Here is a 62,353-nt window from a genome sequence, read left to right on the forward strand (position 1 = left end):
TTTAAAAGCACATTGCACATTGCATGGCAAAGTGAGTCCCCTCTTTTTTTACATACAGCAAAACGGGTAAAATGGTTCACAGAGAAGAAAGCTAAATAGAAATTTCTTTAAACTGGTATTTATAGAGATGAAGGAAACAAAAAGAGTTCCTGTTGAAAATGATTTATTTATTTATTTATTTATTTTTTTAAAGCTGTGATTATTTACTTAAAAACACAAATGATGGGCCTCAAATCATGGGGTTTGGGGAATACAGGTTTTGACTGAACACTCAGGGAAAAAACAAATAAATTGCTCCATACCTTTGTATGTGGCATTAAAGGCCATATGCGCTTTTTTGCACTAATCTCAAGAATGCATGAGCCTATGGGGAAAAAAACTTGATGGTTTTCCTCTGTGACACTAAGAGAAGGCCAATGTTCTTTTTAAAGAATTTAAAGAAACTTTTATTGATGTGATGGGTGTTGAACACAGACAGCTGTTCACACCTTGTGTATGCACCAGAATATATGCATTTCATTGTACTTTCTAAATCAAAAACATTCATTACCTTAGGATCACTGGTGAAGTGTCTTGTATGCATGCATTTTTTTTTTTTTTTTGCTCTAAAATTATTTTTTAACATCTCAGAATGACCTCTTCGAAACACCTGAGCTCATGGTTCAGGTATGAACAAAGAAGCTTTAAGGAATTCAGCATTTGACGACAGCTCGATGAGATCCTCCACCAGACAGTATGTGTTTTAACCAATAATTGACCTTATACATTTAAAGTTAATATTTGAATCTCTGAAAAGGCAAACCCTTTTAGTCATGTATATACCTAAAAAATGTGACCGAAAAAGTGTAACACAAGTTATACAAAGCAACTTACATTCTATCCCTTGGTTTCACAGACAAGGCTTAAGCTAGACTAAAATGCATGTTTGAGTTCTTTTAACTGAAAGTAACTTGTACCGACAGATAAAAATATGACTGTGCCACTGTTTTGTCTCAAGATGCACACCAGTAATGTTTTTTTTTTTTCTAGTGAACGTTTATTAAAACCTACTTAAATGCCCTAATTAAACTAAGGCTTAATCCTGGTTTAGGCTAAGCCCCGTCTGTAAAACCGGGCCCATATGTGTTACACAATTACCTGTATACATATACGCTACAAGTTATGAATCAGTGTGTCAAACCATGATTCGGATTGCGTGTCAAACCGCCAAAACTGCTGAAATCACGTGACTTTGGCGCTCCGAACTGCTGATTCACCACGCTGATTCATTATGCTCCGAAGCTTCATGAAGCAGTGTTTTGAAATCGGCCATCACTATATAAGTCCTTATTTAGTTTTTTTGGTGCACCAAAAATATTCTTGTCGCTTTATAATATTAATATTGAAGCACTGTACTCACATGAACTGATTTAAATATGTTTTTAGTACATTAATGGATCTTGAGAGAGGAAATGTCATTGCTGGCTATGAAGGCCTCACTGAGTCATCGGATTTCAACAAAAATATCTTAATTTGTGTTCAGAAGATAAACGAAGGTCTTACGGGTGTGGAACGGCATGAGGGTGAGTAATATGGTGAGAAGCTTCAAAACGCTCTACACGATCCCAGCCGAGGAATAAGGGTTTTATCTAGCAAAACAATCGGTCATTTTCTTTTTTTAGAAAAAAAGTATGTACTATTTAATCACAAATGCGTGTCTTGCACTAGCTCTGCGATGTGCATCCACAACTTCACGCATTACGTAACCATGTTGGAAAGGTCACGTGTGATGTAGGTGGAAGTACCTACCCAGTGTTTACAAAGCAAACGTGCAAAGAGCCAAATGCCCTTTACAAAAAAAAAAAAAAAAAAAAAAAAGGTAAAAAAGTCGGATGATTTTGAAGTTGGAGGGTCGGTACTTCCACCTACGTCACACCTTTCCAATGTGATTACATAATGCACATCGCAGAGACCCTTATTCCTCGGCTGGGATCGTGTAGAGCCCTTTGAAGCTGCATTGAAAATGTAATTTGGACCTTCAACCCGCTGGTAACCATTGAAGTCCACTATATGGAGAAAAATCCTGTTTTCCTCAAAAACCTTAAAGGGTTAGTTCACCCAAAACAATGTGAAATCAGACATTTTAACAATGTCTTTAATACATTTCTGGACCTTGAATGACGGTAATTAAGTTGTTTTTTTTTTTATGGGGGATTAAAAAAACCTTGGATTTCATCAAAAAAATCTTAATTTGTGTTCCGAAGATGAACAAAGGTCTGACGGGTTTGGGACGACACAAGGGTGAGTAGGCATACTTAATGATAGAAATGTCTTTTTGGGTGATCTTACCCTTTAATTTCTTTTCGACAAAAGAAAGAAAGACATGAACATCTTGGATGACAAGGGGGTGAGTCATTTAATTCTGAAGTGAACTAATCCTTTAAGATGAGGAGTGGAACTTTATTTATTTATTTTTATTTTTTTATGAATTTGTTTTTTCTTTATGGTGGGGGTGGGGTGTGATTTGAACGTGTTATTGAATTGAAGATAAGCTAACAAAATAATACATTTTCTTCTGTTCTAGTACTCCTGTGCTTTTAACAAACACCATAAACTGGACACGGTTGTTTCTAAATTTCTTTAGCCAAATAATTCGGCTAAAAATGAGTGCATATGAAAAATGAATATTATTGTTTTCTGACCTCAGTAGTTTTAGTAATTTTTCAGTATTTTTTTAAAACCTTTTTTTAAACTTTAAAAGTATTTTAACTATTCAGTTCATCAGTCGTAATCAGGTATATTGACAATCAGGAAAATTAGATGAGTTCTTGGGAACGTCACACTGAATGGAACGTCGTCGCATAGCGACCAAGTAAACAGTGTTTCTGTGGACAGCAATGCCGCGGGTGAGGTGCTTTTCTTTCTTCACTCTTGAGGATCCTCTCTTGTAAAGTTATCAAAATGCGTCGCTGCTTATTTTGCGCCTCATAATTTAGAGAATGATGTCTTATTTTTCTCGCTAGTCGACGAGCTCTTGCTAGCTGTTATGGTCACTGTTCTTATTCAGTGAGTTGTAGTAGGTATCAGTTGCCATGGTAAACAATTGTCCGCCATATCAACGACACATTCGCAACTTCTCGTAAGCTCTTTGTAGTCTAATCTCTGTGTTCATATCTCTGTGAGACACAGGTGTAAGATAAATTGACGCTGTAAAGTAAACTGTATAATAGTGACTTAAAATGACTTTTATGAGGCTGGTGACTAAAATTCTTTTCTGCTTTACGAATTTAGTCCTGCTCATCTAATCATGTAATCATTATCATCATCATCATATCAACATAATCTGCTATTGCTGTGGTACTCATAAATCACTCATGTATGACGCAAGGTTTAATTTAACAACATGCAATCTTCTCATAAAATAGAAACTTGCTGTAAGACACAGAGTCTCAAATTCCCAGACTCGCCATATCAATATCACAGACTTCAGCGCTGCTCTTGAACACACAGTTTAAGTTTAAAGGTTCGTTTGAACTGGGTTGAAAGCATTGGATTAGAAGTTGTCTCAGAAGGCCATTAGGGTTAGGGTTAGGCTCTATAGGAAAACCAAGTCAATGTAAGAAAATAAAATAAATAAATAAATAATTGTAAAGTGTACACCATGTCATGAAATGACATGTATAGGTAAAAACAATGGGATTTTTTTAAATCACCAATCCATTTTTAGGCTTCAGGATTGTTTTTAACCAAACTTTGTATAAAGATGATTCTCAACTATGTTATGAAAGATATAGTGGAATTAATTGATGTACCAGCAATATGTGGGTAAATTGGCCATACATTGGTTTTCCCATTCAATACAATGTATCTATACACTGTATCTAATTTGCATATTCTTGGAGCAACATGCAATGAAAAAAGAAGTGTAATAATGGGAGAAGTAATTGGCAACATTTTCATAATAATATAGTTCCGTCATGAAACTAACTGAGCGCTGATTGGTTCTTTCTATGCCGCGGCACCAGCCAATCAGAAGTAATTCCAAATCCACGCAACCATATATATCGTACCCTAGCCTGCGATCAACAAGCTGCGCAATGTAAAGCGCTGGTTTCCCTCCTCCTCCTCAGCGCCACCTGTAGAGATCTGCTACAGGGTTCTACCATTCTTGCAGCAGCCTTTTCCTTGTTTTATTTGACTAAGCTGAACAAATTTGTATTTGCTCAGCAGCAGCAGCAACAGCAGCAGCAGCAGCAGCGTAGCAGATCTCGTACGCCAAAATCAAGCCATGTATGCTTCATGCCCCATGCCTATAAATGCTGGTTGAATTTAATCCACTCCGAGAGTTGTCTTGATTGAACTAATAATTAATAGGAATATTGATATATAATTTATTTCCCTATTCACTTGTTGTATCTCCTAAAATGCCTGATAAACATGATTTAAGTCCTGGTATCCTCTACAGGGGTCATGTATGAAATCAATGTTTCGTAACAGAAAGTCATATTTTGATTTGAAACCCCTTAACATTTTCCTGAAATGTTGATTTATAACAAACAATTTGAAAATAAATTTATTTAAATAAATATTTTAAATAAATTTAAAATCAATAAATTTGAAATGATAAGATATGATTTCCATAAGAGTGCTAATTTTAATTTTCAGTCATATTTAAAGACCAAGAAGTTGTTGTTATCATGGCGAAACCTTTAAAAATTTGGTATCTCTGCAAAGCCCTGAATGTGCTCTTTACAGGACATCCAGACTTAAAACTGTGACATGTATCAGAGAAAATCACTAAAATATAATGTCCACTACATAGGACAAAAGTCTATTTCTGGGTCCCAGGAGGATATGATCACAAATATTCATTATATTACTGTGGATTTATTGTTGTTGTTTTTTTGCCAGTGACTGATTATTTTTCAAGGGCTCTTAAATGTATGACATTGACTGATATTTATTATCTGTCTTCTTAACTGAGTTTGACCACTCCATGTTCCGTAGGGATTCGGCTATAAAGCAGAGAGCAGGAGACTGACTCTAGCAGCAGTAGCACTACAGGACCATATCACACGAAGCGTTCCTATTCAAAACATTCCCCATAACCTCCCCATATCAGACACTTCTTGTCCCGCTGGTTGTGGGGCTGCACATGTTAGAAGGAGGCACAAAAACCACAACACAAGGCAGAGAGTCAGATATCCTGAGTGGACACAAGGACAAGAGGAGAGAGAATATGTGCTGGATCATGCCCCTCCACCTCTGACTCTTGGTAGGCTGCAATCATGGTGCTTTATGCTGAAATTTTGTTGAAACCTCGCAGTGGCTAATATGCAGTTGTTGATGATGATGCAGCCCAGAGGATGGGTCTGGTGGCAGCTCCCTCAAGAAGACTAACAGCAGAGGAGTGGGCAGAGGTCAAAACCAGGTCCATCCAGGAGGGAGACTCAACCCAGCCCTGTGTGATATGCAGGGAGGAGTTTCGTCTGCAACCACAGGTAACTGCCCTTAGAGGCGTCATGCCCATTCACATGCCACCATAGACTTTAAGGCAAGTGGAATTTGAATGCAACTTCCAGATGGCAAAAAATAAATAAATTTACATTTGATTGTTAAGTTCCAAAGTTATTGAAGGTATAAAATTAAAAGTGCCTCATATTGAAACCAAAAATATGCCATTTAGCCTATGTGATTAGTGGGGGAATCCAAACAAAATTTTCTATGAAAACATGACAATGTTCTTTGGCCTGCAACAGCCGATGCTGTCACTACAGGTGCGACCATGAGTATAAAAAGGCACCTGTGAAATACGTCATCCACTTCTTGTCTGAAGGATACATGGACCTTGGCATAGGATACCTGAAGCATGGCAAAGGGAAGCAGCGTCTCGGTTCCTATCTCAGGGAACCATGGTTACAAGTGTAATCTGAGATGTTCCCTTTCAAATGGGAACTCATGCTGCGTCCCCTAGAAGGTGCTATGGGGAACCGAATACCCACGCTGCAATGCTGAAGGGTTGATGTCTTAATGGGTGACATAAGTCTCAAAGGAGTCCCCATCCCACAGTTACATGCCAGCGGCTGTCATGACCGATTCCATACTGCCAGAGCCCGAGATAGTCAGGCTCTCAGAGAGCCTAACCACTCGGAACTACTGTTCAGACAGAAACTGTAAGGGCTGAAGCTTCAAACACTGGCTCTCAAAGCTGTCTCTTGTAGTCAGTCTCGTGAATGCATCATACCTAGTGCATCCAGCTAGAAGAGCCGACAGCATTTCACTTAAATCTGCGTCCCACATCCCTTGAGAATGGGGAATGAGAATGCTTTGACTAATGTGTATTATCCTTGTATTGAATAACTGGCAACCTAAGGATGGGGGAGAGACAGTATGTTTGATGTCACAAACCTTTACGTGAGTTTCACACACAGCAGACATTTCAAGGCTTTCACACAGTAGAAATGAACGGGACAAAAGCCAAAGCATGTCGCTTATAAGTCTACATGTCCTGCTTGTCTCTGTGTGAATGAATTTGTCTTCTACACAAACTCAAACACATGTGACACTTCATGTTACATGACCTTCAGTCACTTCAGAGCTTTCTTCACCATTTCATTTGGAAAAACACGACAAACTGCCAAAATAATATGGTGATAAGCATATTTGTGAACTGATATTAGGCTAATATTGTAGATCTACTGTTGTGTTTTGCTCAATATGATATTAAGTGGCAGATCAGATCTGCAGCTGAATATAGTAATTTATGTTTTCTGTCCCAGAAAAAAAAACCTAAAAAACTATGTGGAGGACACAAGATCATTTAATAATTATAATATGACCGTGTGGTGAATCTATGAACCTAACTCATATTTAAACAACTATCGCTTTTAATTGTTGGCCAGATTAAATGACAGAGAAAAGAAAATCGGACATAAATTTTGGCTGTATTATTTGTGTCATACAGTTGTATCTCCTCATCTGTCATATTTTTTATCTTCATTCAAGGTATGATGTTCCTGCAGTATGTTCTGTTGGTCAGCAGATGCCCCCACTTTTTCCTACATATACACATGTAGACAATCTCACTTTTTAGGGTCCTGTAACTCTTCAAATTTACCATAACTAGCTGTAACTAGCTGTTTTGTGAATGAAGTAGCAGTCAGTTAGGTCAGTGTGAGAGGTCAACAAGCTATTTACAGCTTCCCAATTCTCTTTTAAGATGCCAATCTCCCTAAGAATGCTGGGAAAAAAAGACCAGATGTTCAGAGCAACAGAGTCAACAAAGTTGCCTTAGTCACATGTAAATATTAGTTTGAGCATGTGTCTATATGTGCGTGTTAATTAGATTTCAGAGTTTAATAAAAAGTTTCACATTTCACCAAGATGTGACCAAAAAGACCAAAAAGTAGAACATTTTAATTAGGAAGCAATAATATTTAATATTAATATATATTTCATATTATATATTAGAATATTATTTTGTAGTATTTATTTGTAACAAAGTTAAAGGTTCAGGGAAGGAGGAGGCGGGAAATGGTGAACATTCAAAGTAAATTTAATTAAAAGATAAACAAACAACAACAATACGAAAGTAAAGCGGCAGCCCCTCACAGATGACTGCCTTATATAAACATATTAAAAAAACAACATAAATAGTCCATGCTTTTTCATCAAAATTGTTTGTGGACAAGCGAAAAAAAGTTGAGCCTTACTCACTTGATGTGTTATATAATCATGTCTAAAACCCACATATACAAGCTTTTCAAAGAACAAACAGGATGTGTGATACTTGATTACCTTATAAAAAATATACCAGCAAACTGGATTGATATGCATATAGAAAATTATAGCGGCTGTTAGTGAAGGATAAATTACATTTTTGACTGCTGGTATATATATATTATATATATATATATATATATATATATATATATATATATATATATATATATATATATATATATATATATATATATATATATATATATATATATATATATATATAAAGCACCATCACTTGGATTAATTTCCTTAATCTTTTTAAAATTTTTAATAAGAGGTTTAATAATAGCCAGCTTAAAAGTTGTTGGTACGTATACTAGTGATAAAGATGAATTAACGATATTAAGAAGAGGATCTATGACCTCCGGAAGCATCTCTTTCAATAGCTTAGTCGGTATAGGGTCTAACATACATGTTGTTGACGATTTAAAGTTTAGACAATTCTTTCTCTACTAAAGCAGTAAATGAATTGAATTTTTCCTCAGGGACACTACAATGCACTGTCTGACGTGATACTGTAGTAGACGGTTGCATGGTTATAATTATTTCTCTAATATTATCAATTTTGCAAGTAAAGAAGTTCATAAAGTCATTACTGCTGTGCTCTTTGGAAACATCAGAAGTTGAAGCTTTATTTCTTGTTAATTTAGCCACTGTATCAATAAATACCTAGGGTTGTGTAGGTTTATTTTCTTCTAAGAGTTTTGAAAAATAGGCAGATCTAGCAGTTTGTAAGACCTTTTTGTACTCAATCATTCTCTCTCTCCACAAAATGTGAAATACTTCTAGTTTTGTTTTCTGCCAGCTGCGCTCCATTTTTCTAGCTGCTGTTTTTAGGGCCCGAGTGTGCTCCTTGTACCATGGCTTTGGATTAATTTCCTTAATCTTTTTTAAATGCAAAGGAGCAACTGAGTCTAATGTGCTGGAAAAGACAGAGGCAGTAGTTTCTGTTGCAACATTGAGGTCTTCTAAGCTGTCTGGTATGCTAAAGCGATGAAACTGATCAGGAAGATTATTTATAAAGCGATCTTTAGTGGTAGAAGTGATGGTTCTACCATATTTATGGCAGGGAGGCAGTTTAGCCACCTTGACTAATTGTAGTATACACAAGACTAGATAATGATCTGAGATGTCGTCACTCTGCTGCAGAATTTCAGCAGCATCAAAATCGATTCCATGTGACAATATTAGATCTAAAGTATGATTACGACACGTGTTGTCTAACACCAATAGAGTTTAGCATGTCTGCAAATGCCAATCCCAATGAGTCTTTTTTATTATCTACATGGATATTAAAATCACCAACAACAATGACTTTATCTGCAGCTAGTACTAACTCCGATAGAAAATCAGCAAATTCTTTAATAAAGTCTGTATGGTGTCCCGGTGGCCTGTATACAGTAGCCAGCACAAATGTCAACTTGCATAATGTTACGTAAAGCACCATCACTTCGAAGGAACTATATTTGAAAGACTTTTGACTAATACTGTAAATATTACTATAAATTACAACAACACCTCCCCCTTTGCCTTTCTGACGAGGATTGTGTTGATAATCATAACCTTGAGGACTAGACTCATTTAAAGTAATGTAATCATCCAGTTTTAGCCAAGTTTCTGTCAAACACAGCACATCTAGATTATTGTCTGTGATAATATCATTTACAATAATTGATTTTGAAGAAAGGGTCTAATATTTAACAACCCAAGCTTTATCATTTGTTTATCATTATTATCTCTATTTTTTATTTGTTGAACATCAATTAAAATTTTACCATTAAATGGGTTTGGAAGGTTTTTTTTGTTTTTACTAATTCGGGGTACAGACACAGTCTCTATGTGATAATATCTAGGTGTAAGAGTTTCTACACTCTAAAAAATGCTGGATTAAATATGGACAAAACCAGAGATTGAGTTGTTTTCACCCAGCCATTTTTTTCAACCAAATTTGGATTTATTTTTTTAGCCAGCAATATAGTAATATAGTAAAAGGCATGTTTTTGCTCACCCCCAAATAGGGGTAAATTTGTGGGGTATTTTAAACTGAAACTTGACCAGACCAGACTTATATTACATCTTGTGAAAGAGGGCATAATATGTGTCCTTTAACCCAACCTGCTGGGTTTGTCCATATTTAACCCAACTTGGGTTGTTTTTAACCCAGCATTTTTTAGAGTGTATGTGTTGGGAATTATCTGACTTCTATTACGTGAGGCAGCTAGCAGATGGTCGGTTTAGCCAGTCTGTCTTCTTCCTGATCTGGGCCCCAGTTTGTCATGTTTCAGCTCTAAGACTATGTTCCATATGACTAGAGAGAAGAGCAGCACCATCCTGGGAGGGATGAATACCATTTCTTTTCAACAGGTCATGTCTGCCCCAAAAACTTTTCAAATTGTCTATGAAACCTATATTATTTTGCGGACACCACTTAGACAGCCCGCCATTGATTGATGATAATCTGCTAACTATCTCATCACTCCAACGAACAGGAAGGGGACCAGAGCAAATTACTTCTCCTGACATTGTAATTGCGAGTTCACACACCTCTTTAATGTTAATTTTAGTGATCTCCGACTGGCGAAGTCGAACATCATTAGTGCTGACGTGAATAATAATTTTAGAGTATTTACAATTAGCATTAGCCAGCACTTTTAAATTTGCTTTGATGTCAGGTGCTCTGGCTCCCGGCAAACATGTGACTATGGGGGCTGGTGTCTCTATTTTCATATTCTGTGTAATAGAATCGCCAATAACTAGGGCATTTTCAACAGGATTCTCAGTGGGTGCGTCACTGAGTGGGGAGAACCTGTTTGATGTTCTTATTGGAGCGGAAGAGTGGTGTTTTCCGCGGCTAGGCCGCCTCACCGTTACCTAAGTGCCCTGCTGCATGGGCTCTACAGCCGGAACCGAACAATGTACAGAGTTCACTAAGCTAGCCACATCCAAAACAGTATCTGAAGCCCCTGCATTCTTACTATCCTCAATTAAAGTTTGGATGTGTGTCTCTAATTCTGAGATTCTCTCTGTCAGCCTGACTATTTCCCTACATTTATGACATGTAAATCCCTTGTCGCTGACAGAGAGAGCTATGCTGAACATCTTGCAAATGGAACATGAGACAATGCTGGGAGAGGATGACATGACTCACAGTGTTTGTAGACTGATCCGAGTTACCACAGCTGTTTGATGAAAGCGTTGAAAAGGGAGTGCGCGAGAGACTGATGACAAGTTAACAAGCTAGCGAGATGCAAAAGTGTTGTAACAGCGATTTAGATTCAAAGATTACAAGCTAGCGATGTCAGATTAATGTGGTAGGCAATATTATATGTAAGGTAATAATAATATAAGCAACAACGGAAAAAATGCAAAGCTATACGGAGTTACAGACGCAAACCAGTCTGAGCAGCGAGGCAGACAGGAGCAATCCCTAATAATAGGGCTGGGACAATAAATCCGTTCTTGATTTGCGATACGATTCTGGATTGAGCATGATATTGCTCATATATTTCCAAGTATATGATACAGTTTTCATGCTTCAGGTCAATCATATATTCATGGAGAAAAAAAAATCAGTTTGAACGAGAAAAGCGATATCATTGTCATAGTATTATTTCAATGGTTAAGGGGATTTCCCATTACAGGGACAGCTCTGGTCAGTGGATTGATATAAAGCGTCAGATTCAGCTTCATCCCGGAGCAACTTTGCTTGTCGGTTGCGCCTTATAAGTTGTTGTTCAAAGTTCAAATATTTTCCTGGTTTACAACCTTGCTTCATTCCAGAATGAATCAGTATTTTTTTATTGGATGGTCTAACTCACTCTTAAAGTCAGTCCTTTGCCACCACCTACTGGCATAACTATGGAACCTGAACTGTAGTTGTTGATAAACCCCTCCCCCCATCAGACCCTCTTTGGCAAGTATGCAACATTATAATATAAAATATTGTTTATTGAACAATAATAGCCATTATAAACTTTGTACTATATATTATAAAATAAGCTTTTAATTTGTGTTTTGGATACCTTAAATCTGTAATTTGAGTGAAGAAAAATGCTTAAAAAAAACAATATTTTTAGTGCAAACAAGTCATTAAATTGCAATATAATTAATTTGTTTTCATTTTAGAGTTGCTCCCTAAAATAGTCAGGACTGCATGTTTAATGATTTTTCTTCTGATGTTTGTATAGGTCCTACTCTCCTGTTCCCATGTATTTCACAAAGTAAGTCACCACAGATCCTTCCAACATCATGAATTGGCATGGAGGCTTTAATAACACCTTATAGAAATCACTCTGAGTTAGTGATTTAGTCCATTTGTGCCACAAATTTCAGGTGTGTCTGAAGTCTTTTGAGAAGTTCTCAGGCAGGAAGAGCTGCCCGATGTGTAGGAAGGAGCAGTATGAGACAAGGGTGATCTATGATGGTGCTCGGCTCTATCGAGAAAAGTGTGCTCTCAGGTAAAGATGTAGAAGTTCACGAGGGTGGACAATCTACATCCATCTAAATAGCTCCCAGGTCTCTTAAATGAACCTGTAACTGTTTTCTTGTGTTTTGTTTTTCTCCTTTTTTTAAAATCTCAGAATACAGGCTTTCTGGCGTGGCTACCTTGTTCGCAAATGGTACAGCAACATAAGGAAACACGTGCCTCCAAAAGACCAACAATTAAGACGAAGATTCTTTGAAAAAAAGGTAACATTAATTGAGACATTTATGACAGTTTTAGTGCTGATTGACACTTCATTCTGTTCTATACAATAGCATTTTAAGTTTATCAAATTGGTCTTGTTTATACCTAATATTAAGATGAATCTTGGTCAATTGGATCACAAGTAGACGACACTAAATACATGTCTAAATCATTTTGAGCTTGTCCACTTGTTATCACTTCCAGAGGTAGTTGAAAACGCTCCTCTCTGTGTGTTTTTCTGTCGTCTCCGGTCATGTTCATATGTAAATTGCGTAAGCTTATTTCATCCATTGGATCAAAAGATCTGAAAAACCTCATACATTTACCCACCCATAGACCCTCCCCTCGACAAAATCAGGACAGAAGTGGTCGAAAGTGGACAAAAGAGGTGTAAACAGGAATGTGTCTCCCTCGCCTGCTTGTGATCGGATAGACCAAAACGTGTCTTAATAAACAGGGTCTTCGATTATTATATCGTTCATATATTTACAATATTTTAAACTTTTCTCGTCCATCTGGTAACTTTATAATTTGTTATTGATAATGCTTGCAAGATGATTTTGTACAAGATTTGTGAGATTAGAAATTAAGGCTCGTACACTTTTCTTTCTTTCTTTTAAGCCTTTTTGTGTTATTTTCCATGGCAGTTTCGTGAACCCTTTGACCATTCAGAGTGCAGGATACTGATAGCAGGTGAAAGTGGTTAGAAGCTGTTGGTCAGGGACTTCACTGACACAGATGTCTGTTCCTGCAGCCCCCTCATTATCCCACACAGATGTCCCCATGCATTAGCCCAGGGAAAGCAAAGGTTGCCATCTAGTGAGGCAGCAACTGTCAAGTCTTGGTTACAGTTCTGGAACTGACAGCAGTATTACAGACTCCAAGCAGTACAAGCCATATTCTGAAATTGCTTTGAAGAACGGAGTGTTCTTATGTAAAAGCATACAGATATATGCATTGACCCCTTTGACAGTATTGTAGGTTTGTGGGTTGTCAAATAAATAATGAATATTTACTCTTTTTTTACATTTGTCTACTACTATGGACTCAGTACTGTTCAGCTGTGATTGCTGAACAACTAATATCCAAATGCTCTCTTAGAAAGTAAGTCAGTTTATAGTGGCAGGAATGGCAGTCAGAAGGGAAAATGATCTACATTTACATAACTATTCATTTAGCAAACAGTTTATCCAAAGCTTGCTAAATGTTTTAAAAGAAAGCTAAAACATGTTTTATACTATTATAGCAAATTATTTTTTGAGCATTCTATGTATTATGGTCTTTCATTTGTACTTGGTTTTCATTTTAATTTTTACAGTATGCATTTTATGTATACTCATTTTATCTTTTATTATCATTATAAAGTGGGTATCATCTTTTATCTTATATTATATTAATTATGGTATTTTTACTTATTTTAAATGTGGAGTACTTGATGCTTATTGTATTTTTTGTAATATTGTAAAAGCACTGCACTTCCTGTATGGCAGGTGCTATACAATTAAAGTTTATTATTATTATTATTATTAAATCAACTTAGTGTTTTCAAGGTATACATTTGATCATTTTTTGTGTTCCCTAGAAATCAGACCCATAATCTTGGTGTTGCTAGTGCCACGATTTAGCATTGGCAAAATATTATTTGGCATGTAACTTGTGAATGAGTTAATAGTGTATTTCTAGCGTTTGTCTGTGTTTCTCTGGACCTTTGGCACACCGGGAAGCAGTTAACCAGCTAAACAATATGGAACAAAAGAGAGAAAGAATGTAGTATGCTTATCACTTTGCTTTTAGATAGGTTTTCAATCAACTCGTCGCTCTTTTTCCCCTCAGGTACCTCACTAAGTCAACATATTAGAAAGTTAAATTGGTGACATTAAGATAGATTGTACCTGCCCTCTCTTTTGCTTGAATGTGAGGAGGCAGAGTTCACATTGCCAAGTGTTGTTTGTCCTTCTTTAGGAAGGTCTACGTTTGAACTCTGTGGAACGCTTAACGTCTGTTTAATTACTGATCAAATACAGCTATAAAGAAACCACTGATGTCATTCAGTGCAATAGCCGCCACAGGATGTGCGTGCGTACCTGTGCATGCTTAATCTTGCAGGTCAATTTCTGGGATTGTCCAAAAATGTTCCTTTATACATCCATTTATATTGCTATTGATCTGGCTGTTAACATCTTTTCACTGTCAGTGTAAGATTCAGAATTGATTTACGTTACGATGGAACATCAGTTTGCCTTGTCAAGTCTGTCTGAAACCCATTTTCATGCCTTTTATTTTCTTAATCAGTTTCAGGAGATGAACGACATATTGGTGCAGTCATGCAGCACAGACGTGGAAGCGTTCCTGAACGATATCGATCGCTCTGTGGCCATGAGCCACGAAATCCTGCGCCGCTTTGACGTCAAGCACACAAGTGTTTCTGAAATGGAGGATAAGGACTGGCTGGAAGCTCAAGAGAAGGTTTGCGATAATGCCGCTGCTCCTTCACCTACACATGCAGACGGAGACTGAAATACCAGTGTACCTTTATAAAAGAGCAGCTCATCAATGCCTCTAATCCCTCTCTGCAGTCGCTCCTCGGTCCTGCCCTTAGCCCGACATGCCGCCACCTGTCCCAGAGCGCTCGAGCCGCACTAGCAGCACAGATGTTCCAATTCAACAGTATCAAACCCTCCATGAGATGATTGTTTACCTTGCTAATGAATGAGTGGAAATAATCCACTATGTTTACTAAAAAACACAAGCTGTGCGGATAGTGCACGCCTAGCCTTTCATTACATGCAAGCTGAAGAAAAGCTTTGGCGTTTCAGTGGGCCTCATTGTTATTGTGTTGAGGCAGCTAATGGCGGTGATCCACTAAAAAAGGAAACGCTCATTTTTTATCTTCTGGATGAGAGGTCGGGCAGATAGACTCAAACCTAGAGTTAGCAGAGTTCAAGTCAGAACTAACCCATTCCCACCCAGACAAACACAGAGAACAATTATGAAATGTTCTTGTGCGAAGCAATTGGCCTTCGCTGAATAAAGGAAGCTGACAGTCAGTTAATGATTATGGCTGCACACCTACCTTCTGTTAGACTCAACTGAATTTCAACTGTGATACGAGCTGCATGCAGCGGTCATAAATCTGCTAATCATTTTCCCGATAGCGTAACAGGAAAACACTCTCACGGAACGAGGCGTGCCTGTTCACGACTGCGACATGAAACATCAGCAAATGTTCATTAATAAAATAAATTCAAGGGAGTAATAGAAGAATTTATTTTGATGATTAAATGCATATTAACAGTACACTACTGGTCAAAAGACTAGAATAATTAAGATTTTTTTATGCTATTAAAAGGAGTCTCTTATGCTCACCAACTGCATTTCAAAAATACAATGAAATCAGTAATACAATTTAAAATAACATTTTTCTATTTGGATATATTATAAAATGTAATTTATTCCCGTGATGGTAAATCTGAATTTTCAGCATCGTTACACCAGTGTCACATGATCCAGCAGAAAACGTTCTGATATGCTGATGATTTGCTGTTCAAGAAACATTTCTTATTGTTATTTCTTTTTATAATCAACTTTGAAAACAGTTGTGCTGCTTAATTCTTGTGTAAAATGAGATACACTTCCATTCAAAATTTAGGGGAATGATTTTATTTATTTATTTTTTTAAAGAAGTAATTACTTTTATTCAGTAAGGACACATTAAAGTGAACAAAAGTGACAGTAAAGATATATATAATGTTATAAAATATTTCTATAAACTTTTTCAACATTTAAAATAATAAGAACCGTTATTAATAATTGATTACCAATAGTAATCAATAATTTAGCAGCAAATCAGCATATTAGGATGATTTCTGAATGATCATGACACTGGTTATTGAAATAATGATGTTGAAAGATAGAGATGTCATCATAGGAATTATATTTTAAAATATATTAATAGAAAACCGTTATTTTAAATTATATAAATATTTTATATTACAACTCTTGCTGTATTTGTAATCAGCTTCGGCAAGCATAAGAGACTTTTCAAAAAATTATTCCAAACTTTTGAACGGTGGTGTATATACATAGATATTTGTCCCACAGTAAACCAGGGGACATCAAGAACAACTTGGCACCAAGCATGGTACACTAAGTTTCATTTAAATGGATACAGGTCAAAAGACATGTGATCAACAGATGCATATCAGCAATTGATCATCTTTGTATCTGAATAACTTTTAGTTGCTATTTTCAATCAGTTGCACCTACTAATGGCTGGTGTCAGTGTCATAGTGGCGCCTTACCAGCATAAATCATTGTGCATTTTGAATGGTTATAGTCTCTTAAACGTCAAGAATGGTCCCTGACACCATTTTATGGGTAGTGCACAATTAATGTTTTATCCTATTAGACCATTGGTTACATTTGCAAATGGATACTGTATGATATATACTATGTCGTTGACATTTTAGCACCTCATTGAAAGCAACTGGATGGGTATATATACACTATGCATTTTAAGGATTATCAGTGTAATTCTCACTTAAATCATTAGCAGGCAGCATTACTGTTTGTTCTCACATACTTAGTCTGATTACTCACTGATAATGTTTTCCACTGGGGAGCTCTTTCCTGGTACAGAAATACTTTTTTGAATTACACAAAAACCTACAAATTGACTCTACAAATGATTTTTTTTTTTGGTTCCATTAGGCTGTCCAGCGAGGTGTTCAGGACTGCGCCATTTGCCTGAACTGCTTAAGCTCACACAATGGCTCATCGAAGAAAGACAGAAACATCCTATTATTATCCTGTTCCCATATCTTCCACGAACCCTGTCTGCAGGCCTTTGAGCTTTTCTGCCAGGAGGCGAAACCCAAATGTCCTCTCTGCCGGTCACACTACGCTAAAATGCTTGTTTCTAATTGAAGCTCACTATAATTATTACATTGTCCTCCTGATGTTCTAGTGTATTTACTTAATGTAACAAATTAAACTTCCTCCACAACACACTTAAAGTCTGAATTTCTGGTTTTACATCATGATACGGTCCCCAAAAAAACTGTCAAAAGCCACAAACTTTATTGTAAACTGAATTGAAATACAAAGTAAACTAAAGAGAATCTGGACATTTTGCTTCACGAACATATGCAATTAAACACTAATGGGAGAAAAACATTCTCAAAATACATTCACACATGTAAAAGAAGCAACAGGCAAAAAAAAAAAAAAAAAAAAAAACTGAATTAATCTATCCCTTAGTGTTAAAGATGAGAATTCAAATGAGACCAGACATTTAACCTATGATTAACAAACAAGCGGTTTCAGTGTGTAGAGAGGCCACTGTCTAGTGAAACGTTGTCTGTCAGAGTTTAACAGACTGATGAACTGAAAATACCACAGCATCCTTGACTTAGTATAGTTTTGTAGCTTTTGTAAGAACAATGTTGTACAGACGATGGGAGGAAGATTGGAAAGAGATGAACAACTGAAGCAGAAAAACAGAATATGGAATGAATAGGCTTCTTTTTCTTTCACAGCTAATTCTAGTACATCACTGCAAATGCCTCTATTTTGAGAAACCCAACACCAACTGACACATCAGTCCTTGTGCTGCATAAAGTAGGACCAGGTGTGAAGCCCGGCACAGCAACATCCCTCAAAAAGCCAATTAAATAAAAACCAAAGAGTAGAATTTTGCATTTTGTCCACAGACAGTATTGATAGTTACTAATGACACAAGATGTTCTGGCATTACAAACTTTGTGCAGACAAACTTGACTTTAAAGTTTGATACAAATACACATACACAGAGACATACACAAGAGGAAAAAAACAAACAAAAAAAAACATTTAAAAAAAGCTTACTTCAAAATGACACAATTATTGACATAATACACTTCCCCAGATATTTTCTTACAAAATATTCTTTGTGCAAATCAACAGGAAGAAAAGGTATTTTACAAGTAACTTTGTTAAATCCATGACAATAAAAATACCAAAATAATGCATCATATTGAACCACAGAACCCACTGAGGTGTCAATTTTAAATGACCTTTTCACAGGCTTTGAATTCAGTGTCCCTCATGTGAATCCTTCAACTTTGCAGACACAAAATCCAATCTATTTCTTAAAATGTTTTCTGCCCAAACATTAATATTCCATATCAGTGCCCTGACAGGTTCTTTTGCCTTTGGCCAGTTTGCGTTTAAAGACCCACCCTGTCGTTTTGGTATGCTATATTATTGACAATCACAAGAGGGATTCACAGTGAATTAGTCAATAAAAAGGTACACACGCTAGCAATCTGTCTCACACTTTCACTCATTTGCACAACTCACACATGCACGGCACGTCTCCTCAATACCAGACAACAGGAGACAAAAACGAAAAAAAGCCTAGAAAGCCTGTTTAAGGCATCAGAGGTGATTTTTTTTTGTTTGTTTCTTTTTTTCTTTTTTCTTTTTTTTTTTTTACAATAAACAAATGCTGAGTGACTAGTTGTCTGGCCTTTTCCACAAAAAGCATAGTATGAATGAGGCTCGAGAGCCCGTTTCATATCTACATTCTACAAAAATAAAAAAAAGGAAATATACTGTATATACACGTAAATACATCATTTACATTAATGCGAGGCTTACCACTGGATGTCTAAGTAGCTTTACATCAAATCTTGTGAGAGAAATGACAGGAATGGCCTAAACAATAGTTTTGTCATCAATGGCCTGTTGCTTTTGTCGTCGGAATGGGAATGTTTGGAAACTGAAACTATACTGAACATATTGTACAATAATTGTGTGATCAGTAACATTTAAATAAAATTAAAATAATGTAAAAAATAATAATAATAATAATTCTATGACACTATTTCATAGCTACAAAGGAGACCCTTCAAAACGTTGTGCTGCTTTTTACATGTGTAATGACAACTGCCTCAGCCTGAACTTCACATTCATTTCACCACACAATAAGTTTATTATTAGGCGTGATGTGGCTCTGCAGTCCTGTTTTACTGCCTTTATATACAAGATCCTACATAATATAAGAGTGTAACCTCTAATCTGCCTACGCCAGTAATTCACTAGACCAAACAGGCTAAGTTAGCCTAAAATCCAGCAGGAGAGCGAGTGGAAAAACATTTATGTTCATGGATATGATAATCTGCCATTTGCAAAAAGCAAAGCAGCTTCAGGAACTACAGACTGGATGTTTGAAGGCTGTTTTGCTAGTGATGCTGAAACAAGACAAACAAGCTCTGCAGCGATAACCAAGTACAAAGGATGTATGTTACTGGTTATATGCTCCCTCATCAAGGGAAAAAAGCCCCAATCATTTTGTGTAGTACATGTAGCATAGCATAGTATCAAATGTGGAGGAAGTAGCAGCAGATTTAAGAACAGGAACAGGAAGCTTAATCCCAAGATTGTGCCTCACCTTCTCCCAAATATTTGGTGTATTTTTACTACTAAGACAACAGAGAGCATTTCTCTGCTGTCATTTCATTTTTGTTGCTTCCCTAATTCTAGACTACGGTACACTACAATCCATTGAATGTGTTAATTCATTGAGGTGATATTACCGAGTGACTGGCAGGTCGCAACATTCCTAAACACAATCTGCCGCAACCGATTCAAGTAAACACAATAAGCTGGTTGTTGGTAGTGACTCGAACCCATAATGTCCGACTCTAAACTTTGCCTACCGATGGAAACAAGAGCAGTTGCAGTGCAAGTAGAAATTTGGCAGGTAGGCTCCTCCACTGGTAGTAACATTCCAATACTACCCAGAATATGCCAACATTTTGAGTAAGGCACATGTTTGGGGAGTTTCCTTGTCGATTCCCATTACTTAAATTCTGTCGCATCCAACAAACCTGAATTGTCACAGTACAGCATGAGGAAACTAAAATCATAATGCTTCCTCATTTAAAATTGATCATCTTATAAATAATAATTGATCATGTATGCATAATTGAGTGTAAACATATTCAATGGCAGACACAGAATAGCAAGCTTTCAGATTACAAAACATACAAAATCTAAGCAAGAAATATGACAGATATGGACTATTCTGACAATCAAACGTTCAGAGTATTTGTCAGAATATTTGGCCATCACATTTTGCTTGTATATTATCATGAACTGACTTTGTAATGAGTGTCATTTTAATTAGAATCAGTCAATTTGGTGTTAAAACATTTGAAACTATATAAATGTTAAGTTACACTCACTGCAGCAATTTCTTTCCCAGTGCAAATTTCAAAGCTCTGCAATTCTTAAGGGAATACAGCCCTAAGATTACATGTAATGGTGTCTCTTGTGTCAATATTAAAAAAAAATTGTTTTTACGTGAACTGCTCTTGTGGCCTAAACCTGTTTAGAAATTCCATTTAACTTTACAAATTACTGATCAACAAGGGCACAAAATCTACAATAATTTAAGAGGAAAATGATATGCCCTATGCACATGAAATTCAATCAGCTTGGCAAACAGCTTAATATTTCAACTAATCAAAGAGAAAGTATAGATGATAATAATAATCCTCCATTGAAGGATTATGTCAAGAGATGTGCAGGTCATCAAAAAGAATACAATTTTTCACTTGAAAAGAAAGCATTTACAAACTGAACAACAAACAATGATAACCAAAATTAAATCACTGTGAATCTCAGACTTGTTTCAGATGGAAGCATACTGCAGTGAGTTTCAGTGGCATTGACTGCTCAGATGAGGTGATGGACATATTCTACACGTCAGGTGACACTAGAAGTATCTCACATTAACATCTATTCCTAATTATTATCCCTTTTCTATTTTTTTAGCCTTTGATGCTCTCTGACTGTATATTACTATACTATTAAAATGAAAAAGACAACTGTATACACATTCACGTGTTTGTGTGAGAATGTCCTGATGATTTTTCTCTCACAGAGTTTTCTGGTGCCCGTTGACAGCGTGTTTCCCTGACTCTGCATCCGTTGTGTTGTTTGACAGATTCAATTTATCCAGACCTGAAACCCCAAAAATTTGACAGATTTAGATTTTATCTCTTCTTTTTTTTTCTCACTCTGTATCACATAGACAAACTAGCATTTTAAACCCCAAAACTAGAGTATGCATCATCAGTGGATTGCTCCGATTACACATGAGTACAACAAAAGAGACAGAGAAAAATTTAGAGAACAAGAATGAGGGAAATGTAGAACAGAAAGAAATGTGGAGGTTAAACTAAGATGTAAGAAGTCCTAATAGAATACTTACCGAGGGCTTTGAGGAGTGCCTCTCGCACAGCAGACGTGAATTTTCGGACCAGACATAACGTGGTTACCACAGCAAACAGAAGATTGTACGAAAGTACAATGTAAAAATTTCCAAGCCAATTAAATCGTCCGAAATCACCCAGGAGATCAAACCTTGTTATTCCTGCAGAAGGAAAGACACAGGAAATCTATGAGAGACACAAGAAGGCTTCTCAGATTCTATATTTTTTACTGTACTATACAACCTCTTTCCTATAAATCAACAAATGTAGAAACAAAAGGGCTGCTGAATAGCAGACGAGTCCATTTTACATTCATTCTCTCTTAATAATCCTGTACCAAACCAATATTAGGGTACAACGGGGCTAAAGGCGCACCGGGGTAAAAGGCACATTTAATTTGATTTTCCTCTAAACCACTAGATGGCACAAAAACTTGCCACAGCACTTTCCAAAACATTCGCTTTTAAAGATGGATGTGGACATTTGGCTGATCCTTGACGCAATCGTGGACTGAAGCGCAAACATTCTGTGCTAATTTGATCTAATATTTGATGTTTTTTCAATTATAGATTATATTTTGAAACAAAAGTCTTGTTAATGGTTTTCAGTTTTGTTCAAGGTAATTAAAACAACAGTTTTCCAATAATTTAAGAGTGTGTAAAAGTATTGTATTTGGGAAAAAAAAAAAAAGCACTCCTGATGTTGGGGCAAAAGGCACAATAACATGATAACTAATAGCTGGCTGGCTTTTCCATTTGTTGTCATGACATGGTAAGATTCAGATGGTAAATATATATTGATTTTGTGTCCACCTTAGAGAATAACACCTTATTTATGATGAAAACATATTTAAAAATATGATATTAATCATATCATATCATAAAATATTTATTGTTATTGCTGTAAATCTAGATTAAATTATTATGGGATGTCTTTCAATACTTTCAGAATCTTTACTTTTTAATATAAGTTTGTTTCTATATTTTTTACAATATATTTTTATATTAACATTTTAAATGACAGTATATTTATTGAACAAAAAAATTATTATTTTATTTATATTAAATATAAATATATTAATTGTATTAAATATAAATATTAAAATAAACAGAAAATAGTACAAACTTTGCTAAAGAGTTTGTTTTGAATGAATATCAACTTATTTTAGTTGAAGTATTTGTATCAATACTGTGCCTTTTTCCCCAGTCTGGTGGGCGTTTTATCCTGTTTGTGGGGTAAAAGGCCCACCTTGCCACCTCATACATTTATACGATTTAAAAAAAAAAAAACTTTTATAATTTATTTTCACACAAAATCTGTTGCTCCATCAATGTTTTTTCCCCCAGCAATTATACACTATGGAAGTAGTGAAAAGCACATTTTTCTTAATGTGTACCTTTAGCCCCGTTGTACCCTACTACCTAAAAAATACATTACTTTTTTTTTTAACAACCCACAATTCTCAAATTATTTTCATTTTCTCTGAATTAACAGATAATCAAACAAAAGACTTGCATGCACAAGATTACTTCAGCAAAAAACCCATCAGTGAAATGAGAATATAAACTCATAGGTGCCATGATTGTTTATTTGGATGGGAGATTCTTAAAAGGATTTGCCATTTAAACACTGTCAATGTCTCAAGCATGAATAAAAGGATTGTAGAAAGGACTGAAAGAGCAGGTGAGGGCTCATGATGAAGAAATGATAAAAAAGGAGGAGATTCTGAAAGACACTTAAAGGACTACAGCTCCATCTTAATCAGATAACAACACCTAAGATAAGTCTGCCATTTTTTTCTGCCATCTGCTGACATATTTCAGTTAGAATGAAGGCTGTTTATTGTCCATCACACAAAACTGATTGAGAAAAACACATTCTTTCTGAAACAAAGCAGACAAGTTAAACTCTGCTGTTTTATATGACTAAATGATCCATCGCCAAGGGGTGCATGTGCACATTCAAATGACATGTATTAGTGCAGTATAAATTAGAGAATTATGTTGCCAAGTTTCCAAAGTGATTTCTTTGCTTAATCATACTTAATACAGCATGTGCAGTGTGACATGAATTGACTCAAGTCATCACTTTATCACTTCAGACTGCATGGATGCAAACATGATAAAATAAAGCAAAAAGAAAAATATCAGTGTTTTCATCATAAAAATGACAAAATATTTTAAAGAGATTTGTTTTACAAAATGATTTAACTTCCTGAAAAAGACCAGGTTTTTCTGCACAGGATAGAAATAATATATAGAATATACTTGCATGTTTAATTTTCTAATTTCCAAACAAATTTATTCCACACCAAAAGTTTGTCTGAATACAGATAAACAATTGTTTAACAACCATTTAGCCTTTTTAAACACTGACTACAAATTGCGTATCTTTAAAAAAATGATTGTTTAAAAAGGAACAATCTGCCTCCCCCAAATGCATTATGGCTTTTCCTGTTGGGCATGATTTCTGTTCTCTTTTCTCTCCTGCTTTTTGGGTGCTCTTTTAAATACCATTATAACTCAACCTTTTTCTGGACTACCTCTAAATAAAACATTGAGCACAACAGGCTGACTCCTGAGGATAACTTAAAACAACTTCAATGTTTCCCATTCAAAATCTAAAGCATCATCAGAAAAAGCACAAGTTGAAAGTGGTAAAATAGGGTCAAGTTTTCAGGAAAAAAAACAAACAAACAAAAAAAAAACTGCAGAAGGTAATGTAAAGAAATTAATTAGATTTCATTTAAAGCACTTTTCCGGACTTAATGACCAGTTAATGAGGGCAATGACCAATTTCTGTAACTTAAACTGCATGTTTAAAGGCAACTGTAAAGAGAATCATATTTAAAATGAGAAGTTATAAACAGGATATATCCAATTATTTGAATAAGCACTTGGATAATGTTGATTTGCTGTAGAAGTAAACTTATTCTCAAACGGTTTCTCTTGTGCATGCCTGATTTTTGACTGCAGTCACATTCACACCATTATCCTGAATGATATTAATTGCATACAATCTAATAATATCTGTAGTCGATCACATATAACAAGGTCTATAAGTAGGGATGCACTGAAATTTCAGCTACCGAAAATTCTCATCCAAAACACCTATTTTTGTTTTCGGCCCAAACAGACATTTAATTAGCGCTTCACCAATGGCACGTTTTGACTGTGTTCATCCTTTATTTTATGCATACAATGTGGATAAGCTACAACAGTTAATCATGTTAGTATTACATGTTGACAATATTAACTTCAGTTTTAATTGGTAATGATATGGTTTCTTAAATCTAAAATCTTTTAGTCTGTGCTGTTTTCTGTTGATCACTAAACATTTGAAGCGTGCCTGCCATCCAATAATCACAAAAAGCTTTGTGCCTTGTTACTTTTAATTTTATAATTATTTTCAAATTTCAATTTTATAACGAAATTCAAACAATAGGCCTTTATGTTTGAATAAGTCTGTCATGAAAACAAGTAATTAGTTTATTTTCATTTAAATGTTTATATTTCACCAACAAACTCGAGTAGAAACAATTCTGTTGTTAACATGTTGATATAAAAACTGCCATATGTGCAAATTAATTTTTTGATGAATTAATTGATTTTTACTTTATTTTTTAATTTCAGCTTCGGTTTTCGACCAAATGCATCCTGAACTTTTGGTTCTGGTGAAGAATTTTTATTTCAGTGCATCACTAGTGTATATCCTCTAGTTATTGACAATCATGTTAAATTAAAACTATGGCATAAAACTTCAGGTGAACTGCACTCTCTTGCTCATGTGTAAATTATTTATTTAGCAAAGGCCTCTTTTTAGGAAACACCTTATAATGACAATGAAATAAAGAAACCCAAGTAACCTACTCCTCAGAATTTATAAAAACAAACGAACAAAAAAAAAAAAAAGAGTTAAATATCTAATGTTAAAAAGACATTTAAAAAGAGTGTGAGGGTGAGAGTTGTTAACTGTCCGTGTAAAAATCACTGTCACACAGTTTGCCTTTCCCACATTTTTAACAGGCTCCTGCAGTCTGCTTATGTACACACACACACACACACACACACACACACACACACACACACCTGGTTTACTATCCTTGTGGGGACTCTCCATAGACCTAATAGTTTTTATACTGTACCAGCTGTATATTCTATCCCCTTACACTTACCTTATCTCTAAACCTACCCATCACAGAAAACTCTGCATTTTTACATAAAATTCATACTCAAAACTCTCTCAATGAATTATAAGCTTGTTTCCATGGGGACCTCAATTTAGTTTGTTTCGCTATATTAGTGCGGACACATCACAGACTGCCATTGTTTTTTAAATCAGGTTAATGACAATTTTTATTGCCTAACCGACCCCAACTCCTAAACATAACCCTCACAGAAACCTGTGCAAAACACTAGATTTAATAAACAATCGGACGATTTATAAGTATCTTACAACAGATTTCACTATATTAGTGAAGAAAGTTTTGAATAGTAAAGACATTTTGGACCTTACAAGTACAGCCAAACCTACACACACACACACCTATTTTTTTGAAGGACTTCCATCTTTTCATATGCGGTCTGTTTAAGACTCTATATGAACAAACTTGATGAAATTCTTTGGTAAAAAACAACAACAACAACAACAAAAAACTACTTTGTGCAACCTCTCCTTTCATCTATTCAATGCAGCACAGCAGAAATGTTGATATTTTTCTGAAGCTCCCAATGAGTCACTGTACTTACTAACACACACACACACACACACACACACACACACACACACACACACGGCTATTTGAACAGCTGTCTCTGCAGCTTGCCATGTTGTTTATTGCAGCTATTGTGACGGCTATTTGTCTGTCCTTTTTCTCGCTCCATTATTGTGTAAAATCTCTATGGCAAATCATGCTGGAATGTAACTTGTTAAATCTTAACAGTGTAAATGAGTCTCCAGTTATGTGTATAATATATATAAAAATTGTAGTATCCAAAAATAAACAAACATTAAATGGCATGTTAATGGCAGCCCCAAGAAATACAGATGCTTATGAAGGATAGTGTATACATGCAGGCCAGGAGGACCTTACCAAGTGTTCGGGACATAACAGGCAAGGCCGAGCTCAGCACTAGAATAGATACACAGCAACCAATGATCTACAAGAAAAGGAAAAACAAGACTAAGAAACATTTCCATCATTTACACATTTAAGCACATAGGTAATATTAATTATCAACATGTACTTACTATTGAGTCAGGTTGGGAATAGGGTTTGGTGTAAAGTTAGATACATGTAATTATGTATACTGTTATTACTACAGTATTAGATGTAATTGTTAAATAAAACTCCATGCAATAATTGGGAAGTTAGGTCATTTTTTATTCAGATGCTAAACAATATATTCAGGTTTTCAAACTTTTTTAGACAATGACATGAACTGACATGAACAATGAACCGTTTGTGAATATTTTATACTTGTGTGACATTTAGTTGTATCTGACTAAGTGTCAACAGGCCATAAAACTGAAACAGTGTTGCAGATCCTACCGTTGTCATGGTTGTGTCATCCTTTATGGGAGTGAGCTCCTGAAAGATACGAAGGCTATAAAAGCCAACCACAGATGAGACCATCAGATAACTGTTGGAGAGTTAAGACTAACATAGTTGTTTCTCGTCAAACCCTTCAATAGCATTTCAGTCTAGAAAACACTCAGAACAATCATAAGCAAACAACTTTGAGACTCTTCACTAAACACACACAATCTGTGATCAAACACTAGAATGGAGCTTATGTAGCATTTGAGAATCACACACAGCAAAGGATACAACATGAGAATGATTTCAACAACTGCCTGGGCAACTCCAAATGTGGATAAAGAGGCATTGCCAATATCTCTCTCCTGCCAAAACAAATAGTGAAAGTTACTGTCAAAGGTTATTTCAGAAATTAATTTCCCCATATAAAATTAGGTTTCAGAACAGGATCATTTTTTTGTATGTCTCTCTTAAGTGCCGGTTTATGTTCTGGACTGAGGCAATACTCTTACATGGAGTAACTGCATGTAGCGGACGTGTTTTAGCGACATGCCCAACGCAAAGGCTCCTGTTACAACTGAAGCTGTGTAATCTAAATAAGACTACAGTGTTGACACCTCAGTGCTTCAGGCGGTGTGGGCAGAAAAAAGCGGCACAAATATTTGGAGCTGTTCTGAGTGAATGCTATTATGAAGAAATAAAACGTATAAAGCTCAGATTAGCGAAGTTTCCCCTCTAACCAATGAGGACAGACAGAGTGAAATTGGCGAAGAAATGAATGGAAGCAGATGAAAGAAATCTTTTTAAATTCACCGCTGCTCACACACGCATAAAATGTGAGCAGGTGTTCAAACAAAAAAAAAAAAAAAAGAAAATGAAGAAAGAAAGAAAAAGAAAAAGGCAGTGGTGCTCTTACAGTAAGAGGCTGCATTGAATGAATGGCTGCCAAAAATTAGGAGAAAAATGTGGAAAAAAAGAAACAAACAAATGCGCTGGCAAACAAAGTTTTTCAGTCTCAGGTCTTTAATAACTTTTGAAGTCATTGATGTGATATAAAGGTTTGGATTGGAATTATTATAATAAAAGCCAACATTTATTTGACATAATTTATCAATGTAAAACAATCTTAGTCTGGGCATGACAAGTAAAAAAATATAACAAAAATCAATCATCGTTCTAATGATGTGCATTTGACAGTAGACCAATTCAAAATCAACAGAGCATATACAAATATTTATGATGATCTTTCTAACTGGATTAGATAAAATCTGAACCAGATTTTATAATGTCAGTCTTGCTTGTTGTTACTAATGAAAGGACTGAAGAAAGTTTACATGTGAATGAAAAACCAGAGAAGCTTAACTAAATACTTGCTTTGTAAAATATCATCAAACACTCACTTTATACTACTGAATCATCCAAGAAAGTTAGCTTGTAGTTCATGTGAAACGAGACCAAAATAGGTTAATGTGATCTAACATAAAACTGCAACCCATTTTGACTTGCTCAATAATAGCATAAACACCACTAAGAACATTTGAGAGGAATTATAAGAACTAAGAATTATAATTACAATATTGTGTGTGTGTGTTTATGTGTATAGTATGTAGCAGTGTAACAAAGTATTTTTACTTTGTTACTCAAGAGCATTTTCCCAAGTATCTGTACTTTATCAGTGTATTTTTGTTTTGGGATGCTTTTATTTTTTAATACATTCCAAAGTATAATATCGTACTTTTACTCCACTACATTTCATAAAAACACGTTGCTCCTCATTATTTTGAATGGAAGAAATCATCACCTGCTCTGTGACGCGATAACAGTGTCCAATTTTGATTCGTTTCAAATAACCTTTTAAATCGGATTGCAAATCGCACTAAATGATTCATTCATGAATCTGTTTGAGTCAACAGCTCACTAATTCAAATGATCCGCTCAGAGCGAGTCTCCAGTGTCAGTTGTTTGTGAACTAAATCTGCTGTAAGGGTAGGTTTTAGGTTAAAAACAATGTTAAAATAACGTAAATAATTGCCTATGCATCTTCACCGCTGTCAGCAGTTTCAAATAATATAAAACTATGTTTGCATTGTGTTCTTCTTAAAATGGTTACACATTTTGCCCTATGTGATATTTTTATATCATATGTTTATATTTGTCAGCACATTTACACACATTTTGTTTTTCATCATTGAAAATATGTTCCTAGTGTACATATTTAGTTATTTTCACTTGTTTTCACACTTGAATTATCTGTAATTTTCAGCAGCTAGTTACCAGTGTATGACAAGTTTTGGTAATAAAATAAAACCTTTTCTTACTGTACTTGCAGATGAATACATATTAAGTGTCTGGTTGGCTGCTACAACAATTCAGAATGATGTTAGACTGAGTTGTAACCATTTTAAGCTCTATCTGTGTGTCTATAGTACATTATATGGCCTACATATTTTGAAAAAAAAAAAAAGCAACAAATTCAACATTCATTAGTCAGTATTTTTTACTTTTAATAATTAAGTACATTAAAAATCAAGTACTTTTGTAGTTTTATTCAAGTAAAATGGAAAAAGAGTACTTAATACTTTTATTGGAGTAATATTTTATTAGGGTGTCTGTACTACTCAAGTACATTGTCCACAACTAATGTGTAGTCGAGCTGCACGATTAATCATTAAAAGGGTTCATGAATTGCATTTTTTTATTATTTCATATTGTTTCCTGAGGTCAACTTGTAATGTTAGTACGAATTTTACATCAAATTTTGTCATAATTTTTCTACCCTGATTTTAGCCCTCTGGTCTGAACGGTCTGTTTGAAGAGGTGTGTATAAACAGTATAAACACCCACTGCTGTGATTGGCTGACATGTTTGCATATGAAATAAGCTTTACATGTGGAAATGGTGCTGCCAGGTAGTTAGGGATTGAACCCCCATGGCAAAAACTTTACAAAATTTTTACTATTAGGGCCTATAGCTGTCAAGATTAATTAATCATGAAAAGTGTTGATTATACCACTATATTTTGGTCTACTCCCGTCGCATGAAAGCTTGCAGTGAAGAGCAGGCCGATGACAGCCAGCCTGTGATTGCGTGATGGCAGTGATCATGTCATTGGAACTTGGTTTCTGCACTCTCACAAATCCTTCTATCATTACTAACAGTGCAAACACAGTGTAAATACAGTTAGAGATTCATAACGGGAGTTTTCAGATAAACATGCTGTGTGATCGACAGCTTCAGCCATTATAAACAGAGCGTTCTTTGATCACTTTCTGTATATAATTCAATCACGATTTTAAAAACGCATAAATACGCATAAATATGTCCATAAGTACATATCAAGTGATCTGTAATAACAAAGCAATAGTGAGCATGTGATAAAAACAGTTACTCACACTTGTGGTGAGACATTACTGTTGGATCCAATATATTCGACACAGCATCATCTTTTAGTTCCAATCTTGCTGAAAATCCTGTGTCGAATTTGTAAACGAATCCATGGTAAAATGAAGTGAACAAAGACTCGGTCAGGAACTTTAAAATAAAAATAAAGTTCATCCACTCTTTTCAAAGACTGTGTTTTCCCCAACTTGAGACTGTACTGTGTCTTGTTGTCTTCGAGCCATCTTTATCATTTGGTTTCGGCTTAGACCTGCGTTTGCCTCTCTCGTTATTTACCTACTATGCGCAAATTGTTGGGTGGGGCTAAACAGGCAGTGATGCAGAAGCAGGCGTTGATCTTCTGCAAAGGCAGTGCTTAGCCACACTATTACGTAGCACATTCCAGAACCTGTTATTTTGGTAGAATGGCTTCAATATAAGTTGTTTTTAGACTAACAAGAAAATTTTGAGTTCTGAAACTTAAAGGGTTGGTTCACCCAAAAATGAAAATTCTGTAATTTATTACTTACCCTCATTCGACACAAAAAATTCATTATGCTCCGATGCTTCCTGAAGCAGTGTTTTGAAATCGGCCATCACTATATAAGTCGTTATTTTGTTTTTTTTTGGCGCACCAAAAATATTCTCGTCGCTTTATAATATTAATATTGAACCACTGCACTCACATGAACCGATTTAAATATGGTTTTAGTACATTAATGGCTCATTGCTCCCTATGCAGGCCTCACTGAGCCATCAGATTTCAACTAAAACATCTTAATTTGTGTTCCGAAGATTAGCGGAGGTCTTACAGGTGTGGAACGGCATGAGGGTGAGTAATAAATGACAGAATTTTCATTTTTGGGTGAACTAACCCTTTAAAGGATGTTTTTATAGTATAGTAATGACCTATTATGTGTCAAAGGATCAAGGGAATTTTCATTTCTCAGTTCATGACCCCTTTAAAAAATCTCCATCTAAATTCAAACACCCATACAATCTTACAGTATTCCTAAATGAGAACGATACGCCTATGCCTATTAAATCTTTGACAAGTATGATCACTGCAATCGTTCAAATCTGCATTGGCGGAATTTGGCGCTGCCGCTGAGCCAGAGAGAGCAGTTGTCATGTAAAGTGATGAAACGGCTTCAGTCTTTTCAACTACATCAAGACTCCCTGGTAGAAGAGATATTGTATCTCATTAGGACCTTCCTGGGTAAATAAATAAATCACAGAAGTACTGGGATAAAATTTTATAGTTCTGATATAAACACTGATATCTACGGTAGTGATCAAAACAGAGTAAATCACCTTGTGAAAGTAACATGAGGCTTCAAATAAATATTGTCGAATACATCGTTACACCGCTAGGTGGTGACAAGTGACTGTTAAAAATTAATTTGTCACTGAATCATTTAAGAGATTCATTCAAAATTGCTGATTCATGCAGTAATGAAACAAGTAATGTCTTTATGATCGAGTCATTGAATCGTTCATTGAAACCAATTTCTTTCTTCAAAATCCATTCAAATTATTATTTTTTTTTTTTTTAAATAGTCTGCAACAATAAACATGTCAGAACCTAGTAAATGTTATTTTGGTTAGTTGTCTATTCAGAATAGTGGGAGAATCATGATCTCTATTTTAAACAAAAATATTGTAATTCTTTTTGTGAACTGTGTAGCTCTAGTATGTAGTATGCATTTATGTATAATTAAACTTATTGTAAAGCGATACACTGTACAATTAATTTTTATTTTGTTAATATTAGTTACAATGGACATTTTTTTATGACATTTATTAATCTAGGTTAATGTAAGTTAATGTTAAATATACATATGTACACACATACAGTTTCACTCCACATCCATCCTTGATTGTCATTTACTTAACCATAAACCGACTGATATTATTGATATTATAGAACTGGAGAGGCATCTCAAATCTCCTTTTTTGATCAGAGCTGTGTCAGGTGTTTGTTGGTGCTGCTTGACACCTGTGATTGGGTGATTGAGGATATCTATGCGTTTACCTTCCTTCAGTGGTGTTCTAACTACACTACATGTTTTGATGTGCCTCAGCTAGCTCTGATGTAGGATAATAACATAAAAAAAAAAAAAAAAAAAAACTAATCATGGATTAGACTTTTTTCATTCTATGTTTTTTAGAAGGCTGTTTACTGACAGGTTAGGGGTTAAATCTCATCTGTTGACTCTTGTCAAAGGTTCAGTGGTCAAAAAGAGACATATGATCTCTCTTGCTTTTCCGCTCATCTTGTTCCTCATTCCATCACTCCTTCTGCTCCGTATGACACGTGAGATATGAGTTTGGATGAGAAACGGACATTAATGAGGCTGTTTTTAGCATCGACAATAATTCTGAATCCATGGGGAGTGACAGCAATAAGACTTTTATTGCAGTCATTAGCAACAGTGCATCAGACAGCTTAATGCAAGTAGTGCCGTTGCATTAGATCTCCTTACCTCATAGCCACATTTACGACACCCTGCCTTATCTGGCGGTCTCTGCGTTAACCTAGTTACCTTAACTCGCATCAATCTCTCTTAAGAATGTTGCGGAATGCTGGCCCACCCCCCACCACATCGCAACCCGACGTAAAAACCATCAAACAGACGTACAGACACCGCTGCTGGGTTGTCGTGGTTACATGAGATCTTAAGCATGGCACCGGTCCAGCTCATCAAACGCATAAACCATTAACCAGCCTGTCAAGAGGGCCCTTCGTCTCTGAACACTGTGACAAGTGTAATTTGGGGGATTTTCAGTCAAGCATCATGCCAAGACAAATATCGACACTAATAAAATAATTAGAATGTGAAGCGGGCACTCTCATAGAGCAGCTCAACACTATCAAACTGTGGCCAGAAAAGGGATCTGCCTTTCCTTTGTTGTGGGAAGAAAAAGAAAAATGTGCAAAGCAAGGACAGCAGGTGGGAGTGGTGAAGTCAGGTGAGATAAGAACATCATTGTATGGAAGGAAGGAAAGAGCGAGAACAAAACAATGTTAATTTTTAAGAAAACAGGAATTGATGTAACACTTCCCATGGACCTGTTAAAGAATTTACCTGTCTGAGCTCAAATGAGTGGTAAACTGACTTGGACTCAAATTTAACCAGCCGTAGCTTGTAATTACCTTGTCAAAAGAGAAATATTACACCGTCTTCACAGTGCACAACTGCACAAAGGTTAAATGATGGTTTCATTGCAGCAGTTTTGGCTGAAAGGACTTCGGTCAAGTACTCAAAACACCCAGTTAAGACAAATGAGGTCTGTGTGAAGAGTTTCACACACGTACAGTGCGTGAGTGCCTTTGAATTGACATCAAGCAGAACGGACAGGAGCGCAACTCTGATAAAGAGTATCAAACATCAGCGGCGTGATACACATCTCAACCGGCCTTTTCTTCTCCAGCACACACCTGAGCATATCTGGAATTCAATTTGTGTCGACGCAAAGCATGATTTTAGCAGGACACCGAAGTACTAGTGAGAGAAGGCGGCAACAAGTGAAGGAAAAATCCAGAAAAGCTGAGTATTGGTTTCATTTACATGTTTGTTGACATTTCTCTTACCGTTGAACCCTTTGGCATAGCCGTCTCATCAACAAGCAAGTACACAATGTTCAGAGCAACCAGGAGAACAGAAATCGCCTGCAAGCAGCACAGATAAAAACAAGCATAAGCATTATAAACAACAGAAAGAAACAAAGTAAAATAAACTGCATCAAGTCACATGCTTTGTGGTTCAAGCCTGTAAAGTCTAAATAAACACGTACCGTTCCAGCAAGAAGGATCATCATCACTATGGGGTAAAGGAGGTTCTTTTCCCAGGCTGAGGCCTTCTTTCTCCTTTCTAGGACAGAGGGATGAGAGAAACGATTCTAGTGCATATATCTCTGACTGACTGTCCATATGTTTAATGTGAACTAACTTTCAGCAAATTATGCCCAGTTCCTTTTATTTCGTCCATTCCTGTCAGTGTCTGACAATTAAATACTGAGATAAAGAGCAACTATAGTAAGATGAACAATGCAGTGTTTTAAAGCATTATCTTTCAATTAACAAAACTATAAAATAAGGACACTACTCAATAAGTGTAAAACTTCACAATAAGTTTCAATTTCTTAACATTAGTTATTGCATAAGCAACATTTATTAATCTAAGTTACTGTTAATCTATAAATATATATACTACTGTTCATAGTTCATAATGCATTCATGAATTTATTAATATGACAAAACTAAATTTATGCAGAAGATAACTAAAGAAAATTCAGTAGTCTATGTATAAATGAACATTAACCTAGAATAGATTAATAAACGCTTTAAAAGTATTGTTCATTGTTTGTTAATGATACCAAGTTTTTGGAATTGACAACAGAGTGAGCCTCAAAATGCCCTGTTCACACAGCAAATTACACTAGTATTCTCGAATACGGTCTGTATGAATGTGTAATGGGAGTCAAACCCACATTCTCTTATCAGTAATCATAGTGACAGAGACTCTGTAATATCAAAGATAACTGAGAAGTTTTGACACGACAAGAGTCCAATCGACCCACAAGTTCATCTTCATCTAATCTTCATTAACCTGCAGCAGCTTTTATATCTGTGTGGAGAGCAGAGCATTTAATTCACGCATAGAGCACAAAACTGACGGGAGTAGCTCAGGTGGAGAACAGTGACTGGATCTAAAACCTAAAACCAAATCAGATGACACACAGCTCATATCTCTGTCACCATAAGTTACCGAAAACACACAAGATAGACATTCGTTTGTGCAGTGCAGAGCGGATCTCTCACACTGTATGACGTGAAGGGCAACTAATTGTCCTTTCCAGTCCGGTTCAGTTCAGGTAGAATCGATTGGATTTCCGAGAATGCAGTTTTGAGTCCTGAACTTTTATGGGTGTGAGTTCGGTTATATGCAGTTGTTACTCCCGTAATTAACTTAACTTTTTGTCCCTGACCTACATACCCAATGAGCCACAGATCAAGTATTTAATGTTATTAACACATCTCCATTATTTAGAAACTATTAGAATGTATTATTATTATTATTCTGTACGTATCTATCTCTTTCCCCTCCCTTTTATGTTATGCTTTGTTTATTTATTTATTTTTCTCCTCCCAACCTCTCTCTCTCTTCCATTATTACCAGCATCTCTACCCCCCCACCCCCACCCCCCATCCCTTTTTTGTCACTGTGTCTGTGTAACGTGTGTCTCCATGTATATGTGTATGTCTCGTTTGAGCATGATATGTTATATTGTCACTTGTTTCGTTGTCTAGTCTTGTTATCTTTTAAGATTTGTATTATATTATATATCACCATAACTGTAAATATGCACTGTGTCTGCAAAAAAAAAAAAAAACTTTTAGTGAATGTAATCCTACTAAGGACTCAAATAAAGGACTCGAAAGTTTGGGAATTAAAAAAAAAAAAAAAAAATTATACTTTTATTCAACAAGGATGCATTAAATTGATCAAAAGTGACAGAAAATACATTTATAATTAATAGTCAAGTTTAATTAATAGTGAAAATTTATAATTATAGTTAAGATCAAATAAATGAAATGTAGCCTTGATGAACATAAACCTCTTTCAAAAACACTTAAAAAAAAACGATAACACTTATGTTTAGGTCCTCACTATTAAATAGTTGCTTATTAGCATTCATAATACTAGGATATTGTAACATGGATATTGTAACATGGATACTGAAATAAGTAAGCTGTTTATTAGCACTTATAAAGCACATATTAATGCCTTATTCTGCATGACCATATTCTACATCTCTTAATCCTACCCAATACCTAAACTTAACTACCTTACTAACTTTAAATAAGCAGTAATTAGGAGTTTACCGAGGCAAAAGTTATAGTTAATAGTTAGTTAATAGTGAGAATTGGGCCCTAATCTAAAGTGTGACCAATATTTATCGTATCGACTCCTAATTTTTGATTGGTAGTGTATAAGAACTAATTGTAGCTTCTGTGATAATCAATTGTTTTGCATTTTATTAGGGTTGAAATAACACTAATAATCTCTCCAACAGTGTAGCATTAGCCGTTAGCCACAGAGCACTATCAAACTCATTCAGAATCAAATGTAAACATCCAAATAAATACAATACTCACATAATCCGATGTATGCATGCAGCATGCATGACGAACACTTTGTAAAGATCCATTTTGAGGGTTATATTAGCTTTGTGAACTTTGTTTATGCAGTGATAGAGTCGAGAGCTCGGGAGGGGGCAGAGAGCGCCAGCAATTAAAGGGGCCACAGCCTGAATCGGCGCATTTCTAATGATGCCCCAAAATAGGCAGTTAAAAAAATTAATTAAAAGAAATCTATGGGGTATTTTGAGCTGAAACTTCACAGACACATTCAGGGGACACCTTAGACTTATATTACATCTTGTAAAAAAACGTTCGATGGCACCTTTAAGGCTTCTCCTGCTCCACTCATGAAGCGGGTCTAGATTGGAACATTTTTTCTATCTCAGTGTCTGTCAATCCTGTGCCGCTTTGTCCTCTACCCTCTCCTTCTCAACATCTCTTGCTCTAATTCTGCTCTGGCTCTGAGGTTGGCAGGGTTCCCTGCATATGCACCATGCTTCCTCTAAATTAATGACCACACTTGGAGAGGCAGCCACAATAAAGTTTGCATCACACTCCAATATCCTAAGTGCCTTTGTGGCCTCTTCTCCTCCCAACTGCTTGTCTCTCTGGAATCATTTATAATACCCCAAAACATAAGCTGACGTCGAAAATGATACAGCCATACCCAATCTGGCCCCGCTCCAAATGACTGTTCACATTTAAATATGCACACACTTTGCAATTCAACAATATTATTGGAGTGGATATTGCAGCCTACACATATTTGAAACTGACATTTCAGAATCATGGTTCAATTTAGTTTAATTAAACATTGTTCAAAACATCTCTCACCGAGTTTGTTCCTCTGATTGCGAATGTTTTCCAGCTCTTTGTAGAGATGGTGCTGAGAGTTTCCATGGAGATAAGAGTTTGACATCATACCTGAGTGACAAAAAGAGTGGAAGAGAAAGGGAACTGAAACAAAGAAAGATACTTTCATTCTGTTTACCTAATTTATTAATAGCTTCTGTAAAAAGATCAAACTACTAGTATAACACATCAGTGGCGTGAACATAAATCAGTGGTTTATCTTTACCCTTAAGCTGGGTGCACACTGTGCGATTTATAATAGTCCTTTACTATTGTTGATTGTCAGACTGTACGAACATGATCCTCATGTCACACTGTGGGATATCAGCTGTCCTATATGTCAGACTGTACGACAGTCAAGACGCGTTAAAAACGAACCCACACTTGAAAACTTGTCCAGAGTTTTATATCATCAACCCACACATTTTTGGTGATGGTGAGCTGCATTACACGCGGGATTGAAATGGTGGCTAACAAAGAAATCTCTCCCGTTAATTTTGATAATGGCTTGTCTTGAAAAACAAAGACAATTTGACATTTGTCGTAGGAGAAATCACAATGCAGGACTGTGCGGCAGATCTTCTGACACTGCCAGAATTTCGTTGGGGGTCAAATTTGATCGCAACGGTCATTAATCGGCTGTCGGTTAACACGTCAAACTAGTGATCAAAGACTACAGATTTTAGGCTAGGATTATAGGAATCTTTTAGGATTCTTAAAATTGGTCTCAGACGACCAAATCGTGGCCAAAATCACAGGGTGCACCTGCCTTTACTCAAGTGCGTACTTAATATAAAGTCTGTCAAGAAAGAAAAATACATTTATTTTTTTCTAAAGTTAAAAAAAAAAAAAAAGCTTTCATGGAGTGGAGATATCTGCAGTTCAATATCTGGAAGCCCAAGAAGTGAGACTGAGCTCAATGCCCTGCAGGAGGTTTGTCACTACACTTCAGCCATATTGTATATTCTGACACTTTCAACAACTGCAACAATTAAGAAAATCTCATGAGCACAACTACAATCTCAAATGCAGTTAACAGTGGTGGGAAACAATGCTTTGTAAGATAAATTACTGCATAAAAAAATGAGTAATTACAATTAAAAGGTGCATTAGGTGATTCTCTACAGAAACATTTTTTTTTATACTGGTTGAAAGTCTCCTCATATCCTGATAGCAATCACTATGTTTATATGTGTATATATGTGTGTATATATATCTCTCACCTGTGGAAGGCTTAAGACGATATAATGTTTATCCAATTATTATATTCGGTCCGAATGAAATAATATGATGTCCTACCTACCTGTGTCGATGTATGTTTTTACATTCTCTCGTGCACCCTGTAAGCGCTGATAACATACGTCATCAGCACATTTCATGCTATGCAGAGTTTATACAGATAGACAGCCACCTTTTACACTTCCTACCAAATCAAAACAACAAGCTTATGCTGTGTTCATGCCAATAACTAACGTAATTAAGAGATGGCAACCCGTGACGTTCTACCCGGAGCTGTTCACATCCTCAGACTCGGGGTTACTTGTTTCCATGTCAACATTATCAACACCAAAATGAATCTGCAGCAGTCAATGCTAGCAGGATAACGTTAGCATTTCCCAGATCACCTACCACACCTTTAAATAATTTTAAATAATAATTTAATTATTTTATGGAAAGTAACGTAATGCCAAAAGTAATGTTTGATATTTTTTTGGGTCACTTTTTAATCAACATTTTTATAGGTCATAACTTCTGGAGAGAAATAGCACAGAAACTGGTCAGAGATTCTAGTGCGCATGCGTCGACCACCTATGCATCCTGCTTTACGTAAATGCTGTGTTCGCGTCAGAATTGAAGTATACTTTGGGTCTAGGCCAGACGTGTGCATGCTGCAACTGGTTCTGACGGAAGAGGGGACTGAGGTTTCTTCATAACACCGAATGTGTGTGTGTCAGGAGGTGAGAGTGAGAGGGCAAAACCAGAGAGGGGTTCTCCAGGAAAACCACAGACTTCTGTCTCATTTAGCTCTCATTTATCCATTTCATTCGGGTGTTTTTTTTGTGTGTGTGTGCCTGATTCAGTGGTTCACTTGCTCCTCAAAGCAAAGGATTGGTTTGCACAGCCTCGGGGGACACACACTGGCAGATCAGCAGCAATTAGTTCAGTGTTACACCGTTACTGGCGTGCAATAAAAACACAATCTTTCATCTTTTCACCAACCAGGGGCCGAGAAGTCAATCACTTTGATCAAAACGTGATTATTATTATGATGATTGTACCACGCCCTGTCTGGTAGAGGTTCAGGTTCATAACTCTATTAAAATAAAGAAAAAAAAAAAAAAACACAGCAGGTGTGTTCCTGAATGTGTACTTGTCCATACCAGTGATTTTTAGGGAAAATCTGCACCCTCCAACCAAAACTATGAGAACAAAGAAATAGGAAATGTCACTATTAGCTGATCAGGACTGGATTGCTCTGCCAAACCTGGCTCACATTTGCCCTAAAGGTCTAACATGAGGTGAGCAAAAAAAGTGAGAGAAAGAACAACAGTAAGACATCTGGGAGTCTTTTTTTTATTTTTTTTTATGGAATAATGAGTCCAATAATTTGTTGAAATCAGCATTAGTCAATCATTTTCGAAATGTTGCTGTCCTTATTTCAAGAAGATCAGGAAACACTTGAATAAATTCTTGCTTATAGCCCTTCAATTAAGGTGATAAAGGTGCTGCTCAGCAGCAACTCAGTAGAGGGATGCTGGCAGAAGGAAAAGAGATGATGTCATTGTTTTCTAAAGAAACTTTAGCCGGTTCTGCATTACGTCAGTGGTAATTATGCAAAGCAGAGAGCCATCCGGTACCGAGGAGAGTTTTTGCAAGGTCACCCTGCCACTGCGCATCTGGGCAACAGAGAAAAGCATAGCAAGAGCCAAGACAGAGGACAAACAAATGTCTGCAACCAGGCTAATATGAAAGCATAGCATACACTCAGACAAATGCACCTAAACACACAGCCACAAGATTCCCTCGCAGTTCATAAACACAAGTGCACTAATGCATGCATAGAATGTAATCTACACATAGCAATATATACACTCAACTACATTAAATCATTCAAAATAATATTTCAAAATACATTACATAGACACCAATAGGAGTCATTTTCAGGACAGTAAAGTTTACATCAGATGTAGATGACTGGATCAATGGAGTAACTAACACGCTTATCAATTAGCCCATATCAAAGGTCTGAAAGAGAGCGTGTGCAGGGATGTAGTATCTAAATGAAGTTACAGTCAGTTGGATAATTGTTATTAGATAGAACACAGATAAGAGAGTAAAACAAAGTAGACAGTTTCCTCTTGAACTCTCTTCCCCTCAACCTCACCTCAGGTTTTTATTTACGGTGCAAAAGAAGAAAAGAACGAAAATTCCTTAAATTCCTGATAAGGTAAATTCACTCTTCTTAACGCCTGAGCGAGATCTTCCTATAACGCAGAGTTCTTAAGCTTTGCCAAAATTGCATTCCGCATCCCTAGTGGCCTTTTGTCACACGATCCCAGTGACTGCCACTGCGGTTCACATCAAACAACAATCACAAAAAAGCAAAAATCGTTAAGACAGATTACAATTACTTTATCAGGTGTTCAAAGCAAATCTGCCTTTGGTGCTAACACTACAGAACCAAACAACCAAATGAGAGGCTATTGAAATTCATTCATGGGATTTGGCCAACTGGGTACTATCAGTTAAGATGATCTAGCTTACCTCCGTGAATTCAATAGAAAAAGCACATGTTCTATGATGACTGGCATCTGTACACTCTGTTGCGTGCTTGAGTTGAAGCTAAAGTCTAGTTTGGCCTAAACACTTCTGCCTAAAGCCTAAACATTTCCTGCATTGTGTGGATGTTTGTGTAGGGGAATAAAAGCCAGCTAAAAGAAAACAAATGTGTAAGAAAACTATAAATGATACTTTTATGATGTTTCACCAGTTAGCTAATTGATTTAATCAAGATCACTGCAGTCCCTGGTTTGACTCAGATTAATGTGGCTGCTCCACCAAGTCCTGTTTACAAGTGGTTCTATTAAAAAAAAACCATATAGCAGTACAAACAGTACTGCATCATACTGCAACTATACTATTTGCCTTGGCTGAAAAATTCTTAATTGTACTCTAATTCTTAAAAACTGGTCTAGTGAAACTTGCATATTTTTTTCTGTATTTATTATGAAATAAATGCAGCCTTAATGAGCATTAGAGACTTCATTCAAAAACATTAAAAATAGTAATGTTTCCAAACTTTTGACTGGTAGTGTATATATATAATGCATTTGCCCATCATACAAAAAAACAAACATGCTCACCATTGAGTCTACGCTCCAGGGCCTCTTCCTGCAGCTGTATACAATAAATCTGCTCATCCAGATCCTCTAAAATCTACATAGAGAAAGAGAGTGAGAGCGTGTGAGGGAGAATGATAGGGTGGATCTTTAAATACACACATATACGATGTAACTGTACTTACTGTGGGTTTGACTAGTAACTGGCCCATCACTGTGAACATGCGTGACATTCCCACTGGAGTACACACTGGTGAGATGAGATAAGAAGCTCATTTAAACCACACATACATGCTCATTTATGCTTTTCTAAGGCAAGATTATGAATGCAACATTTGAACTATAGAGTTCAAGTTTATGTTACTACTGTAACATTGGGTAAAATCAGGTTAAAAGTGACATTTTGAGTGACAGCAGCGGTGGGTGATATACTAAAAAGATAATTTCTTAATCATTTTCAGCCTCGTATTCCATTTTGACATTTTAATATGTACCTATTAGCTCTGAGAAAAACAACAACAACATAATTTTAAACCATTTCAATGAGAGGAACCATTTTAACCAGTCACTTTAACCAGCCAAGAAGATTCAACATGCTCAAAAGTATTAAAATCCAGTTATGTTCCACACTCTTTTTTGCTAAATGAAGAGACAGAATAAATAATTTCATTTTATGCACCAATTTAAAGGGATAGTTCACCCAAAAATGAAAATTTGATGTTTATCTGCTTACCCCCAGCGCATCCAAGGTGTAGGTGACTTTGTTTCTTCAGCAGAACACAAATGATGATTTTTAACTCCAACCGTTGCCGTCTGTCAGTCAAATAATGCTAGTGGATGGGAACTTCTACTATAAGAGTAAATAAAACTTGCATAGACAAGTCCAAATTAAACCCTGCGGCTCATGACGACACATTGATGTCCTAAGACACGAAACCGATTAGTTTGGTCTGATCGCACTGACAGCTCTGACAGCGGCAGTGATGTCTCGCTCTCATTGAAGTATATGCACGAGACATCACTGCCGCTGTCAGAGCGCGATCAGACCAAACGAATCGAGTGATGAATTGGACATAGTGGTGTATTAGAGTTAAAAAATTATATAAATACTGTTCGGTTTATCGCACAAACCGATCGTTTTGTGTCTTAGGACATCAATGTGTCGTCATGAGCCGCAGGGTTTAATTTGGACTTGTCTATGCAAGTTTTATTTATAGTAGAAGTTCCCATTGACCCACATTATAAGACTGACAGACAGCAACGGTTGGAGTTAAAAATCATCATTTGTTTTTCTACTGAAGAAACAAAGTCACCTACACCTTGGATGAGCTGGGGGTAAGCAGATAAACATCAAATTTTCATTTTTGGGTGAACTATCCCTTTAACAATATATAGGAATTAAACATTTACCTACATATTTACTAAAACATTTTAAATGCCACATGGATTCCTTAAAACCAATCGCCTTATTCATAGTGTTGCTTAAATTTTATATTGCCAGAAAAATTATCATGAATATATCAGAAATATTCAAAATATCACCCTGCCTTAATGAACTCTATGCACATCACCTGCTCGCATATTTAAAATCTCCTCCGGTATAGTATTTACGCATAGCAAACTATAGCATAGTCTTTCTGTCATAATTCTAATAACAACTGGTCACAGCTAATTATATTATATCATATTAAAAACTGTAGTAAGCATAACATTTTGGTATATCTACATAAGTTTTAGTAATGAGTTCTAGAAACTTTAAACACCTTTTAACATGGCTTTGTCATGTTGTGGGACATTTTGAGATTTAATTTTTATGCTTAATTTTCTTAAAATAAACGAAAATAAAGGCAGACGCTCAACCAACTGTAGAGGAGGGTAAACTCAAAACATTCAAATTTAAAACTTTAGAAGAAAAGTGCAACAGTTACTCAGTGACTGACTTGTCACTGTTCAGACATTGCTTAATGTTCTTCACAATTTCTACACACTGCTCTGCACCGGAAGCTACTGAGGCCAAATGTGGAAGCAAATGTGCAGAGAGTCCACTGACAGCATTGTTTCCTGTGAACTTACTAAGCAGCAATAGGCCACCCATCAGAGAGATGCAGGAGTACAGGTACGGCAGATAAAACTCCCATAAATCTAGAACAAGAGAACAAGACATGCACAGTAAACCACAGATCAATACATACCTGATTACATCACATGCATGCATACATACATACATACATAGCAGCAGAAGGAGGGTTAAAAGAGATACCATAGAGCGATTCCATGCTGGCCGCATCATTGTCGATGAGAGCGGATGCCACCCATACAATGCCCAGGATGAGGAGACCCAGCAGAAAGAGCATAACAAATGTCTCCAGCACTCGAGCCTTTATGCCCTGAAACCAACAAAAATCCTCTTTAATGTTTTCAAGTTTACTTATGGCTGTAGCCAAGAGTTGTTTAGAAAAACACACACACACACACACACACACACACACACACACACACACACACACACACACACACACACACACACACACACACACAGAGAGAGAGAGAGAGATCAGCAGGTGTAAATGAGGCTCTAATTGGAAATTTAGCTGTGGAAGCCCCGGGACGTCCACTATAACACTGACTCAATGTCAAGCCCCCTCTCCGACACAAACGCACACACAACAATAGGTCACCAGATGCACAAAGAAACTAATGACCTTCCTCCCTCTAATTCACTGACACACACACTTATATGAACCGTTATTACCATGTCCGGTCAGAGTTTGCAGCTAAAATGAAAAAGGTGGCTACTACTGTCGGAGATTAACTCCAGAGGCTCATCTGGAAACTATTAGAAGTTTTTTTCTGGGTCAGTAAGTACCTGATGTGTGGCACTTAACTCCACTCCTGATTTGCTTTGTTTCCTCAGAACCTAGATATTGATGTTGTTGGTGCAAGTGTTTGTAAACTGCAAGACTGTGATGAGTCTGATCTTTCACTGTGCAGAAAACACACACATAAGCTACAGCGCAAAAGTTTGGGGTCAGTAAGGTTGTTAACGCGTTACAATAAGGTTTTATTTGTCAACATTAACAAACTGACCTGCAAGTAGGGCTGCTCGATTAATCGTATTTTAATTGTGATCATTTCTACTGCTCACAATTAATTAAAAATATTCGTCACAATATTTGCCTCACTGATTATTTGTCCCTATTAATTCAAAATATTTGTTGCAATATTTGCCTCACTGATTATTTGTACTTTTTAATTTAGACATTTCCGTTATCTTGTATTGGTGACAAGCCTCCATTATCTTTCCTGCTTGAGGCTGCCAGATGTCAAGAGAATTATTCACCCAAATGGGGCTTTTCTGCCCAGTATTTTACTTTATTTTCTCAATCTGGCAACCAAGCGCACATGCTCTCTCTGCGCTGCAAAAAAAAGCACTGATGATCTGACAACACCGACAATCAAGTATGTTGGAGTTTAACTATGTTCAATGTGAAATTTCGTTCGAATGAAAATGTCAAAATCTGTGAGCGAAAACCTTCTCTGTGATGAAGTGTAATAAATTCAAACATGATTCTTGACCATGCTGTTTGCGATCATGGTTGGTGAATAAATGCGGTCCGCTCTAATGCAACCTGTTCTACAATACAAAGTAAAAATGTAACAATTTTGAGTTTCATTCAATATTAGGAATTTCACTTTTTCACATTTACAAGTTTTCATAATGAACTGAAAACTTTTTTGTAGTATTGATTTCCTGTGTGATGAAGCCATCATGGTTACATTTTCCCAAATGAGAATAATCATTATTGTAATTTTTGAGTAAAATAATCGTGATTTTCATTTAATCATTATTGTGCAGCCCTACCTGCAAGCATGTGCAATATTAATAATCAGTAATTTTATCCAGCAATTACACATCTGACTGAACCCATTAAGATTATTTCCCTTAAACCCACTTGGCCCTTCCATATAGCCTGTCCCAGTCTCTGTCCTTAAGGCACTTTGTGTTTGTGCAGTAGATAACAGCTTTTCTTGATATTAAGAGAATCTAGAGCACCTCCAAGTGACTTCCTGATGAACAACATCTGCCTCATATCAGACTCCCCTCAATGGATTTTCAACCTTTTGTATCTGAACTGTGAATGAATGCATTTAAAAAAAAATCAGTGTCAATAAATAACACTGAAGAAAAAAAAATAAGATGACAAATATGCATTTGGTGATGTGTGGTGATGTTACTAGTGAAGCCCTCTGAATGTATTTAGAAGCAAGAAAACAAATATAGGCAAGAAAAGAGTTTTAAAAGTGAAGTGCTACCATTCTGGTCTCTAAGAAGGAGAGAGAGAGACGTGGCAGAGAAGCCAGAGAAGGGTTGAGTTTTCTACTCTTGCCCATCTAAATGTGAGCACTGCTTAATATAGAAACTCTAAAATATTCAGCATCTAGTCCTTTCACACACACACACACACACACACACACACACACACACACACACACACACACACACACACACACACACACACACACACACACACACACACACACACACACACACACACACACACACACAATCTCACACACACACACAATCTCACACACTGCAGTATACTCTATTCGGACTACTGCTAATACCAGGTTGACTTCTAAGAAATGTGTGTGTGTTCCTCTGTGTGTGTAAGACAAGGGGAGAGATATAAATAGATGGAAAAGTGAATGTTTGCATTTATGCATGTTTTGTTAGTCACTTAAAAAGGGCTCTCCCTGACCTTACACACCCTCAGTCAGCATCAGGGTCATAAACTGCTCTCTCTCTCTCTCTCAAAAGGACTGTCTGTAACAAGCATAAATGGAATATAATAAAGATGCTTCTCAAAGTTAAATGCATGTCAAGCTCAAGAAGGAAGAAAGAGATTTTCACAAAGAAAAAAAAAAAGAAAAAAATCTCTACCAAGTTAGACAAAATCCTTAAAACAGGTCTCTGACCTTGCAAAACAGACAGAATAACAGACACGCTCACAAACATGCAGTGTTTTCCCTGTCCACTGCGATTTCCCTTCCATGAACTACAAACTCCCATCAATAAAGGCTTAGCATGAACAGTAGTCATTACCTTCTCTTTAAGCCTGCTACACCGAGAGCAGTGTCAGAGACACAAAACAGAGCGCAGAACAAGCAGGGGACATGAATCACTGTATATCAACACACACACACACACACAGGCCATTGATGTGCCATTCTGACTAATACGTTAGAAGCCCGTCAAAATGACGAGAAACCAGGATATATGACTTGATGAAGGCACTTCAGTACTTTTGAAGTTTGTGGGTGTGTTTCATTTTCTTTTTATCCCACTTCCTACAGTGTCACCATCTTTTTCTTGTTAGCATGAGCCGTCTAACAAATAAGAACGGCTTCTAAACTAATCTGGGGTTTGTCAAGAACACAAACAGCAGGATGTTAAAAGCCATGAAAATGATTCCGAAATAAATAGAAAAGGGAAGCAGGCAATAATTTTTCAGTGTGTTGTTAAATGTACCAAAACAAAATACACGTCGAGGCATCTGGTGCAATAGAGCCAAACTATAGCACAAACAAGGCTGATGGTAGTGAACAGCCAACACACATTTATTTGCATTCAAGTAAACCTCACAAGAAACATGTCAATACATACAAACATTCACGCTTTCTGAGGCTTGAATATAGAGGCTATTATCCAATCCAGTGTTGCGCCTTTTCCCGTCAAAATAGAGAAACTCATATGTTGTCATAGAAACGGGTATAGAATGGGGCGCAGGCAGAGTAAATACACAGTGTCACGGCCTTAGCAAGCAAAGCCTGGGAGCGAGAATCACATCTCAAAAATAAATATCAGTCCTATTGTGGATAGACTACAAAGGATGAGACTGTCACACACACACACACACACATACAGAGAGAGGAAAAAAATGTGATCGTTATGTTAATGATTCATGTGATTTCCAAGGAGTCAGTTAAGTGATGTCCTTTGGCACAGTGATAATGACCAATAGATTTTACTAGTCCTATCCCCAAGTGCACCGTAGAGAGTTAGGAGGCCATATACCTCTTCATAGTTTTTTTTTTTTTTTTTTTTTAATGTGATACTAAGGCATCAGGTTCATGCTTACTGAAATCATAATCCTGCCATCTGTTGGGCAAAATCAGAACTGCACTAATAAAGCTTTTTGACAAATAAATTGAATAATTCAGATATTTTTAAAGAAATCTCTTATGCTCATCAAAGCTGTAATAATTTGTTTAAAAATGCAGTAAATAGTATTACTGTGAAACATTTTTAAAATTTAAAAAATTCCATCCGATAATAATTGAGCATCAAAATCAGCATTTTTCCGAAGAATCATGCGACACTGAATACTGGAGTAAAGGCAGCTAAAAAATTCTGCTTTTCTATTATAGAAATAAATTATTTTTTAAAAAATATATTCATATAGAAACCGTTATTTTAAATTGTAATAATATTTCACAATATTACTGTTTTTACTATATTTTTGATGAAGAGAAGAGCAGAAGAGACTTCATCCAAAAGCAAATTCCTAATCATTCCGGTCAAATAAAAACAGAGAGAGTGGGTATAGAAAGAAAATCAGTCCAGTCACACACACTTTTCTTCCCCTCAGATATTGTTGGTCTTGTTTATTACATTTGATGAAGTACTAATACAAACACTGGCCCATAAAACGCACCAGCTAGAGCTCACACAAGCTTTTAACAAACTACCCAGTTTCATTTCCTCCAGTTACTGAATGTAATTTGCCATATATATGTCCCTGTTTAACCATCTAACATGGAGACTGGCACAAGCAGGCCATTTGACTTTATACTTAAAAAGAAAACATGAAATCTCGCTTTTATGGGCTTCTGAGGTTGACGACTTAACCCTTCCCTGTATCAGCAGGGGGCTTTCATACAAGCGGCAGTTTCTGATCATTTCCTCTCTTTTGCTACGCGCACACACACACACACACACACACACACATGCTCCGCTGGTCATTCTGAGACGTGTAGGCCAACATAAAGCAGTGCTTCCCTTTCTCCTGTGTTTCTGGTTGATCAATGGCCAGAAACAGTCATGGTGCAAACGAGACAAAATGAAGCAGTACACCTTGCTCCCATACAAATGAGTGCAGCCCTCATAAACTACAGTAGCAACTAATCTTTATGTAGCTTTGCCAGAAGGGACATAAACCAGGAGCGACTTCAAACTGTCATGAGAGCAAGACAGAGGGCAACATGATGCATTCCCTCCCACCCTTTCATTTTTATCTGCACGCTCTATTGTGGCGGTGTGTGATTGCTGGTTTACGGTCTCTATGAGCACCGGTGACAGCCCTTCTTTGAGTGACTAATGACATAAGGTTGAATGAGCTGGAGAATTAAGACCGCTCTGCTTTTGAACTTTTATCTTTTTTAGGGTGGGGAAGTGGCTGAAATGAAAAGGGGTCAGACATAAAACCATGTGCCTGTGTTTGGGTACACGAGTGTGAGTAAGTGCACAAACTTGGGTGTGCTGGGAGTATTGGTTTATACAAATGTGTAAAAAGGTCTTTAGTATCTTATGTGTCCTTGGCTTTTGTATATAAACACGAAGCCTCAAGCTTGCAGAACACACACAAACACACATGACAACATACCTTTTTCGAACCAGCAAAGCCCTCGGACTCCAGGAAGAAATAGGCAAAAGGCATCAGCACAAAGAGACAGAGATTTGAGAAGAGGGACACCAGGTTCCACAGGCCTGAAAAAGAGTAATCAGTTCATGAAATTTTACGCTCAGCTTACTAACCTGATCAGTATCATTTTTTGATATAATAACATCATTTGGAAACCCCCCCCAATCCCTTTTTCGGTAAATATTGCCTAATTTTATTGTGCTTTTAGTTAGTTTGATTTAACACTTTATGCCATCCCACAGATTTTCCCTCCAAAATCAATGAAGAAAATTACAAAATTGTAATTTTTCAAAACCCCCAAATGTTTCTTGTGTAAAAACAACCCAAAAACTGCACAGAGAAACCATCTGCACAAATAACAGCAATATGACACCACCTTGTGGCCATGGCTGAAACTTAGGAGAAAAATGCTTCAGCTCTAATGAAATGATTATAAACTATGAACTCATAGAACAATGTTTTTTCAACAACAAAATGATATACTTTATGCATTTTTCAGTGCACAGGTCATTTTACTGAGCTCTTTCTATGTAACACACATTAAAGTTTATTCAGATTAAAAGTAACGAAAGGTAAAGACAAATAAAATGGGCTACATTTTAGGGAGAACAAAGTAGAAGGGGAACAAGTAGCCTTTAATTTCCACAAAATTCTGTGAATGTCACCTAACGCATGTCAGACGAATGAGGTAGAACCTTATGTAGGCATACTTGTAAAGAGAAAAAAGCTGTGATACTGACCATGAATGAGTGATCCATTCAGCCATTGTATGTAGTAGTTTTTTGGAAGGGACAACAGGATCTCATTACTGATTATAGAAAACGGCAAGAGGAGGACAGCCCCTCCAGACACCGCCAATGTGAATGTACACAAGTACATACTGAGAAAGAGAAAAGGAAGGAAATAAACAGAAATAAAAAGAAATTTAAAAAAAGGAGAAACAAAGTAAAAAGTTAGTAAAAAGCATGCAAATATTTTATGCATTATTATGTTACTTAAATTAACAATTTGCATTTGTTTTATCTTCATATTTAAGATCATGGCATAATAATATGGTGTTACATGATGAAAAGTGTGTACAACTCAAGGTACAGTGGGTCATCTATTAAGACAAGGTTCAACTAAAGTTTCATAGATATTAACCCTCTACTGCACACATGTTGATTGATGGCACATGAAAAAAAGTATTCATCATTTTTTGGTCCATTTGGGAACATTTTATTGATAAAAAATATATGTTTTTTTATCACCAACCAAATGTTTTTTTAACACCAACCCAAAATTATTTTAATATTTAGATTTTCTCTATGATTCTGTACCATTGTTGCAAAAAATATTTTGCAACAAAATCACAATTTAAAAAACAAAAAAAAAACAAAAAAAAACACTTTGATATAAAGACATTGATATACTTAATTTGATACATAAGATTTCACTTCGTACGAAACTTCAAAAAGCATTTCTTCTCAGCTGTGATATAGTGGTGTATGTTACAAATTTTGCACATCACTTTGAGTGTTCCTGTGCACCCAGGAATCCTGCATCTTCCCTTCTTATAACACATTATAGCCAATGTGAGTTATTGTCCAAAACATCCTCGAAAAGTACCCCTTATTGCACAATGTTGCCCTGAGGCAACGAAAAGAAAAACTGAATTTATGAACATGCAAAGTTTTTATTAACCAATGTTTCGGCACAAAGCCTTTGTCAAGGTATGAATTTGTGCCAAAACGTTGGTTAATAAAAACTTTTTGCAAGTGAGTGTGCGGTCAAATCTCATGTATATTTAGATTTACCTCTTGACCTGCACCTCGGACGGAGTGCGTTTATGCTTTTTTTGATTAAAAGGCTTCTCTACACCTTCATACACACACATATTTTTTTGATGTACAGTTCATGTCATTTTAAATAAGATTACTAAAGCAAATAACCTTGCCTTCTTCTCACACCATGTGCTCCTGTGACCATGTGTCAGAACAGGATGTCCCACCTTTAAATGGTGCTTGATAGTGACTCCCACACCTTACTGGACTGTTCTTTGGTACTTTCTCGACCTTTCTAATTGGTTGTAATCATTTCAAGAAAAATTTACTAAAACATAGGGCTTAAGAAAACTTTTCGCTGCCTGAGGGCAACGCTGTGCTGTAGAGGGTAAATGTAACTGGATCCTTTTGGTGCACCATGAAAAAAAATGGCACTTATTATTATACTCACGATATTCGGTTGACAATGGCATCCTCATCTTCCTGGTCATCTGAGAGGCATAAGAGAACAACATAAAATCAACAAATAAACCAGACACCGATGCAAAGTGATTAGTTTTGCATTTTTATTTTTGATAAAAGTTATGTTCCTTATGTTCCTATGCTGCTTTAGTGCTGTGATGCTCTTACAATCTTGATCCAAGTGTGAACCAGCTGTTTTTTAATCTAGTGGAAAATTCTATGCTGTGAACTTGCAACACAAATTACTCTAGCCACAGAGGACACAGAGACGTGACAGATGGTTTAATAAGTCTAAAGCATGATCTCTCTTCATCAACTGAAAGCTACATGAAAACTGGTTAATCATAAATCACAAACATGTGAATAAACCTTTACAATGAATCGGCCAGATGGAGGCTGTCAAGAATCAAAGCAAGTTAGAGAGTAAGGGGAGAGGATGGGATTGAAAATTGGCACACAAAAAAAAAAAAAATGGGTGAGAGAGATGGACAAAAGATAGAAAGCATAGAACAGCATCACTGAATTTTCAGACCCCTTGAACAGCTTTTCCACGAGGCCGGGCCATTTAGCTTTACAGTCATGCTTCACAACAGCATCTCAGCTCATCTATTCTTTTTATCAAGACACGATGCTTAAGAACAGCCTAGTTTTTCCTGTGATCGACGCTCTCCACAGGGGTTAGCTGACATTACTTATGCTACTTTTAAATGAGAGGATGTGACCTGCTCAAGATCTAAAATTGTCCTCGTAACGGTTTCTGTCAGAAAGGTTGGAGGTGACAGCTCCTTGTGTTATGGAGTTGCATGATGCGCAAGGGAATGTGCATACCTCAAAACATTACTATAAGGTGTCGCATTATGGAGTTATAAAAGGTGTAAACCTCTTAAAAGTGTACAAACAAGCAATCAAACTGTTCATTTGTCATCTAGGAATTTGATCTAAACCTAAAGAACTCAGAGTACATTATCAACATGGGACAGTCAAAATTATGCCTGGAAAAAATGATCTATAACATCATATAGAATATCTCAAAAGTGAAAAGCTGTATTTATTAATAGTTCTCCTGATACACTCTGATCAGTAACCACAATTCAATTAGTCTAGTCATACTTACCGCTTTTCCTCTTGTAGAGTGAGATGATGCAGTATGACACAATGTACAGTACTGCAAACAGGAGGAAGCAGACCTAGAAAAAAATGAAGGAGATGAATGAGTTTCCAAACCCTTATGTTCTGCATATGTTACACTGTAAACTTTTCATTAAAGGCCTGTTTAACTGACAGAGCAACTTCTGTCAACTGAAATTTAGTGGTCTAGAACAGTGGTTCCCAAACTGGGGTATGCGTACCCCTGGGGGTCTGTGGGGGTCTGGGTACGTGAACAAAATGCTGAGTTTTCCCATTAAATTTCATTATACCCCACCATATAATGTAATGTTTAATGTAAAAACAGGAAAATGGTAGTGCCATAAAAGTACAAATACATAACATCCAATCAAATTACCTCATCTTTTGCGGTCAAAACTGACTTCATATGATAGGTTGCTTGCAGATTATGCTGCCTTAGCAAACAGCACTACATTACTGACGTTCTCAACAATGTACCTTTGTAAAAGTGGGGATTTAGAACTTAATAGAATAAACAACAAATATAGACACAGACTGTGCATAGAGATCGATTTAAGAAGACAAACTCTTTTCGATACAAAAACAAAACCCGTGTGAGTTCTTGTTTTTAATGTTGATAATATATTATACGAGCAAGAATGACATTTTTCCCAAATTCCCATTTATCCACGATTGCAAATGTGACATTTATTTTATACAACAGTTCAACAAACAAAAGGGTAATATTAAGTGATGTACATTTTAAACACCATTTATAAAACGCTTAGTTCCTGTCCTTGATTCTGATAAATAGCTGTGTTTTATTCACGATAAAACGCAGCTATAAATGCTTCACCCAATGGTTCTGTGTATCACTACACAACACCCTTAACAACCACTCTTAGGCTTAGCAATGTAAACTGCTTGTTCTCAATTGATATTGTTTATTGAAGCTTACTGTATTATGTAGAAGACTTTTGTGAGAAAGAGATTGAGTGATCGAGTTTATTACTTACATTCAGATTTAGCATTTTCCTTCAGGTCAGTCCTATGTTCATAATAAAAAAAAATCTGTTTAAATGTCCAATGTATCATCTTGTCCTTTCAAAATTTAAAGGGTCTGAGCTGCTGATTCGACACAAAAGATTCATAACCCTCCGAAGCTTCATGAAGCAGTGTTTTGAAATCGACCATCACTATATAAGGTTTTATTTTTTTTATTTTTTTGGCGCACCAAAAATATTCTCGTCGTTTTATAATATTAATATTGAACCACTGTACTCACATGAACTGATTTAGATGTGTTTTTAGTACATTAATGGATCTTGAGAGAGGAAATGTCATTGCTGGCTATGCAGGCCTCACTGACCATCGGATTTCAACAAAAATATCTTAATTTGCGTTCCGAAGAATAACGAAGGTCTTACGGGTGTGGAACGGCATTCATTATAATTACATTATTTTCTTTTTTAAGCATGACATTGACAGCGCTAGTCAAAGCATTTGTCAGTTGCGTCTTGTTCCGTTTTCAATATAAAAGTCTTTGCTACTGACCGACAAACTTAAAAGTCTTTGTCGCCATCTAATGGCGCAAAAATTTAACTTCTGTTGCTGTTCAGGGACAAGGACTATTTTTTTTCCCGCGGAAGGAAGGCTTTTAGAAAAAGTATACTTCATGAAATTTGCATTGATTTCTAGCTTTAATATTTGTATTGTGTGGTGACCGTTTTATAAAAGCATAGTCAGTATTGTACATAGTCAGTATTGTTTGCTTTATTTTGAAACAAAATATCAGTTCCAAGCAACACACAATGGTGTTTCGTTAGTGAACGAATCTGCGGCTTTGAACGAATTGGGAGTGAATGATTCAATTACCCATTCATAAATGCAGTCAGCCATTTGCTTCATTGCTGAATGATTTCATGACTCACTCTTTAAGACAGTGACTTTCTGGTTTTAGTTTAACATTTAAAAGTATCACTTCATTTTTACAATCATATTACTCTATTTAACGTTTTTTATTTAAAACATTATCTCATAACTTTAGCCTATTTGTGCCATCATAATTGAATTGATGCCAACTCTAAGCAGGTTAAATCGTGTGTAAATTCATCTAGATACAGATTATAGCAATGCAGTGCAAAAGTCCCCCTGTAGTCAATAATTTTATCCCTTAAAACTCATCTTTGGTCACCAAAATGACATATTTAAAAAAAAAATTTCCCTGTGAAAATAACTTCTTCATAGAGCTGGGCGATATATCGAATGCTTTTGTCACGCACATTTCGTCAGTAAAGCCGGTTCCCTGATTACCGCTAAATCGCCATCACCTGCTTTCAAATGGAGCGACATTTAATAGACAGAGCCGTAGTTCACTGACAAGCCACGCAATATCGCCTTCAATATTGACGGCGATTCATATCGATATTGAACGTGATATTGCGTGGCTTTTCAGTTAACTACGGCTCTGTCTATTAAATGCCGCTCCATTTGAAAGCAGGTGATGGCGATTTAGGGTAATCAGGGAACCGGCTTTACTGACGAAATGTGCTTGACAAAAGCATTCGATATATCGCCCAGCCCTACTTCTTCATGCCTTATAATAGCTTGAATGTAATTCTACACCCTTGCTTCATTTCGTAAACACCGCTCCATGAATATTCATATTAGTCCCTGCCTCCAGTTAATTACACGATCCCGGACTCCACTCGGTCAACTTTACTGTAGTAAACGCTACATGATGGCAAGTGGAAATACTGGTTTAATTCAGTTTGTGTGAACCAGAAACTGATTCAGAATAAGAAGTGGAAGAGTGATTTATAAAGGGTCATCTATAAGACAATTGCTCTCTATGTCGGACACATAATGGTAATTGATAGGATCTGCCTTTTTCTTGACTGTGTTATCAAACTAATAACAAAGTCCCTTTAAGACAAGTCATTTTACTTGGTGGCCATCTTTGAAACGCCTCTCGGGCATCCTGGGCATCATGCAGCTCCTATCTCTTTGAATGGGGAAACAACAAATTCTTCAAAGCTGTTTGTCAAGCTTTCGATTAAATTTCATATTTGAAATCACCAATGAAATCTGACAACAACTGTCTCATAATTTTTCTCCCAAACGCCGGAATCATGCCAAAAAACATTTATTTTTTATGCTGTATCAAGCTAATGCGCATGCGCAGACCTAAACATGCGTCTCGTGCGTCTGACTGTTTCTATAGAAACCGGTGCTTCTAACGGCCGCTGCAGTGACGCGATGACTTTACCAGTCGGTGGTAATTATTTTTATTTAGAAGGCGGGACATATTCCGCCATATTGCGCGTTACACTTTCTCCCATTCAAAACAATACGAGTGACATGTCTTGTGCTATTCTATAGTCTTTGCTAATAATAATGTGTTGCTAATGTTACACAAACCATGTAACAGTTCGCCATCTCAAAGTCAGTCAGCTGCATCCTTAGATCAACATCCTTAGAAACGTTATGAACATCTTAGAACATCAGTCAGTGGTATATAGTTATGATCAAAACATCGTAATACATGTCATAATTCACCCGCAATATTGCTAAATGTACCCGATTTTATATATCAACAGAAAAATATACAGGAATAACCTGGCTTCTCCTGAGATCCACCTAAAGCCCACCCCTCATGTTGAGGGGATTGGTTACAATATGTTTGTGATGTAGGGAAAGGGCAATTTCAAACTGCCTTTTTTTAGACTTTTATTGGTAAACTGCAGTTAAGGAGAAAATACTCAGCATTGATGTTGACTGATAAATTTGCACATATTTGTCTTAAAGCATATTAAAAAGACCACATATAAACAACATTAAAAACTTGATTTTCACCACAAGGGGTCTAGCTTTTGTTGATACTGATTGCAGTTGTTTATGTTCATTATTATTGTAATGTTATGTGCTTTGAGACATGAGGTAGTTTAACACCGTCTCTCGTGACGCATTTGTTTGCTCCCTGCTGTATGCGTTCATGTGTTTTGGAAGAGGTTTGGTTTTAGAGACGCTCTGAAGGGAGGGTGGGATCTTATGCTTATGCCAAAAATTACCTACCCTACCTTTAACGCTTCAAATAAAGATTGTATCAATTACATCGTTACACCACTAGGTGCCGACAAGAGATAAGTTAAAAATATGTACTTGTCATTGAATCAAGTCAAGAAAGTCTTCAAAAAAGCTGACTCATCCAGTAATGAAACAAGTGAAGTCTTTATGATTAAGTCATTGAATAATTCATCCAAACCGATTTTTCTTCAATTCATTCACATTAATTAAATATTTTTAATAGACTGCAGCAATTAACATGTTGTCAGAACCTCTAGTAAATCTTTTTTTTTTTTTGAGCTGTCTATTCAGAATCGTGGGAGAATCATGATCTATATTTTAAACAAAGCAATCATGATCCTCAATCTGTCCAGTATCGTGCAGCTCTAATTCCCAACATAATTCAATAAAATATTTCTTAGCAGTAAAATCCCAATTAAATAATAAAAGTATTACCTACCACCGTTTTATTCGTCAAGAATATGCTATGCTATATCTGTAATCTTTAAAGCTGTAGTAGCTATGCATGTTATACTTTATGACAAGAATGTCCAGGACACTGCGGTGTATTTTAAGAGGGACTGATGGATCTGCATATGTAAACATTCTGGTCAAGCTTGAACTTTTACTCATATTACACCTTGCTTATGGCCTCACAGAACTACAGATCACTACCAGAGCTCTGTAATGCCTTACATTCATGCACCTATGCTCCAGTCCACAATAAAAAATAAATAAATAAATAAAAAATGTGCTGTAGCACAAATCAAAATAAAATTGTAATTTTTAGATTTTTCATTAAATATGGTTTCTATTAAAAAGATTACAACATATGAATGTTTAATTATCATCAACAGATACTCTGACAGCTAGATGTCTTAAACACTTTTCTAGAAATAAAATGGCATAAAGTGGTTACTCATGCTTCCAAGAATAATAACTCTCACAATGTGTAGATGGCCCTGAGCCATTAGGCCATCCTTATTCTGGAGTCCTGCTTTAAAAAATACCCAGAAGCCCTTAGCAGCAACAGAGATGTTTGCACAATCACCACTTCTAAAATCACTGATTAATAAACAAAGTACACTGACTGACTGAATGAATGCATTTTAAAAACATTTAAAAATATATAAAACTGCAGATGCATAAACTATAGACAAAACCATTTCAATTCATTTTAAATCTTAAATAAAGGATCGCTTTTCTTTGTGTGGTAAAGGCCAAAATATGTCAAAACCTCTGTATATTAGCAATGTCATCCAATTATTAAGAAATAGGACTGTTTAGAAGCTGCTTGGACATTATCACAGCATCAAAAATGAGCCAGAAAAACAGATATTTGTTAGACTAACTTTATTGTATGCAGCTGATAACAGCTATCTCACTTCCACACACCTTTAAGCAAAATGAATTTCTCTTGAAAACTCTGCAGCACGTGCTTCTACATTTCAAGGTCATTATATATATAAAAAACACTGAAAAAATATAAAATGATTCAAAACTGCAACAGTGAGCCAAACTTAAATTCTTATCTAATGCACATTTCATTGCTTCACTTTCTAAAGAATAACTTTTGCTTGCGTGGATGAAGACCAATGTTGACTACTAAATCCATTCAATTCAACAGTTTTGCATTTGTAAGGCAGAGACAGCAGCTGGGATCACACTAGAGTTTTCTGGTTGCTCTTACAAGCAAAGGCTGCAAAATGTGTTCAGTCAGACATGTCAGTTAGCACTGACAGATGAATTCGTGATATTTAATCACTTGCAGATCATGAGAACAAGTTTGCTTACGGTGGATGGAGAGACACATTACATCCTGACACCCAAAATAAATACTGCAAACCTGCAAAGCTTAAGTGTACACCAACAACAGTAAACAAGCTGTCAGTGCAGAACCGTTAAGATTTCTCAACTTGTCTAACTAACGTTACCACATAATGGTCAGTTAACGTTACGTCTGCTTTAATTCTAGAAATTCAGAAACGTACATCACAAAAACATAGCATTCACAGAGCATATATACACTTAACCACAGCTTTTGGCTTAGTTTTAAAAAAATGCCGCAAAAAGGGATCAATTAGCTAACGACAAGCTAAGAAGCTAGCTAACTAGCCTAATGAACCTCACTCAAATACGGTGCATTTTCTAGAGAAACTATCAAAAGTTTCAATTATAGCAAACCCATTTATATGTTCATTTTAACAGATACACGCAATGGAGGCTAAATGCGATAAAGAACACAAACACGGTCTTCATCAGTCTCTCTGTAACTGTTACTTACGATGTACTCGCGGACTTGGCTGTGGAAATTCTGCTCTCTGATCGTCACATCGTCTTCTTCCATTCTTCATATTGCAGAAACACAGTCATTAGCAACGCATTTTTGTGGCGAGAGCGTTCACTGTAAGAGAAAGCGGATAATCACACCGCCCTGAGGAGAGCTCGACGGACTGACAGAAGTGGCATCTCAGCGCCAAATAGACGATCAAAACACAGTCAAAATACATTGCGTCATTATTCAGCGACACACACGACAGGACAGGAGGGCGCATGCACACAGGTGCACAGCTTTCACTGAGAGTAATAGGCTAGAATTATTTGAAAGAATTACATATTTTGGCATTTGTTCAGCGTTGTTTTGGACACACCTGACGTTTTCTGATGTACTGCTGAGAGTATGTTTTTTCTCGCTTGGCCAAACACATCAATGGCGTGCAGTGGTGTTCTGAAATGAGGCACATTTTTTTTATTTATTTATGCGTTTCAATGTAAATTCATGTGCATTACTCTTAACGTTGACGCTTCCTTGTTAAATGAACATTACTTTACATTATATAAAAAAAAAAAAAAAAATACAATTCTATTTTGTAATTTTACATTAACAATGTATTGTAATAAATGTTCTATTTATCAAAACCAAGTCAGTCTCATCAAGTTAGTGTTTTAAGCATTTCTACATTCATTCCAAAATGATAACTAAAGGCAATAATAATTTAAACAATATATTTTATTTGTGTATTGATGTTTTTCTTTTTAATAGTGATCTTAAGCTATTTTGGATCATCAGTCATGATCTGTCACAGACACGAATTGTATTTTTAATTTCACCAAGCTGATTGCACTATAAAAAAAACCATCATGTTTTCAGTCCATTTCAAGTTTGATTTTGACGTGACATAAAGCGGTGATATCTAACTGGGTGATCTGATTACTTACTTTTCAATTAGTCTTCCCATTGACGGCATCATTTGTTCATTCAACTTGACGCGCGGAACGCGCACATCAACAAGAGGCGGGATTTATCGCACAAACCAATCATATCTAATAACCAATTACATCCAATCATAGCGCAATGGAGACATTGCCTCCTCTCACGTGACATTCCCCCATTCATTCTCAATTACCCCCCACAAAACCCACAGCACGCTTTAGGGGTTTGAGGATTTTCTATGGTTTTCTATGAGAGCAAAGGGAGGCATGACTCCTGCAGTAACTTTACCTGTGGGTGTCGCTGTTGGGCAGTGTTCCTTAAAGGTGCTGTAGAACGTGTTTTCAAAAGATGTAATATAAGTCTAAGGTGTCCCCTGAAAGTGTCTGTGAAGTTTCAGCTCAAAATACCCCATAGATTTTTTTTTTATTCATTTTTTTAACTGCCTGTTTTGGGGCATCATTAAATATGCGCCGATTCAGGCTGCGGCCCCTTTAAATGCTCACGCTCCCCGTCCCCGGAGCTCACACTTGCCTTAAACAGCATAAACAAAGTTCACACAGCTAATATAACCCTCAAAATGGATCTTTACAAAGTGCTTGTCATGCAGCATGTCTAATCGCGTAAGTATAGTATTTATTTGGATGTTTACATTTCATTCTGAATGAGTTTGATGGTGCTCCGTGGCTAAAGCTAACATTGCACACTGTTGGAGAGATTTATAAAGAATGAAGTTGTGTTTATGAATTATACAGACTGCAAGTGTTTAAAAAATGAAAATAACGACAGTCTTGTCTCCGTGAATACAGTAAGAAACGATGGTAACATTAACCACATTTAACAGTACATTAGCAACATGCTAACGAAACATTAAGAAAGACAATTTACAAATATCACTAAAAATATCATGGATCATGTCAGTTATTATCGCTCCATCTGCCATTTTTCGCTATTGTCTTTGCTTGCTTACCTAGTCTGATGATTCAGCTGTGCACATCCAGATGTCCTGCCCTTGTGTAATGCCTTGAACATGAGCTGGCATATGCAAATATTGGGGGTGTACATATTAATGATCCCAACTGTTACGTAACAGTCGGTGTTATGTTGAGATTCGCCTGTTCTTCTGAGGTCTTTTAAACAAATGAGATTTACATAAGAAGGAGGAAACAATGGTGTTTGAGAATTACTGTATGTCATTTCCATGTACTGAACTCTTGTTATTTAATTATGCCAAGGTAAATTCAATTTTCAATTATAGGGCACCTTTAAGAAATACGAGTGACTTGTTTTTTTTTAATGTCATAATTTGTAATATTTGTGTTGTTTTATATGTAATATAGATTATTTTCTCATCCTATTTTTTTTTTTTTTTTGAGGAGGCACTGCCTCCCTTGCCTCCTCAGAGGAAACGCCCCTCCCCTTTACATATACTTAATTATATTAATTATATGTTATATCTCACAATTCTGAAAAAAAAAGCAAGATATAAACTCACAATTCTTTTTTTTTTTTTTTTTGCAATTGTGAGTTTATATTTTGCAATTCTGACATATAACTCGCAAACTGTCTACATAATATAAATAAATAAAAATATCACTCTAGCAAGAGTGTTATTACTAGGGCTGGGTATAAAATATTGATTTCTCAATTTTAATCGATTCTCATTTTTACAAACCAATATCGATTCTTAAATCACAAGAATCGATAAGTCCAGTTTTTTTTTTCAGTTGATGAATGAGCAGAATATGTAGCGCCTCCCATCCAATAAATTGCAATAATCTTTGTGCTTTGTTACTTTTGATATGAAGCAAAGTCTCAGATTTCAAATGACGTCCATCTTATTATGAGATTGAAAAAATAAATACCGTTTTGGCACCTCAGTTAAAGAGAAGTGGCAGCACGAGCGCATGTGAACATCCTCTCCTCCACTTTAATACCAGTTACAGTGCAAAATAAACACAACTAAAATCTGAAGGTATGTTAAAATATACAGTACAACTTACCGAAATCCGTATCATGTCTCGTGTAATAGCTCAATCAGTGTTTCAACCTCAAAAAGACGGCAATAATACAG

The 62,353-nt window shown here is 36.2% G+C and overlaps 2 protein-coding genes across 2 annotated transcripts; one reads left to right on the forward strand and one right to left on the reverse strand.

The window, feature by feature from the left end:
• The first annotated feature begins 2,876 nt into the window (after nucleotides 1-2,876).
• Nucleotides 2,877-18,921, forward strand: rnf32 (ring finger protein 32). Its single transcript, XM_067402157.1, has 8 exons — nucleotides 2,877-2,885; nucleotides 4,987-5,254; nucleotides 5,338-5,480; nucleotides 11,949-11,981; nucleotides 12,094-12,218; nucleotides 12,342-12,450; nucleotides 14,741-14,914; nucleotides 17,159-18,921. The coding sequence occupies exons 1-8, from the start codon at nucleotides 2,877-2,879 to the stop codon at nucleotides 17,372-17,374; spliced, it is 1,077 nt and encodes a 358-aa protein (XP_067258258.1). The 3' UTR covers nucleotides 17,375-18,921.
• On the reverse strand, nucleotides 17,629-59,554 carry lmbr1 (limb development membrane protein 1). Its single transcript, XM_067402156.1, has 17 exons — nucleotides 59,353-59,554; nucleotides 53,011-53,083; nucleotides 51,886-51,925; nucleotides 50,412-50,551; nucleotides 49,633-49,736; nucleotides 44,226-44,352; nucleotides 44,039-44,107; nucleotides 42,151-42,215; nucleotides 41,990-42,062; nucleotides 37,608-37,697; nucleotides 34,424-34,500; nucleotides 34,221-34,298; nucleotides 27,539-27,612; nucleotides 27,260-27,350; nucleotides 26,801-26,867; nucleotides 21,708-21,869; nucleotides 17,629-21,457 (listed from the first exon to the last, which is right to left on the reverse strand). The coding sequence occupies exons 1-17, from the start codon at nucleotides 59,413-59,415 to the stop codon at nucleotides 21,372-21,374; spliced, it is 1,479 nt and encodes a 492-aa protein (XP_067258257.1). The 5' UTR covers nucleotides 59,416-59,554; the 3' UTR covers nucleotides 17,629-21,371.
• Between the last annotated feature and the right edge of the window lie 2,799 nt (nucleotides 59,555-62,353).

This window comes from Chanodichthys erythropterus, chromosome 11, assembly GCF_024489055.1.
Source record: "Chanodichthys erythropterus isolate Z2021 chromosome 11, ASM2448905v1, whole genome shotgun sequence".
NCBI classification, from domain to species: domain Eukaryota; kingdom Metazoa; phylum Chordata; class Actinopteri; order Cypriniformes; family Xenocyprididae; genus Chanodichthys; species Chanodichthys erythropterus.

Bases quoted from the DNA above. Each gene is read 5' to 3' on its own strand.
- lmbr1 (XM_067402156.1), bottom strand. From the start codon at position 59,415: ATGGAAGAAGACGATGTGACGATCAGAGAGCAGAATTTCCACAGCCAA. The intron at 44,108-44,225 runs GTATCTCTTTTA...CTCTTGTTCTAG, and splicing joins CAGCATGGAATCGCTCTATG to ATTTATGGGAGTTTTATCTG. The intron at 34,299-34,423 runs GTACGTGTTTAT...TGCTGCTTGCAG, and splicing joins TGATCCTTCTTGCTGGAACG to GCGATTTCTGTTCTCCTGGT.
- rnf32 (XM_067402157.1), top strand. The intron at 5,481-11,948 runs GTAACTGCCCTT...ATGTTTGTATAG, and splicing joins AGTTTCGTCTGCAACCACAG to GTCCTACTCTCCTGTTCCCA. The intron at 12,219-12,341 runs GTAAAGATGTAG...TTAAAATCTCAG, and splicing joins CGAGAAAAGTGTGCTCTCAG to AATACAGGCTTTCTGGCGTG.